General features: G+C 39.1%; 8 protein-coding genes across 11 annotated transcripts in view; 5 read left to right on the top strand and 3 right to left on the bottom strand.

Moving 5' to 3' along the window:
- LOC137956909 (uncharacterized) overlaps nt 1–1007 on the bottom strand; it is an 11043-nt gene extending 10036 nt beyond the window's left edge. For both annotated transcript variants that reach the window (XM_068804586.1, XM_068804579.1), the window contains exon 1: nt 673–1007. In XM_068804586.1, the coding sequence (XP_068660687.1) occupies nt 673–930 (258 nt within the window). In that variant the 5' untranslated portion in view covers nt 931–1007. The remainder of the gene's footprint in view (nt 1–672) is intronic.
- A 7125-nt stretch (nt 1008–8132) lies between these two features.
- Nucleotides 8133–11112, bottom strand: LOC137956897 (tRNA-uridine aminocarboxypropyltransferase A). Of its 2 annotated transcripts, none has more exons than XM_068804567.1 (2): nt 10144–11112; nt 8133–8982 (listed from the first exon to the last, which is right to left on the bottom strand). In XM_068804567.1, exon 1 carries the CDS (start codon nt 11067–11069, stop codon nt 10254–10256), a length of 816 nt encoding a protein of 271 aa, XP_068660668.1. In that variant the 5' UTR covers nt 11070–11112; the 3' UTR covers nt 8133–8982; nt 10144–10253. The 2 variants fall into 2 exon arrangements, with proteins under 2 accessions (XP_068660668.1, XP_068660663.1); XM_068804562.1 differs by having other exon boundaries at nt 8133–8699.
- Nucleotides 11113–13622: 2510 nt separating this feature from the next.
- Nucleotides 13623–16244, top strand: LOC137956888 (U-box domain-containing protein 9-like). Its single transcript, XM_068804553.1, has 2 exons — nt 13623–14082; nt 14854–16244. The coding sequence occupies exons 1-2, from the start codon at nt 13807–13809 to the stop codon at nt 15925–15927; spliced, it is 1350 nt and encodes a 449-aa protein (XP_068660654.1). The 5' UTR covers nt 13623–13806; the 3' UTR covers nt 15928–16244.
- A 3599-nt stretch (nt 16245–19843) lies between these two features.
- LOC137958571 (protein NRT1/ PTR FAMILY 4.2-like) lies at nt 19844–25178 on the bottom strand. Of its 2 annotated transcripts, none has more exons than XM_068805646.1 (6): nt 25120–25178; nt 23201–23303; nt 22861–23078; nt 21064–21468; nt 20891–20979; nt 19844–20794 (listed from the first exon to the last, which is right to left on the bottom strand). In XM_068805646.1, exons 2-6 carry the CDS (start codon nt 23292–23294, stop codon nt 20044–20046), a joined length of 1557 nt encoding a protein of 518 aa, XP_068661747.1. In that variant the 5' UTR covers nt 23295–23303; nt 25120–25178; the 3' UTR covers nt 19844–20043. The 2 variants fall into 2 exon arrangements, with proteins under 2 accessions (XP_068661747.1, XP_068661741.1); XM_068805640.1 differs by lacking the exon at nt 25120–25178 and adding an exon at nt 23798–23861.
- Nucleotides 25179–30567: 5389 nt separating this feature from the next.
- Nucleotides 30568–48758, top strand: LOC137943594 (signal peptide peptidase-like 2). The gene is made up of 14 exons (XM_068789064.1): nt 30568–30912; nt 32732–32890; nt 33992–34103; nt 34349–34465; nt 34637–34794; nt 36882–37058; nt 44345–44379; nt 44470–44626; nt 45702–45755; nt 45834–45926; nt 46831–46973; nt 47729–47799; nt 48077–48160; nt 48303–48758. Exons 1-14 carry the CDS (start codon nt 30796–30798, stop codon nt 48398–48400), a joined length of 1575 nt encoding a protein of 524 aa, XP_068645165.1. The 5' UTR covers nt 30568–30795; the 3' UTR covers nt 48401–48758.
- Nucleotides 48759–49389: 631 nt separating this feature from the next.
- Nucleotides 49390–49761, top strand: LOC137951105 (cysteine proteinase inhibitor A-like). Its single transcript, XM_068797726.1, has one exon. The coding sequence runs from the start codon at nt 49390–49392 to the stop codon at nt 49759–49761; it is 372 nt and encodes a 123-aa protein (XP_068653827.1).
- Nucleotides 49762–51038: 1277 nt separating this feature from the next.
- LOC137943583 (probable xyloglucan glycosyltransferase 6) lies at nt 51039–56948 on the top strand. The gene is made up of 5 exons (XM_068789060.1): nt 51039–51935; nt 53469–53777; nt 54493–54783; nt 54883–54996; nt 55858–56948. Exons 1-5 carry the CDS (start codon nt 51222–51224, stop codon nt 56494–56496), a joined length of 2067 nt encoding a protein of 688 aa, XP_068645161.1. The 5' UTR covers nt 51039–51221; the 3' UTR covers nt 56497–56948.
- Nucleotides 56949–57305: 357 nt separating this feature from the next.
- Nucleotides 57306–69127, top strand: LOC137943574 (kinesin-like protein KIN-12B). The gene is made up of 16 exons (XM_068789058.1): nt 57306–57782; nt 57912–58040; nt 58167–58250; nt 58360–58488; nt 58573–58632; nt 58721–58774; nt 58877–58969; nt 59111–59206; nt 59406–59551; nt 60328–60477; nt 60588–60714; nt 60815–61915; nt 62008–62106; nt 62188–62340; nt 62421–63218; nt 68715–69127. The coding sequence occupies exons 1-16, from the start codon at nt 57486–57488 to the stop codon at nt 69000–69002; spliced, it is 3804 nt and encodes a 1267-aa protein (XP_068645159.1). The 5' UTR covers nt 57306–57485; the 3' UTR covers nt 69003–69127.
- The last annotated feature ends 283 nt before the right edge of the window (nt 69128–69410 follow it).

Genomic DNA, 69410 nt, shown 5'->3' with positions numbered 1-69410 from the left:
CAGATTCAGATTGACCTGCTCTGCTGTAGAAATTACAGGGCTAGAAATGGGGAGAATATGTTATATAAAATCAGAATTCATTCCTTTTTCTATGGATGTAGGTCCTTTGAGGGTGAACAATGTGCCATCTTCTATCCTCTGTTTTGTCCATTTTTCAATTTTTTATTAGTATGTTGACTACTTCGGCCCATAGATGGGGGAGTTCTTTTCAAAACCATCTGACTGCTCCCTAAAGAGATCCACCACACATTTGTTGAAGCTATAGCAAATCATATGACAAGACTCATAACCATATAAGTATACTATATGTTCGCAATTTTATAAGCGCACTATAAAGAACATTTACTTATGGACAATCTCTAAGAAGTTTACACCGAACCAATGCAGATACAAGAAAGTAACTTGAAATCAGCGGCTAAGTAAAACGGCAAAGAACCAGTGGCAATTGATGATTGACATTGCCGCCTATTTGTGCAGTTTGCGCTGGGCGCCAAATGGAAATACACGAGTGTTAGAAAGTAGGGCAGCTTCTACACTCAATCAACAAACCTATTTCTACATTATGCTCGCAAGTTGTCCAAATGATAAATGAATATCCATAGAGGTGCCAACAGCGACCAAACAGAAAGTCGAAAATCTTAAGGAGAGAAATAAGTCACAGAAGAAATATACCCGAGTTTGACTAATCGCGGTGGTTGACACTGAATCACCACGGACGACTTCGTCGTGTTCAACCTCTTCGATATTGGTGCCACCAGAAACTGTGAACAGGTTCGCGCATTGAGGTACTTTAAGTAAGAGTCTCGAGGATAGTTTGGAAGAGCCGGGTGAAAACGAGGTAGCAGAAATAGAGGGAGAGGAGGTGGTCTCGCCACTGAGCGGCGCGGAAAGGAATGAGAAGCCGGTGACATATCCAACCGTAGTGATCATGGCTAAGACGGAGAAATGTGGAGCTTTCTATCCGCCACCAGAGGGCGAGAAATGGAGAGCAGAACCGGAGCCCGGCAGTAAAGCTTGTACTGTAATGCTCTGGATGATGGATGAAAGGCATTGAAGTTAAGACCTCGGATGCTCCAAGTGGCCGCGGCAACGGCCACACGAGTCACGCTTTCAGATGTGGGCCACCACCCCTACTGCCTAGTATTCGGATCCTTGGGCCTTTTGTAAACTCAGATTTCGGATTTCGGATTTCGGAGCGCCGTAACTTCGTCCCCATACAAGATGCCCTAGGCCCTGGTGCAATGTGTAATTCACTTTCACAGGGGAAAGTGGCCTCAAAAGTGTGTAAGTGGAGAGTGAAATTCAATTACAAATGAGTGCGTTTCTTGTAGTTGGCTTTTTGGAGTTGGGTATGTGTGTTCCTCAGAGTTGAGTGTGCACCTCCAGGAGGGTGTGTTGAAAGAGCCTTCGAGAGGCGGAAGATGGAAAGAACGGGGAGGATGGGAAACCAGTAGATATTTCGTCGATGGAAGCACAGGAGGCGGAGGAACTCGCTAGTGGAGAAGAGAAGGCAAACAGGCTACAATGAATTTGAAGTGGCAAAAGAATTGGCACTTCTTGGTCTTGTGGTGGAGGTGGAGAATAAATGCGATGGATAAGATAATGAGAAGAGTCATCAAAGATCTAACAACGAGATTGCAAACAGCATAGCTCCTCGGTGGCCCATCACCCATCTGGTATTCTGACCTAAGGAGGGTTTTCATTTCATATATGACTTCAATGGAGGATTTTCTTTCTTCTTATTCATCTTCCACTTTTTCTTTTTGGGTTTTGCTTTCTTGTCCAATGTGCTAACGCTATTGCAGAGGTGGTGAGCGGTGATAAAGATCAAGATGATCAGGTTAAGAGAAATTGAGATTGTCTCAACTTCTACCTCTACAGTCAAGTACACAAGTAACTCTACATTCATGTAAATCCTTTTATCATTTTGTAACTATAAATACATGTACTAATGAAAGTAATATCATCGGCAAATATTCTTTTTATCTTTCTTTTATATGGTATCAGAGCTTACGATTTGATATTTTCTTTTCTCTTCTCTCTCTGTCGCCCCTACCATCGCCACCACCAACGATTGGTACCTGAGCCTCGACATCCCGACACCGAGCTCAATCTTTAGTCCTCTCTGTTGATCCCCTCCACTCTGTCCCGGAAGGCCTCTACAGAGCCCACTTGAGCTGCTGCTGTTGCACGCTACCACTGCCGCTACTGTCGACGACTTCGTTGTCATCGTCGTCGCCGCCGCAGCGAGTCAGAGTTCCAACACTCTGTTTTTTATCATTCGTTGTTGACGGTCCTACGCCGTCGCCGTGTAGCCCGCCGAACCTTCTGTCATCGTTGAAAGTTTTCATCACTGGTTGCTTTTGTTGTCGTCGAACCTTTCGTCACCATTGAAGGCTTCGCTGCCAAGCCAAGACAGGTAGCCTCCCACCACCGCAACCCACTACTACTCGTCATAGCTTGACGCCGCTCACCATCGCACGTCGTCGTCGCTCGCCGCAGTGGCAAGCCAGGTACTTCTTCCTGATTTTTGTTTTCCCGTGACCTTCGATTGCATCCGAGGTCGGTTTAATTTTCTGGAGGAAGAAGATCTACGCACATGCGATCTTCACACGTGCGAGTCTTAAAAAAAAAAAGAGAAAGGTTTTTTTTTACTCATGGTTTTTGAAGATTCTCGTACAACTATTACCAATGCTAATGACCCAACCACACCGTTAACGGTACTCCACATCCACAGCTTTGTCAAACTCACCTCTACAAATTATTTTAGCTGGAAAGCTTAGATAGAGGCTATTCTTCTTTGTTATGATCTCCTCAAGTTTGTTCATGGTTTTTATTCTTTGCCGCTTTCCACAAAGATTATCAATAATCATGTCGTTCCGAATCTCGAACACAATACGTGGCTTCGTTAGGATAAGCTTATTTTTTGTGCTCTTATTGGTACTCTCATGCCATCTATTATTCCACTTATCACTCACTCAAGTATCTCTCATGAAGCCTGAACTATTTTGGCTAGTACATATGTTCGGCCCTCGCGAGGCCACATCAAACAGATCAAGGAACAACTCAAACATACTACTAAGGGATCTCAATCGATTTCTGAGTATATACAGTATATTAAAACGCGAGCTGATGAACTTGCGGCCCTAAGCAAACCCATGGATCAAGAGGATCTCACTAAGACAATTTTAGATGGGCTCGATGATGAGTACAAACCACTTATTGATAATATCAATGGTTGTGACATGCCAAATCTCTTTTAATGAGCTGCATGAAAAACTCATCAACAAAAAAATCTTGCTACGTGTTCAACAAGCTCACTCCTCTCCGTTTCCAACTTCTGCAAATCCTGCCAGTGATCGGTCCAATTCCCGTAGGACCGGTAATCGCAATCACCGACAACAAGGGGCGCCTTCATCACGCTCACAACCAAGTACTACCTCCGGTCTCCACAATATAGTCACTCCGGATGGTCGATCTCAACCTCGACCTTATCTCGGCCGTTGCCAGTTGTGCCGGGAAAAAGGACACAACGTTCCACAATGTCTTGTCTTCGCCAGATGTAACAGTCTCTGCCACCTCCCTAGACTCCTTGCACCACCTCTGAGTGGCAACATCGTTCTGTGATATCATGGCAACCACGTGCTCATCTTGCAACCACCACTGCTTCTATTGGTTCTCCTTGGCTTCTGGATAGTGGAGCATCTCACCATGTTACCACCGACTTGAGTAATCGCTCTTTTCATACTCCTTACGACGGTACTATTGACAATATGATTGGTGATGGCACGAGTCTTCCTATTACTCACACTGGTTACAAATCTCTCTCTACACCCTCTCGTACATTTTTATTAAATAATGTTCTTTGTGTTCCCACCATGCAAAAGAATCTTATTTTTATTTCTCAATTTTGCCAAACTAATCATACTTCCATTGAATTCTTACCCACTTCTTTTTGTGTGAAGGATCTTCGTACGGGGGTAACACTTTCGTAGGGTCGAACTAAGGATGGTGTGTACGAATGACCATCGTCACCAGTCCAGTCTCCACCAATAATTGTTTTCTCTAGTGTCAATACCACTTCATTTACTTGGCATCATCGTCTAGGTCATCCATCGTCTCTGATTTTACGTCACATCATGTCCACTTTTTCAGTTAGACTTGTCTCATTCTTTAAATTTTAATTTTACTTGCAAATTTTGTCAGTGCAATAAGAGTCACAATTTATTTTTTTCCCACTCCACACTTGTCTCTTCTTCCCCTCTTGATATTATATTTTCCAATGTCCGGATCTCTCCAATTTATTCTATTGATAATTTCAAGTATTATGTAATTTTTGTGGATCATTTTACAAAGTATATCTGGTTTGATCCTCTCAAACAAAAATCACACGTATGTGATACTTTTATCCGATTTAAATCTATAGTTGAAAATTTCTTTAGTAAACGGATTAAGACACTCTACTCTGATAGTGGGGGGGAATACAAAGCAATGTCATCTTTTTTAGCGTCCAATGGTATCTCTCATCTTACGTCTCCTCCTCATACACCTGAACACAATGGGTATTCTGAACGACGACATCGCCACATTGTAGAAACATGTTTGTCGCTTCTTTTGCATGCCTCTATATCTCTTTCTTACTGGTCATATGCTTTATCCACTATTGTATATCTCATCAACCGGCTTTCCACACCCACACTAAGTCTGCTTTCACCTTATGCCAAACTTTTTGGCAATCCTCCCTACTATTCTAAACTACGCAGTTTTGGTTGTCTTTGTTATCCATGGCTTCGGCCATACTCTTCTCACAAACTCACTCCTTGTTCTTCTCTGTGTGTTTTCTTAGGGTATTCTACTACTCAAAGTGCATATCTATGTCTTGATCCCACTACATCTCGTCTTTATGTGTCACGTCATGTTAAATTCGTTGAGTCTATTTTCCCCTTCACTTCACTTCATTCTCATCTTGACCGCCACTCATCTGACACACTCTCTCACTGGTGTTCCTCTGTGTCCCTCCCGGCTACTGGCACATCATCTGCAACTTCGATCCTTGCACCCCCCGACTAGCCATGTTCACGATCCCCCTCCTTAGCCCTCTCCATCACCACTCCCACCTCCTCAACCCTCTCCATCACCACTCCCCCCTCCAACCCACAGTCCCACTTTAGCTGACCCGCACCCATCATCCCTATCTACTTCATCACCACTCCCCCCTCCAACCCCCCCCCCCCCCCCCCCCCCCCCCCCCCCCTCCGGTGTTATTGTCACCAGATCCAAGAACAACATTTCCAAATTCATCCAAAAACTAAACTCCACAGCCCAAGTTCCAGTATCTACCAACCGTGAACCCACAATTGTAATTGAAGCTCTCACCAATCCCGAATGGCGTCAGGCTATGTCTGATGAGTATGATGCTCTTGTTCAGAATGGTACATGGAAACTTGTTCCCTCGGATCCCTCGCAGAATCTGGTTGGTTGCAAATGGATTTTTGGTACTAAATATCATTCTGATGGCTCCATTGATAGGTACAAGGCTCGTTTAGTTGCCAAAGGGTTTCACCAGTACCTTGGAGTTGATTATCATAAAATATTTAGTCCAGTTGTCAAGCCTACCACTATTCGCATTGTTTTTAGCCTTGCAGTAAGTCGTGGCTGGTCGCTTCGCCAACTTGATGTTAATAATGCGTTTTTCCAAGGCACTCTATCTGATGATGTATTTATGACACAACCATCGGGTTTCATTGACCGGGATAATTCGAATCATGTATGCAAACTTTACAAGGCTATCTACGGTCTTAAGCAAGTACCTCGTACTTGGTATCATGAGTTACGCCAGTTTCTCATTATCTCGAGCTTATCTAACTCTCATGCAAACTCATCTCTATTTATCTCTCACATAAGTTCATATGTATTGTATATTCTGGTCTGTGTTGATGACATTATTATTACAGGAAACAATAATCAAGCTATGACGACATTCATTCACCTACTTGCTCAAAGATTCTCACTCAAGGATCTTGGCCCCTTGGCTTATTTTCTCAGTATTGAAGTTGTTCCTCATTCTCAAGGCCTTATTCTCTCTCAACGCCAATATATCTGTGATCTCCTTACTCGCACACACATGACCAATGCAAAGTCTGTTGCTGCACCCCTTGTCACATCATCTACACTCACACTTCAATCCGATACGACACTATCTGATGCATTTGAATATCGAACGGTTGTTGGAAGTCTGCAATATTTTTTTATCACTCGCCTTGACATTGCTTATGTGGTAAATAAGTTATCTTAGTTTATGCATTGCCCCACTAATGATCATTGGGATGTTGTCAAGCATTTGTTACGATATCTCTGTGAGACTCTGGATCATGGTATTGTTTTACATAGACAATCTTCTTTGTCCCTTCATGTGTTCTCTGATGCTGATTGGGCAGGTAACAAAGATGATTTTATTTCAACCAGTACCTATATTGTTTACCTCGGTCACAATCCTATCTTTTAGAGTTCTAAGAAGCAACGGACTGTGGCTCGATCCTCTACCAAGGCGGAATATCGATCTGTTGCAACCGTTGCAGCTGAGATTCGTTGGATTTGCTCTCTTCTCACTGACCTTGGTGTTTTTCTTCCACAATAACCGGTCCTTTATTGTGACAACATAGGTGCTATCAATTTATGCTCCAATCCTATTTTTCACTCTCGAATGAAACATGTTGCTTTGGATTTTCACTTCATTCGAGAACATGTTTAGAGTAGTGCTCTTCGGGTGACTCATGTATCATTTGCTGATCAATTAGCAGATGCTCTTACTAAATCGCTTCCCCGAACACGCTTTCTCTTCTTGAAGACCAAAATTATAATCTCCTCTCGGAGCTTCATCTTGCAGGGGCATGATAAAGATCAAGATGATCAGGTTAAAAAAAATCTCAACTTCTACTTTTACAGTCATGTACACATGTAACTCTACATTCATGTAAATCTTTTTATCATTTTGTAACTATAAATACATGTATCAATGAAAGTAATATCACCAAAAAATATTCTTTTTATCTTTCTTATATAGGCAAATGGATGGCATTGAAGGAGAAGTTTTTTTTTAGTTCTTTCTATAGCTCTTTTCTCCTATCTTTCTGTCCTCCTTCCAAAACACCAGCACGGGCTGGGAATGGAAAAGATTTGTTGGGTTATTGGTTGTGCGTTTAGATTACTTCATTCATGGAATTTCCTCGCCATTTTTACCCAAAAACAATAAAACTTAAAAAAACTCACCAAGTGGGTTTCCTACATCAGACTGATTGAGAAACTGATCAAGGCAATTGGAATTCAGAAAATATTAATGGTTTCAAATTGTGTGTCACTTCAGATCCACACCTGTTACTCTAATGACTAACAGAGATTAAAGGAAATTTGTGGAAAAAAAAAAAAAAAAGGGATAACCCAATTTCGTCCACCCGTCTATCTTTTCTTGGCGTGAAGTTCACAAATCGGAAATGAGTTAAAAAAACAACGAAAAGTTAAAAAACCACCGCAGATCTCTCAATATTCGACTCCCACAAGATTTATCTCAAAAAGCCATGAAATCCTCTGGTTTTGAAGAATGAGAAATCCAACTTCAGACCCAGATTGGATCTTCGGCTGGAGAGAACCACAGACAGCTTCTGCAATGAAAGCTCATTAAGGCTCAACATTTCATTCCCTTGATCTTTACGCTAAAACTTGAAGCCAAAACTGAACTAAAGAATGTGATTAGCCCTAGTATTTTGATTTGCAAAAAGAAATTGCTCAACTTACTTGTGATTGTAAACACCACATTAGATCACAATTTAGAGGAATAGCCTAGGTATGCAAGCATAACACACAGTTAGATAAGAAAAGATGAAAAAAAAGTGCGAAAAAAACGAGAGAAAGAGCAATACTTTACACTAAAATTTCCATTACACATACTAACACATAAAAATAATTCATTTTCACTTTCACTTTCATACTTCACTTTCCCAGTATAGTATGCCTTCCAAGTTATAGGTTTAAAATATGCTTGATCATTGTCCCAATGAGCAGAAAAATAAAAATAAAAATAAAATCATAACAACTCTGCTTTTATATTAAAAAGAAGTAAGAACAAGACTATTTTGTATAATAGATTAAACTATAGTAATATTTGAATATACGTTACCTAAAAATAATACCAAAGAGAGCTAATGCTTGAATATAACTGAAGAGAAAATAGTTGTATCAGTGGAGAAAGCGGGTAGAAACAGTAGACCACCTCATTGTGGGCTGATCTTCCAGGCCACTTATAAGGAGCTGATTATCCTGCTTACACTACGCCTGCTCCCAAGTATGACAAGCTTATTTGGCGCACAGTCTTGTCTACTACTTCTTGGGTTGCATCTGGGTTGAAACAAACAACTGGATCTTACGGGCAAAGTCAGTAACTGTGGAGGCTGTTGCTGAAATAATGATCATTGTATCACCTTCCTTAGCTTCATAAGGTTTCTCACAATTGTGTCTCATAAATGGAATCTTCAAACTGAATTTCATTGGTATGCTGGCCCCCATCGGCCATGGGTTTTAGCAATTCTCTGCATGCAAGAACTCGAGCACTCCTCTCCTCCATGGATGGCATTCAGATTGCTACAAATAGTCTTTCTTTGCAGTAATTAGCTGGTGTAAGATCGGGAAGCAATCCTTGGCATCTTCTGCATTTGAAAAAATGATCGATAAAGCTTAGCACCTCGTCATCTACTGGCAGCATTCCTCATGTTAGGCTCACTCCATTGCGGATAGCCTTGCTAGAGAAGGCACCTCCTCCATAAGAGGTTATCCTAGTTAAATAGTGCATATGTATCTTTCTGGGCATTGCTTTAGTTTTGCCCACCAATTGTTATTTAGCTTTGTTGACGTAATTTTCTTTGTTCTGCTTCTATATTTGGGTGGGGTCTGTTGTAGTCCTCTTCCTCCGAATAAAATCCCACTCACTTTCTAAACAAAACAAAACAAAACAAAAAACACAGAAGAAAAAAACTGTGAGATCTAGAAGAGTAAAAGAAGATTTTTCCACTGTACTTTTTGTAAACATCTTGATTTCCTGTGGAATTTTCATGAATATTTGGGGTATCTATATAGCTTAACTGAAAATAATGAAAAGTTATATCTTGAGTTACTCATAAAAATATACCTTGAAAGCAGATGATTTCAAGTTTTCAACCCACCAAAAATTACAAAAGCTTGCCAATGCATTTAGAATGAAGAACAAATTCATGCTACAATTTTGAAGCTGCTCGAGGGTTTCTGAAAATTTGTGAAAGAGAGATGCAAAAAGAACTTAATAGTTTGTGATAGACTCTGCTCTGTCCTCTGTGCAAAAATAACTCATCTCCTACTCAAAAAGCATATTTAAGTTTCAAAACTAGAAAAGGATGAATCAAGAATCTCATGGACTGTTGCAACTTGAAAGGACATGCAGAAAGAGTAAACCTGTGAAACTTGGCACGGTGTCTCCAACAATGCAACAAAGGAGGGCATGAATAAACCGTAGCAATGAGCTCACAGCAACATGAATTAAAGGGTCTAAGAACCCAAGACAACACAAACAACAAACAAGCAACCTAAAACAAAAACAAAAAACAAGGTGATTACAACACCTCTCCAGTGGATAATATCAGGAAAATCCCCAATCTCCAAGAGAATTTTGTTTCCTGCTTTTCTTAGGAACTATATATTTTTTTTATACTTTGCCACCAGTCTGAAAGCAGAGTAAGCACAGACTTATTAACTTGAATGACATTTCTCACTCTGAAAGGCTCTTTTAAAATTTATCTGGGAAGCAAAATGTAATCTACTACGAAAATTCTTACCTGGAACTCATTGAAAACCTCTCAACAAACTAGAAAGACAAAGTATCAGACTCATGAAAACTTGGGTTAAAAATTAAATGTTTATAATTCTTTAGCTTCTTTTAGTACATGTTGATTGGCAAATACTGCCCTACAGGGAATTTCAAGATTCAAGCAGAAAAATATGTTTTTAATTCTTAAACCAACAAGAATAATAAGAGTCATAAGTCAGTGTCACTAATAGGTGTAGATTCGGCAGTTCTGTATTGACTAAGTTACACTAAGCAACAGTTCACCCACTCATTACCTGTTTCAGTGAGTGTTCTGACTTCTGAGTTTGTCATGAATGTCTAATGGCTAGCAGAATCCTGGCAGGGAATTCAGCTTCAAGAGACAAGAATAATTGAAAATAACTCACTAATCCAGGGGTTCAGTGTTGCTGTTAAGTTTCGATTTTTCCTTTCCCTTCTTGCACAAACGTGGTCTTGGTTTCATGGGCTTCAAGTAACCTGCCTGGAACCTCACCATGGCCCGAAGAACACCCAAGAGGCGCTCTTCAATCTCCGCTCCATTTGGCTCAATAAGCTTCAAAGCTCTGGCTACCGCCTCTATCGTGCTCATACATCCACCAAAAGGCTCTTTCCTCAGGATCAACTCGTTATCGAAAATACTACCTCCTTCTACGCCTGAATCGAAGCCAAGGGACACTTGTACTGCAAAATTGCCTAAAAAATCTCTACTAGCGGTCACCATTTCCTTGGCGTGCCTCCACGTACCATCAAATAGAATCAGAATCAAATCGTCGCCACTGGGTTCGTTCCGAAACGACGAGATAAAGTCCTCCAGAAGCATAGAAGGAAACTTCGGGTCAATAGTAGGGAAAAGAAAGATGGCGCGAGGCTGAGAGTCGAGCAAGGGGCAGGATCTTGGGCGGAGGCGGCGGCCAACTAGAGTTTGGCAACGGCGGAGGCAGAGAGGGAGAACGGGCCCAGTAGATAGCTTGTGGCGGAGCTCGTGGGGATGCTGGAGAATCACTATCTGGGTAGATGTTGAAATGGGTTCACACGGCAACTCACTACAGATGCAGACATTAATTGGCCTTCTACATCTGTTAGAGCAGAATGTTCGCCCTCGCCCATTATTCGAGTTGCATTTTTCCTCCACCACGAAGCCGATTGTTTCCGTTAATTCCTCGCACTCTTCTTTTTCTTCTCTCCCCTTGTCTTCTTCCATGGAGACGTTCTTCCTGCGGGACGAGAGGTATTCGATCACCTGAATGAACCCTGAAACAGAGTCCAGCGTCCGAATTCTGAATCCCAGGGTTGTTAAATATGTGAATTGTGATTATAATTCTAATAAAAATTATCCAGAGTTCTTGATGCCACGTTTCAGTTCAAGATAAATACAAATAGTTAATATTTAACACAAAATAAAATATGACCAATCTTTATATAATTATAAAATTACAATATTAACTTTTTATCATCTTTCATTTACAAAATATGTCCTCAACCCTAAAACCCTAACCCCGTCCCCACAAAAATCATCTGATGATTACCGCAGAGTCTCTCTCAGTATAAAAATGAGGCATTTGAGGAGGGCATGAAGACCTATGATGGCGGGAATGAAATGATCAAACTTGTCACAGGGAGACATGTACCCTTGGGTTAGTCAATAAGAACGCGGATCAATTGTTAATATTTAATTTTCAAATAAGAAAAGAGTTTTTCGGTATTTCATTCTCATTGAAACACATTTTGGGTGACCCACCGCTGTCTTACAGATGTGCTGCCACTCGTCTCTTCTAGAAACCTGAATAAATGTGCAAAGGTCGACTTCAACAAAATTAGCCATCCATGATCCATCCATCCATCCAATAAGTGGCTTACGTAAGCATGCACGACCACTTCATTTAGACCAGCCACATTACACATTAGTGCTTATATTAATACTGTTACGCGCACTTTGTTACCAAACTCTAGGGGCTCCACCAAATTCCTCCTCCTCTTGACCAAATCGTTTTTGTACTTTATTAATATGTAACGGTCTTTGGCACCGACTCCTTGGCGGAGATATGAGCGTCACCCTAGCCAATGCCCATCAAGGGAATGTCTACGGCCCCGCGACACGAAAGAGTTGGGATTTTCTTTCAATCATGACGGGCGAAATGTGCGACCATTCGCTCACTTTGTCCGCCACGAATTAACCCCCGGTTCACCACATAATTTCTGTTTTGCCACTCTTAATTCGGACAATGAATTCGGCCAAGCCGGGCCAATTAAGCAATAAAATTATCGAGTGTACGTAATCCGACGGCGAGGATTTAATCATCGGATAGAAAGGATCTTCGGTGCCGACAAAATGCGGCGGCTGAGTAGGACTTTGGTCAGAAGTGATGGATTGTTCAAGAGGCCAAAACACGATTTCAATGTCTTGTCTAAGCGGACGCGTTTTTGGGAAATAATCTCGTGATTTACTCGCGCCGCTTTTCCTCGTGATTTTCGGCCTTTTTCTTTTGTTCTTTCAAAATTCTTAAAAGCGACGGCTCGGATGAAACGATCACGTTCTGCCCGTGACTTTTTCTGCGAGGTTTAAAAACTTCATATTTGATTAATCGGGATGAGGAAAAAACCAAAACACGGAACTGCTGCCGTCAACCATTGGCGCTGATTTGGAGCTCCGAACGGAATCGCGTCTTTGCCCCCTGACGGAATTTCAATTCCACGAGCAGACTTGTAGTGTACGACGATCGTGAGAGCTGGAGACCTGAGCGAACACGCGTTTGATTCTATGGGATGATCCGCCACCAGAAATTACGCGGACGTGAACCGTGATTTTAATTTCCTGATTTATTCTATTTTAAATCGATTATACCGTAAAGAACAAGACATGATTCCACTTCTTCCTACTCCCTCCCGTTCGGCGAATTTTCTCCGTCCAATTCCCTTCTGGGAATAGTTACAGTGGGCGTGCAGGAAAAAGACCGAGTTAAAGAGACGGGCATTCCCTCTTCCACGCGGGTTTTTAGCTTTCAAGCAAAGAACTAATATTGATATGAGTACGACCGATGGAAGACGATTTTAGGAAATGAAACCGACTCGTTCTCTTTCGTTTTCCCCTTTCTTTTTCAGAATCTTTGATTCCACTGAACTTTATCAAAACTTAGAAAACATGCGGCACGCCACTGCCGATCCTGCCACCCCTGACTTCCATTTTCGCATCTAAAACAAGGAGAGGAGACCCCTCTATTATCCCTTCATTCGATGGCCCCCGCCTCGACCTTCGCGACGCCTCATACGACTTCTTGTCGAGTTTCAGATGTTAGGAGTAGGAATCGGACTCACTCAGTTGACGAGTCCACTGAACCGGGAAAGAAAAGGAAACGGATAACGGATAACCGATAACGAAGAAAATGCGAAATTGTCGGGTAATTCGCATGGCTTTTTTCGTTCTATGAGAAGCGTATTAGAATCGATCTCCAGTGGGATTAAATTGAAGAAAAAGTGGGCCCAACTGACCGCGTCTAGAGTCTGATCATTTGGGAGTGCAGTGAAATGCGGGTTAACAGTAAGAGCGCCAGCTGTAAGGGGGGAGGGTTGTATGATTAATGGAAGGGTGCCACGTGGCAGATACACGCGTTCCATACGAGTTCATTTTTTCTCTGTATTGCTCTTGGTTTAATTATTCATTTAGATTAATTAATCAAGAAACCCCACATAACGAAACAAAACAAAAATAAAAGGGGAAGATCGGAGACAGGGAGGGAGAGAGCGAGAGAGTGAGGGACTGAGAGTCGGGAAAGGCCACGAGAAGAGAAAGAACAGTCGCTCTTATTGTTACGAAACGCAAGAAAAGAACCACGAGAGAGTTATAGGAGAAGCGGAGAGGGGGGAGAAGGAAGGTGATATTATGGTCGATAAGGAGGAGGAAGGAGAATTCGAGTGCTGCGGTTGAATATAACGGTGGCAAAATGGCGAAATCGGGGTCCACCGAGACGGTCGGGCCGTCGGCGGTGGCTAGCGCGACGGAGCTGAAGAGAGAGCTATGGAGACTCGCGAAGGAAATCGTCGAGGAGGAGAGTTGTCCGGTGGAGACGTTCGATCAGGCGGCCAAAACCCTTTTGGACTTGAAAATTTTGAGGTTCAGGTCGCAGCAGAAGATCGAGACGGCCTACGTTCCTGTGAATTTTCTTTGTCCGATTTCTGCGGAATTGATGAGGGATCCCGTCATTGTTGCTACTGGACAGGTCCGATTCGGGGACGCTTGTCTGCTTCTTCATTTTTTCATTTAGGGCTTTATAAAACCTGTTTGGTCAATGGAAATTCCTCGGTATTTTTTCTGTTTAACTTGCGTTTTCTTTTGTTATCGGTTCAATTTTCAAGACTCGTTTTCTTTAACATTTTCTTGTACATTCGCTTTTTCTTTTCCTTTTTTCTTATTTTCCTCTCCCCATTGTTTCTGAATTATGCATCAACATGATTTCGAGTATTTGAGTTCGATGGCTTGTTAACTGATTGTTAGTTATTGCATATCAATCAGATCACCTTTTTTTTTTTTTGCCTCTCAAAATGTGCAAGAAATTTATTATTGCTTTGTCTTTCCTGAAATGCTTACCAGAAGATAAAGGAGTTCCAGTCTGGTTGGTGTTGAAAATTCTTCTGTTCGATTTACCAGTAAGACTTGTTGGGCAAGAAAAGCAAATATTGAAAATGAACTCCTACAGAAGATGTAGAGAACTCTGATGACGGTCTTAGACTTGTCGGGGAAGAAATTTTAAAGTAATTTATATTTCTTTTCTTTCTCCTCGGGCTTTACCAAGATTTTTTATGATTATTTTCTTCTTTTATCATGAGATTTTGAACTTCTTTCGGTCATTAGTGTTCTAAGGGTACAGTATCGCTTTATTCATTCTGAGATCATTGTCCTCGAGATTGGGTTTTCTTCTTGTCCATGGATTAGATTTTTCCTTTCCAAGTTTTTTTTGTGGATAATTTAGTCCTGCGCGGTGAATCTGCAGACTTATGAGCGTCGATTCATACAGAAGTGGTTTGATGACGGTAATCGAACCTGTCCTCAGACGAAACAGGTCCTCTCCCATATGATCCTCACTCCAAACGTTTTAGTCCGGAACATTATCTCACAATGGTGTGAGAAGCATGGTGTTGAAGCACCAATGTTTACCCAAGACTGCTACGAGGAAGGAATTACGCAGGGAGAGCGTGCGAAACTGGATTCGCTGCTTGAAAAGATCTCCGTCTCATCAATAAAGGAGCAGAAGCAGGCAGCGAAGGAACTTAGGTCGCTCACCAAAAGGGTTCGATCTTTCCGTGCCTTAATCGGAGAAACACCGGATGCGGTTCCCAAATTGGTAACCTTACTATCCCGGTGCGACCTGAATTGCGAGCATGAAATTCGGGAGGATATCGTGACCACGATTTTGAACCTCACGATCCATGACAGCAACAAAAAGATCGTGGCAGAGACGCCGAATGCCATTCATTTGCTGATAAACGCGTTGGAGAACGGACGGATGGAAACGCGAAGCAATGCGGCGGCTGCGCTCTTCTCGCTGTCAGCGCTTGATTCAAACAAGACCCTGATAGGAGAAGTGGGGGCATTGGGACCCCTGATTGAGCTGCTAGAGCAGGGGAATGCAATCGCTAAGAAAGACGCAGCATCAGCCATCTTCAACCTTTGTATTGTGAACGAGAACAAGGCAAGGGCGGTCAAGGAGGGAGCCGTGAGAGTAATCTTAAAGACCATAAAGGAAGAGTTGCTTGTGGACGAGTTGCTAGCAATCCTAGCAATGCTGGCGAGCAACGAGGAGGCGCTAGAGGAGATGGGTAGATGTGCCGCAGTGCCTCTCTTGCTGGAAATCATACGGGAGAGCACGAGCGGGCGAAACAGAGAAAACTCGGCGGCAATTCTGTATTCCATCTGTATGAACGACCGGACCAAGTTGAGGGAAGTAAAGGATGAAGAGAACGCGAACAGGACCCTATCTAAGCTTGCCCAGAGCGGTACATCACGGGCCCAGCGAAAGGCCACCTCCATCTTGGAGAGAGTGAGAAGGATTACCTACACGGCTTGATAATGAATGATCATCCCATCCTCAGTTTCAGAGTAAATACTTGACGAGTGAGCTCTGTAAATACCCAGTTTTTTTTTTTTTTTCTTTCATTTTTCTTCGGCTTTGGCACATTGTTAGTCCCATTGGATGCTTGTACATTACGTGTCAGAATGCTTGGTATCATTGAGCCATCACAGAACCCTCCTTACTGATCTGGTGGGGACTCGTAAGATGAAAAGAGGAATGATAATGGAGAATCCGTTCTGGTAAGGATTTTGTTTTTGTTCTAGTTTTTGTCTACTGGTTCAGGGAACTTTCTTCTGATTCCCGGCCGGAGGCATCTGTATTAAAATTTCCATCAAATAGTGATAAGAAGTGCATTTACTAATTGATAGAAAGAAGGTTGGTGGATTAGCCCAAATTCTCAAATTCCAACCTAACAGGGACCGCAGATAGTCCCACTGTTACGCTTTTTTTATAAAGTAGTAATGGAAAGCCGGCAAGAAAGGAATGAACAGAAGCGTTTCAGTCTCCCCTTCCCCTTTTGTTTTTACTTGGGAAGTGGCCGAGGAATCACATTCCCAAAGAGAAGAGGAGAAGGGAAGAAGTCCATCAGATGAGAGTCACGAGTGACCAGCCAAACCCAGGAATCACTTCCAAAGGGCGATCAGCATAGATCAATTGAAAGTATTGGACTGACGTTTTGGAATCTTCAGCTTTGACATGGACAAGTTGAAGACTTTGGAGACGCTGCAATCTGTCTGCCACGTGTACTAAGAGTACAATTAGGGTGGAAAGCTCAAAAGCATCGCGTTCCTCTTTGGTGCTGAAACGGACGTTAAATCTCACCACGTGTATGGTCAGTAAGCAGCAGGCATATTCGACGCCACGTCGTCTCTACTTTCTATCCGTTTGTCCGGGTGCGGTGGACAAGTTTAAATTTTAAAGGTTTGGATTGGGCCAAGGGGCTTTTTTGTTTTTGGTTTTTCCCTCCAGCAAACTGAGGTTGTGAATAGGGAATAATGCCGGGAGGGGAGGGGATGAGATGCCTTTCTTCTTTACAATAATTTGAGGTTTGTTCGCAGTCCAGCCTGTGTCTGATGAAGAGATGGGGAAAGGAACGCTAGCTCTCACATGTTGGGGTCCTACATCATGTGGTTTCCTCGTTGAGTCCACTCTTGATGGTGTGTCTTCTCCTTCCTTCCTTCCCTTGTCTCTCGTCGTCTTTTTTCTTTCTTTTTTCTTTTCTTTCCCTCTGTTACAGTAACACTCGTAATTGGGAGTTCTCTGTTTGGAATGAGAAGGACATTCCTCTCCCCCACTTTCCCATTCAAACTTAGGCAATGTAGGAGCTCCGTCGCCGTGTCCTTTATTCATTTCCCGTTGTGTGGTGGGTCTGGTCTGCCCTTGCAGGTGCGCCATTAATCCCTACTGATTCCTTGCCTTACGGGCCTCTTAATGTTATGTTTTTTAACTCTTAACGAGGCCTCGTCTTTGCCTGCCTCTTTATCTGTTTACACTTCACAGTTTCTTTTACACTGAAATCTTCATGGAAATTCCAGCTTTTTGCTCTTACTGCTGCTCACTTTCGCTATGGCCAAGGCGGTATTCATTATCAGCACCGGTGACAACCATTCGTGCTTTCCCTACTTCATCACTGCCAGAATTTTTGTAGGGTTATAGAGTTATGGTACATTAATTATATGGTGGTTCCTTTTTGAGAAACATCTCCATATTAATGGGTGGAGACAGGAAGTTTTCACTACGGCGTTCGCTCCCACTATGTTTCCCACCAGACATCAGAACTTCGCTGCTAACATTTATCCTTACTTATGGTGCTGTTTTTAGCCTACGTCTGCTTTTAAGGTGGGCAGTTGAGTTTCTGGTGTATAGTGCCTACTGGGTTCTTGATTCATCCTTTTCTAGTTTTGAAACTTATATATGCTTTTTGAGTAGGAGATGAGTTTTTTTTTTTTTTTTTTGTATAGTGGACAGAGCAGAGTCTAACACAATGAAGTCCGAGATAAAGATCAACCGCATGATGCCCTTCATCAGTTGAAGTCATTAGTGGAGCGCAGATGACATTTCATCTGGATGTTGGGGATGAAGCGGTCCTTCATCTCCACGTTTTAAAATCCTTCATCTTGTTGAAGACTATTTTTTATCTTCTTCGAGATGAAGGATGCGCGCCGCTTGGTGGTTTTTTTTTTTTTCTCTCTCTTCGCACCCCCTCTCTCGCACGTCCTCATTTCCCTTTTTTCTTCCCTCTCCCGCACCCCCTCTCTCACCTCCCTGTGCCCCCGATGTTGCTGCTCTCTCTCTTCTCTCGGACTCTCGTCTCCGGCCTCCGTCTCTGCTCCCTCTCGTCTTCGCCCTCCATCTCTCGGTCGTCTCTCTCGTACCCCCTCACTAGTCTTCGTGCCTCCCTCTCTTCTCTCGGACTTGCTCTCCGTTTTTCTCTCTCGCTTCTCTCTCTCTCTTATCCCTCTGGACCTCCCTTTATTCTCTCTCTTCTCCTTCTCTTCTCCCTTTCAGTCTCCCACTCCCTTCTTTTTTTGGCTATTCTCCTTTCCTCCAAAATACCTTCCGATTTCGTTCGATTTCCCCATTTCAATTTCGAAGATAAAGATGAAGATAAACTTGTCCACACTAACACCCTATTTCGAAGATTTTGAACATGAACTTATCCACACTAACACCCATTTCGAAGATGAAAATCATGTAGATGCATGAGATGAAGATCAAATTTCCAGTTTGTTGACTAACCCAACCCCCCCCCCCCCCCCAGTACTTTTTGCATCTCTCTTTCACGAATTTGCAAAAACCCTCGAGCAGATTCAAAATTGAACTTGTTCTTAATTCTAAATGCATTGGCAAGCTTTTGTAATATTTGGTGGGTTGAAAACTTGAAATCATCTGCTTTCTAGTTATATTTTTATGAGTAACTCAAGATATAACTTTTTCATTATTTTAAGTTAAGCTATATGAGAAACCCCAAATATTCTTGAAAAATCCACAGGAAATCAAGATGTTTACAAAAATTACAGTGGAAAAATCTTCTTTTACTCTTTTAGATCTCACAGTTTTTTTCTTCTTTTTTTTTTTTTTTTTTTAGAAAATGAATGGGATTTTATTGGGAGGAAGAGGACTACAACAGACCCTAGCCAAATATAGAAGCAGAACAAAGAAAATTACGTCAACATAGCTAAATAACAATTGGTGGGCAAAACTAAAGCAATGCCCAGAAAGATACATATGCTCTATTTAACTAGGATAACTTCTTATGGAGGAGGTACCTTCTCTAGCACGGCTATCCGCAATGGACATGAGGAATGCTGCCAGTAGATGACGATATGCTAAGCCTTATCCATCATTCCTTCAAATGCAGAAGAAGCCGAGGATTGCTTCCCGATCTTACACCAGCTAATTACTGCAAAGAAGAACTATTTGTGGCAATCTGGATGCCATGGAGGAGAGGAGTGCTTGAGTTCTTACAAGCAGAGAATTGCTAAAACCGATGGGCGATGGCGGCCAGCATACCAATAAAATTCAGTTTGAAGATTTTGGTGAACTCGGTATCAGTCCAGTAGTTGAAGTTGTGGGAAGAGAGAGTTAATTAATAACCTTTATAATCCGGTTTATTGGACTTCCAACGGGTGTTTTATGGATAATCAAAGGGAACTTCGAGAATTTGCAAATCATCTCCCAGTTACCCATCTTTTCATTAGATTGATCTTGTATTCTCTCTTTTCTCTTGATTAAGGATCCAAATTTTCTTGATTTAGGCTTTTTTTATGTTGATATTGGTTTGCTTAATCAACTCAATCAAGAGGTTTTTCTCTTGATTTTTGTCAAACAATGCCAATCAACATTCCCACATTAGGTTAGAATGGGATTATAGGAAATTCAACTGGAGTTCATCATATAGTTCCCCACTGTTGTCAAAGTCATTAAACTTCCTTCACATTCTAATGTGTAGAAGGTAACAATCTTGAGTAATACCAGAGACTTCTGACCTCATTTACATCAGCCAAATCTTATTAGGAAGATCAAGGATCAACAAAGACAACAAAGAAGCCACAGGGTTATTTCTATCTTGTATTCAAGCCTGAAGAGTCATCATAATCCAAAACTGCTCTAACCTCTATACCATTTTACCCAGTACATGTAATTGAAGAAGTTTAGTAAATTAAGCACAGCGAGAAGTGTGTAAAAGAGCTCCAGCCGGCTCTCGTTCAAATTCTCCTCCCCCAACCACCGGTGCTTCCCAAACCGCCCGCTGGCAGCGTTGGCAATTGTAACCAGTAAAGAGCTGAGGAAGTAGCCCATGGCGGTAGAACACCATGAGAGCGCTGTGCAAACGCTTCTCATACTGTGAGGCGCCTCCGTGTAGAAGAACTCCAGCATGCCTGCCAACGTGAACATGTCGGAGACCCCGAGTAGAAGGTACTGCCACCCTAGCCACAGCACACTGAGCTCCACCGACTCTTGGGCAGCCCCGCGTCGCTTGGCCTCCACAACTGCGGCAGCTGCCATTGATGCCGATGCAAGGATGAGGCCAATACCAACCCGGGTAAGCGGCTGGACTGCAGCCTCCTTGTGCAGGAACTTTCTGACCAAGACGAGGATAACTCTGTCGTAGAGTGGGACAGCGATGAGCATGACAACAAGTGGGATCGCTATGAGTGAGGCAGGGGGGATTTTCCACCCACCGGAAAGGGTTCGATCCATGGCAAGGCCTTGTTGCACGGAGAAGGTCATGAGTTGGGCGAGGCAACAGTTCATCATAATGGTGCTTGCGAATATGGGAAGGAGACATAGGAAAGTCCTTGTTTCCTCCACCTCGCTCTCGCTAATCCCATCCCTCACCAAAGCTTTGTCCAAAAACCTGCATCACAGCTACAACTTCGGTTCTGAGTTTGGGATTCGAGACATGAGTTGTTTCTGTAGTGCCAAAGGAAAGAAATTAGGATTAAAATCTTGCCTGAACCGAGACTTAGACTTCCCTCCCAAGAAATTTACATTTACTTCTGGCGGTGAAGCCTTCCTGTTCTTAACTGAGTACACCAACACCTACACAGACCATAAGGGGTATGTCAGGTGTAAACTAATCAGTACATTAGTTGAAGTTGTGGAAAGAGCGAGTTAATTAATAACCTTTACAATCCGGGTTATTGGACTCCCAACAGGTGTTTTATGCCTGTACAGAGGGAGGCCGGCACCGAAGATGGTAAGGCCGAGGGATAAGGCGATGGCCGAGATCCCAAAACCCCATTTCCAGCCCACGTTGTCCTGGACCCAGACCACTATAGTGACGGCTAGCATGCCTCCACAACAGAGGCAGAAGAAGAACCAATTAAAGAATGTCGACACGAGCCGTTGGTTCGAGTGGTCAAGCTGGTCTGCCCCGTGCGCCGGCAAAGAAGCCTTGACGCCACCCACTCCAATGGCCATGGCGTAGAGTCCAGCATAAAGCATCGTTGCCTGAGAAGATGACGGCCCTTTTCCTTGGACCGGCCGGAGCCTTTCGTAATGTGCTTGAATAGTTAACATGACAAGTCCCTGGTGAAAGAAAGTGAATAACGAACATACTTACAGTAGCTTGTTCCTCCAAGAATAAGGAGATTTTCATTTACTTGGAAATCGTCTTAAACGATAGACAATTCAGCGAAGTTAAAAATCCATTTTACAAAAACAGCAACAATTCAGAACACGCACCATCTTTACATCAGCTAATCAAGGAGAAACATCTTACCAAAATCTTAAGGATTTTCAAGATAGCATCACTTCCAATCAGCTTTCAATATGGAATCTAGAGCCAAAAGCAATCCTTCTTTCCTTGGGAAATTCTTGTTCCCACATTTCTTTCAATCCTACTTTTCCTGAAACTGCTCTATGACACGAGCATTCTTATTCTCTCTTTTTCATCCTCTTTAGTGTATTTAACCTCCATTACAGCACTCTTTTTAGTGAAACTTTCTTATACTACCTGTGTTATGGCATGACAAATGGAGCCAGTTCTCTCCTCTCATAATCTTAATCAACACGTTAATGGCTCAAACCAATCTCCCCTTCGTTTCCTCTCCTATAATATTTCTATTCAAATCCCTGAAGTTCAAACATGAGAGAGGTGCGAATGTGTGATAGTCTCCTTACCAATTGGGTCCAAGTAACCATGCTGGAAAAAAACCTCAAACATGTCTTTGCTGTTAAGTTTTTTTTTTAAACATTTGAATATATGAGCACAAGAGAGGAGCAAAAGGTTTATATGCTTCAACACTATCCCCTATCTTGGTTGTGTGTGAGACACACATGCACGCAGGTGTACAAGGTCTAGCACATGATCATGCTTGCTACAAACATACACATGTACACTTGTATATGCACATTGGCGTTGCATGTCACACATATGGGTCTAAGTAAATACATTTTTTTACAAATCGATCAAAATGATCCGACTATTGTGTGGATATGGATTATAACTGTCGAGTCGAACCATCATATGGAGGGTTATTGAACTAAATGATCAAATCGAGCGATTATTAATATGAACTATCAAATCATACAATTACTGATACTAACCATTAGATCAAGTAGCTACATATTTGAGTGGTTAGATCAAGAGACACATACTTTTGATTATGTATGAGAACTTCATCTTTAGAAACAACTTCAATAGTTGTCAAAAGGTGAGGATATGGCCATTTCAAATAACATTAACAAGTTCAAGTAACATATATCTTAACAAGCTCATGTAAGGAGTAGAACAAAGTTCTTAAGATTAGAATATACACCGGAGTTATGGTATCTACTTTCTACCCAAAAAAAAAAAAAAAAGAGGAAATGTATCAGATATATAAGGCATGTCTGCCGAAGCTACGTGCAGACTTTTCTGGTCATCGATATAAATGCTTCAAAAAGAATTGAAGAAGGTGGAGGAGAGAGGAAGCTTACAGTGAGTTCGATAAGACCAAATAGGATCACGGTGGAGAACCTGGTGAAGAAAGTGTCAGAAACGAAACCCCCAAACAAGGACAGGAGGAACGAAGTGCCCATGTAGTTGGTAAGCAGGTTGGCGGATCGGACCAGAGAGTAGTGCATGAATGAATGGAAGTATGTCACCAGGTTTGAGGCGTTTGAAATGAAAACCATATTCTCCAATACCTCCACCACTGCGGTTACAAAACCAGAGAGTCTCAGGCTTCAAGCTTTTTTTGTCCAGGGCTTTAACGGCGAATTACATGAGTAAAGTTGCGGTAAGAGCAAAGGATTAAGATAGTTGATGAAGGCTTACGGCAAACAATGGTGGCACCCACCACTCCTCGTTGCTTTGCTGCGGTCACTTTCTTTCCTTTCCAATCCACATACCCGTCCCTCTCGATGTCCATTTCTTGTGCCTGGACTCCAGTGAGAAGACAAATTGATATGAACAATGAATTCAGTAAAATAATAGAAAAGTCAGATACTGATCATCAACAAAACTGCCACAAGTTTTCCAATCACATTAAGAGTTAAAATAACCTCCCCCATCCTAAAACGAGCAAAAGATGGGTTAATTACAGCGTGAAAATCTAATTTTAAGCTGCACGATCATTAAATCCCAGAACATTTATAAATAACTTTGAAGACCACATGCTTCAATGCTTAATGCCTGAATCCTCTTAAGCAATTAAAAATCTATCAACCCCACGAAACGATGAGAGAGCATGCGAAAAACAGATCAAAATTCTATATGATCGGAATCGAAAGACTGGAGCATGTAATCATCCCCATTTTTTTTTAACGATCATTCATCCAATTATCTGGGGTGGGTGTCTCTCGTCTCTGAATAGGCACTATCATCTAAATGAATATCAGAAGAGAGTGGGAGATATTTCCCTTTTTAACTCACCATGCAATACAGATTGCAGAAGACTCTTGACGCACTGCTTGAAGCTGCTTCAGTTACAAAGGCAGAGGAATTGAAGAAGACGATTCTGAGACAGAGGGAAGGTTTGGCTATATATATACACACACACACCTCCTGACGCTGCCACAGGTGCGAACAAACGACACTTGTGAATGAGTAGATGAGAAGAGGTTTAATCTCATTGATGAGACCATACCATCTAGAAATAGTACCACTTTCGCCTTGTCAGGGGAGAGAAGAAACTGAAACGTTATACTTATCCTGAACAGGGAGAAACACCACTCTGAAAAGGCAAATGGATTCTCTGAGTGGGCAATCGATGTGCATGCAATTTGCGCGTGCCATTCAATAGTTTTTGTTGTCTAGCATTTGCTCTCCTCTGCTATCTGTAATTGATTAAATGCTTCTGTTTTTACTGATTCTGCTGTTAAACGTAAATGCAGATGTTGTCTTCACCGTTTCTACTTACGTTATATTCTTCCGTTTAAGGGTGTTTTAATGGCTCTCATGGACCCAGTTCGGAAAGTATATCTGGACGAGGATTCCTTCAATCTCCCTTGGCCGGACAACAGATTTTGTTACCGAAATCTCCGCAAGAGAAAGAACAAACACTTCAGACTTCAGCCTCAAGAGAAAAGATACTGTTGTTGGACTATTGGGTCTACGAGGGGACCGGTTCAGTCGATTTTCAGCCAAATAACTACTTCCTTTTATCTGTTTTTTTTCCTTGAAATAACTTTATTGTCACCTGGATTTTACGCCTTGAGCTGAGTTTCAATATGAAACGGAATCATGGTCACTCCGCTTTTGAGTTGCAACTTAGCCCGAGATTTAATATGGACCCTTCAATATTAATGTAAGAAACGGCTCTAATTCTGTCTCATGCTGATGAGAGGCCGTACAGAAAGCAGGGGATTTTATGTAGAAACTCTTACTCTGTGATCTTATATAAAAGCTTAAACACGCGAATTGACTCAGAATAGTAAAAGAGAGAAGAAAAGAGAAAGACAGACTTCCTGGAGCTTTCTTTTCCTTTCCTCTCCCTTGCTTTAAAATTTGTTCTTATCTCTACACTCAAACATGTTCTGTTTATGTTTTGCCAAGTCTCGTTGGTGTCCATGATTTTTAAGAATCCACCAAAATGTACAATTTGTGAGAAACTCATGTTCATTCTTCTTAAGCAATTCTAAAACTATACGATGTTCTGTCTTTAAAGAAACTCCTACCTCCTGCACTACATGCAGTTAAAAGCCTGCTACAAATAGGAATTACATACCAGAGAAGAGTTCCATCTTCGACCATACCTTGTCAGTCCTAATGCTGCTTCATCTCGAGAACAACTAGCTAGATCTCTGCGTTCTGCTATATTAATTCATGAAGAAGTAATGAATGGAGGAACGAAGAGCTAGGTATTCATACCAACCGCGGGGATAACTTCTGAACAGTAGAAAAGAAATGGATGGTAAAAGCAAGAGGCATCAAGTTCCACTGTCATCAACCATCGGCGGAGACGGAAAAGCAAAACCGTAAAGGCTAAAAACACCAGTCCGCAAAGCAAGATTGCTTTTCGTTTGGTAGACAAGAACACGAGAACCTTTATTACCAAATCAAAGTGGTGAGTCCGAAAGGCATCAATTCTAGTGTATGTTTGCGACCGTGTTTTAGTATTTCCGCTTTTTCTTTATCTGGGTCTCGTCGTATGCAAGTACATGTCTTCTTAGTGGATCAGCAAAACATGCTTTTTTTTCTCTGAAGAATCGAGCCGTCGCTGCTCGTCCCTCTATTCCCGTTTCTGCTTTGGTAGAAATGCACCAAGCAAAATTCTTCTTTTGCAGAGCCATGATGTTCAGAAAGGTTTGGCTGATTGAAGGCTTTACTGAAAGTTTTTCATGGGGCCATCAACTTGCAGGCAACATGAAGCTTGTAAGCTTCTTTTTATTATGTGCTCGTGATCAAGAGACGAAACTTTTTCTTTGGGTTCGTGGGTAGAAAATGATTAACGATTTTCTCACCAAATGTCTGATACTACCTGCGTAAGGACAGGTTTGAGCCGCCATTTTATTAGGCGCCTCTTTTCACACCTGGGAGATTTATGCAGCACAAGGGTTTCCCTGTGAACACTATATAAAACCCCGTTCGCCATTACTTAAAATTCTTAACTGTCTCGGAGAGTTTCTCTCGGTGTCTTTGAAACAAGTATGAAGAAGATCAATGAAAATCATTTATATTCAATAAGTAATAGATGAATGACCTAATATTGGAAACTAAGACACCCATCAAATTATTGGTGGTGTTGGAAGTCATGATCTATGCCCATGTGAAGTTTTATTTACAATAGAAAATTTATGTCATATTACATTTCCTAGTTCAGTTAAAATTGTCTTGTAATTGGTTGCTTAAAGCCCAAAGGAGTAGTGGGTTATTTAACAACCAAAAGAAAAACATCTAGGTTCAGTCTATGTAGGCTCTAGTTGTTGTCCCACATGGAATGGAGCAAAATTTGCCCCAAAGTGCAGTATGTAAGCATGCAAGAGAGCACAATTGTGCTTTGTAGATAAAGTCTCTCTCTTCTCCTTTCTTTTTTGTCTTTCCTTTCTTTGTTCTTTCTTTCTGTTGTTGCTTTAATCAACTACACTGTAAGATTTAGGATCCCATGATAGCACCGTAGATATTCAGCACTAGTGAGAGAAGAAGAATGAGAGGAAGAAGAGTGGAGTACGAGAGGAGAGTGTCTGAAGATGAGAAGAGGTTTGAGAGAGGGAGGAGGATTTAGGTTAAAGTCTTATCCTCAATTATATTTATAATAAGAAGAATAGTTATAATTACATCATTACCATTTACCCTAAGAAAATATGAAAATGGGCAAAAAATTAAAGGAAAATTACATCTTGCCACTATACTACAATCTTATCTTCTAACACTCCCCCTCAAAAAGAAGGAGAGAAAACATCATAGATATCTAGCTTACAGCATATAGTGGTATGAATCATATATGTGACTGGTTTCGTAAGACTGCTTGTCACTTGTCCTTGAGATGAAATATCAACTTAAAATTTCTCCCATATACAATGGTAATCTACATCAATATATTCCATGTACTCTGCTTCTGCACTAGATCTCACAACAATATTTTATTTTTTGCTTCTCTATGTTACCAAGTTACCTCTAACTAAAATACAATATCTAGAAGTGGATTTCCTGTCGTCAAGTGATCTAGCACAATTTGCATTCTTCCTCTTTGAATGCTAGACTTGACCTCATACGTTTCTATTATGTACACATGGCTAGTGCTGCATAAGGGAAGGCAAGCCACCATCCCAAAAGAAAGAATCTTTTCGCACAATAGAAGGTATAGTGTAAAACCAAAACCTCCTATTGGGTCGGGTTCATGGGGAACCCAATCTGACGCAACCCAAAAATTACGGGGTTGGGGTTCTATTTCCACCCCACAGGGTGGGGATGGGGTTGGAAATAAAACCTCGCCAGGTTTTGAGTCAGAAACAATTTCCCCAAATGCAACCCATGGGGTCTTATAAGTGTAATAACTCTCTTTAGGGGGTTAGTGCCCTTTGTAAGTGTCGGGGAAAGTTAGAGGGATATTGTAAGTATTTTCCCTAGTGAAGTGTAAGTGAAAGTGAATCGCTTGTTTGTGTTAGTGTGTGCAATGGAAAGTGCAGTATAAAGTTTTTGTTTTTGTTAGTGTGCACTTTATAGTACTTGTTTGTGTCAGTGTGGGCAATGGAAAGTGCGGTGTAAAGTGTAGAGAAATTATTTCTTAAATAAAATATTTTGATATATCTGATTTTCAGAAAATTAAATTAATATTAGTTAATAAATAAAATATATAAAATATAATAATTAAACAAATGCTTACTTTTATACTATTAAAATTGTAATCAAATTTTAATTTTGTAATATCTAAATATGAAATAATTAATAAAAATTATATTATAAAATATTTATTAACTTAATATATATTAGTAAAATTAAAATAATATTAATTTATTAACATAAATTATAAAAAATATTTACACAAATACTTAGTTTTATAATATCCAAAAACTTAATAAAATTATTATATTAAAAGTGTTTAAATTCTCACTCTTAAAGTGTTTACACAAATATTTATGCTCTTATATTTTGTTAAATTCATTACCCAGTGTATTACGCAAACATCGTAATAATAAAAATAAAAATAATACAAATATAACTCAATCACCTATTTAATATAAAAAAAACTACAACTGTACATACAAAATACAACACAAAAAATATTTAATGGCATTAAAACATAATAGTCAATAATTTTGCCACATCTGAATTGTTAATACATCTCGAAAATATAATGCTCTGGTAGATTGCACTACAAACTCCCTTTGAGTACTTATTTGAGTGTCCACTTCATCCTCAAAATCATCTCCACTATCACTGTCTTCATTTTCTTTTGCTTTGTTATCTTCACAATGTTCTCCACCAAAATCATCTTCTTCATCTTCAAATAAATCCCTGTAATCTTCCATGCGTATATAATTATGCAATATACAATAAACAATCACAACTTTTACCTGGACATCAAAATCTAAGGGAGAAACATCTTTTAATATCTTGAAACGAGCTTTGAAAGCCCCAAATATATGCTCAAAGCAGGATATTGAAGTTATAACCCCATTTAAGGTTGCTACTGTCATGAGTAAAAATGGTATTGTTGTCTAAAATGGTAAGCAACAAAATAAAACCCTATAAACACACAAAGAAAGAACTCAAACACTTCTGGAGTCGAATTAGGAACTCTCATTTCTTTGTTAGGATTGCAAAAGTTGATGATGAACATGAGTCCAAAAGAAATTTGGCTGAATCTTCTCCATCTCTTTCTGAGATAGGAAAAGAGAAGTCTAATACTAGCAATGTCGGAAATAGAAGTTTTTCACACAGGGATTCCCGTTTCAATACAGTTATTGATAGAGGAAGTTTTGATGCAAGTGTTGCTTCTGCTGGGTATGGGTGTTGTTCATGACTTTCTTGTGGTTGTGGAATTGGAATTACTTAGTATAGTGTGTCCAGACCTAGACTCATAGTTCATAGCTATGATATAAGTTCAAAAATAATGTAGATGGGCACTCTAGAAAAAAATTATAGGAATGTAATTCTGACCTCCTTAGAATAACTACATTTTCATCTTATATTTTCTTCCTTCTTCAGTGATTTGCTTCCTGAGCTTTGAGTTGAATTGGGATCATAACACCAAAGACCAAATTAGTACAAAGAGTCTAGATGATCACTACTAGGTGATCATAGCTTTGTAAGTTTTCTTCCTACTAGGTGATCACAGGAAACCCCATTATGTACTAGATGATCAACAAGATCATTAACTTATTTGGTTTAATACACAAACACACTAGAAATAAGCATGTTGGATAATCTCCAACATCACTGTCGGAAACAGTGGTCAGATACAGGTCTGTAAGTTCTGTAAGTTCCAATACATTACCCGACATTCACCTTTGAAATTTGAGGACTCATGGCATCCATCCCTTCATCTCACAATCCAGAGAAAGAAATTTTGTGAAATTGGACTAAATGTGACATAAAATGAAGGTATAGGCTAGGAACGATTCCGAACTTACAGAACTACCAAAATTTATGTCGAATAGAACAAGAGGGGATGTAGAAGCAGAGGAACGATTCTGAAAATGGAGCCGAAACAACAAAAAGGATAAACCTTCGATTTCTAGGAAGAAACCCTAGTTTTTTTTAATCGAGTCGGAGAGGTTATAGAGGGGGGAGAGAAGTCACCGAAGGTCGTCAGTGTTGGGGATGATGAGAAAAAGAAATATTCAATGAGCGTCGGGGAGAGGTTGTAGAGGGGGCGATTGAAATCACCGAAGGTCGCGAGCGAGAGAGGAGCCAATAAAAATTTTCTCCAAACTTTCGTTTGATAACCCTCCCAACGGCCCGATGTAATTGACATAGGAAAAGTGAATTCAAAGCTCGACCCGAGTGAATTCACTTTCCCTCGGGTTATACTTAAAAATGGGGGAAAAGTGAATTATATTTGTAATTTACTTTCTCTCCCAATTTACCAAGGGCACTAACAAGTTTTAGTACATTGTACCGAGCATAAGTGAAATACAGAGGGCACTAATAAGGGATATAAATTACATTGAATTTAATAAACTTTAAAGTACCTTTTAACTTTAATAGGGGTATTTAAGGAAAATACATTTATGCGGACAAATTTAACACTTTTTTGGTCGTTTATACCCTGTATTGTAAAGGTAATGATTCAGATTGAATTTCTTTTTACAAGGAATTAACAATTTTATGTTTGGGTACCTTCTGCCTTTCCCAATTTTCTTTCCTATCGTCTCGTGTCTCAGCAGTCGCTTAAACCGGATCCAGCCAGCTGTCGACCCGTCGTCGTCCACTAGTCTGTCGGCGCCAGCACAAAAAAATCGAATCGTCCATGTCCACCCTTAATCGAGATGATAGGGGACACCGTGTCTCCATTTTCCATCTTCCTGGACTCGGGTACTTCGAGTCTGAGTCAGAAGACCATAGTTCGTCCGGGTCGCGAGTCAACGGCCGAGTCAGCGAATCATGGTTTTGAGTTTGTACTCCATGTGGCTAAGGAAATTAGAGAAGCCAGCAGTCAAGGATTTATGTGGGTCCCATGCTATGTTGGTCAGTGTCCGAATGTTGGCAACGGAACGGGGGACGTCCCATGGACGTGAGCAGCACTTCATTCCCGGGAATTCCAAACTTCTCCTCTTCCCCTGTGGCACCCAATTTGTGCATCCCCTGTTTGCCTTTCTCTCGCGAACCTCCCGTCGATGCGGCGTAAACGCTGAGAAAGCTAGAGCAAGGCCGCTGGCTTCGCGGGATTTCACGTTCTTAGCTTTTATCTCTCTCATCTGTTCATTTTCTGACTGAGAACGATTCTCATTTTGTTAGATTTTTTTGCGCATTTATCAGCAGCCACGATGAGATCTTGTCTCCTTCTCCTCTTGTTGTTCCTCTTCCGTCTGTCCTACGCAGATGATGTCTCGCGGGATGATGATTCACCCAAAACTCCGGGCTGTAGTAACAATTTCGAGTTGGTAAGCCAAAGAGATCCGTCGTTTGCTTCTTTTTTTCTTCGTAAACCAGGTTTAGTCTTATGCATAATTTTAAGAAGATAGTGCTTCCCGTATTTTGGTCTTTTTCAGCTTTAAAATTTTGGATGTAGGTTACTCCAAGCCAGTTTGTTATGTACTGATTTCTCTCATGGCTTCTTCTTATGATTTGAGGCACTATATGGTAAAGAATTGAGTTCTATCTAGAATGCCATTCGAACACATATACTTGATGAGATACTTCAAAACCATCTAGAAACTTGAGCATGTACATAATCTTTCAACATGTAATTTTCACTCTGCAGTTTTTGAAAGGGAATGTGATGTATACAAGTGTTTTTTTTATTTTTTAACCTGCTAACTAATTATTGTGTCAAATTGGAGTAGCGGAGTAGTCCTATCCAGCTAGCTAATGACATCAACTGGTGATCTAGGACAATAGGATTTTATGTTTATTATATGACGTAACCTGGCATATATTTCTTTTATAATCTCATGGTCAGTTTTCCCACTGGAGTCCAGAATGGTTGTTCCAGAATTTTTAATCGGACAAGAATTTTAATGGTTTTGTTAATTTGGTACTTACTGCTACTTATGTGTACCTCATGAGATTATTCAAAAAGAAAAAAGTATCTCTGAGGGTCTTCTGCCCAGATGTAGAGTGAAGATTCTTTGCTACTTAAAAGTCTTCTCCTTCATCTAAATTATCTGCTATTACACTTACCTTTCTTTTTTTTTCTTTTTTTTTAAATGGCTGTTTTTTTTACATGGCCATACTTAATTCCAACTTAGATAAAAGTAAAAGTTCCTTCAACATATCCATGGGCTCCAACTGAAAGGAGCTTTTCTCTTGCTGAGGCAAATATATTTATGGAATGCCCTTCTATTATACTTCTGGCAACAGTCCATCAACATTAAGCTTTTTCACTATTCTTGGGGAGGCTAGGGATAGCCAATGTTCTTCTCTCCCTGGGATTGCATAAATAAGATCGGTCAGTAAGATACCTCAAACATCTTTTTTCTGCAACAGTGATCCTCTAACCTGTTTAGGACATATTTGGCAGTTAACCTTTAAAATAAGATTTTCTTTACAATTGATACTAGATCATTTAACAACATTATCAGCATTTAACTGAAAGATTGCTCAAAATGCATATCACTCCTCTGATGATGGGTTTTAGAGGCAATGCTGGGTTTCTTTTTTCTCTTTTTTTTTTTTTTTTGGGTTCATACATTAAGAAAATGTGATTTCATGGCTCTTGATGAAGACAAGCATCACAAGCATATGTTACAGTTGGTTATACTTTCGCAGTATCAGTTTACTTGGAGGAGTTAAAAGGTGATGATGAAATTTCTTGTGTATCTAATGACCAGGTGTGTCTCATAACTATTGATAAAAACAAAATCTTTGAACATAATTTTACTAGGTTTTGAACTTCAAATTTCCCTTTACTTGAATAAGTTATTGTAATGCTGCCAATCCTCTATTGATGCACCATAGAAATTCTCTCTTTCAATTCACAACGTGTTCTTTTCATCTAATATGTGTAGCATCTGAGGCAGAGAAGTTCTTGGGGAATATGCGGGTTTTTAGCTCTCTTTCTATCCATGCATGAACTTTCTGATGTGCATTGGTTCCATGTGTTCCATTTACATTTATTTATTTAAAAGAAGATACTTTATTATTTGATTGGAGTGTCCCTTTTGTTCTGTATTATTTCTAATTATTTACTATTCATAGTTCTAAAATGGTAGAGTTGCTTTCTTCTTCACTGGTGTCAATAAAGAATTGAATTGCTTTCAGGTTAAAGTGAAGAACTGGGTTGATGGTGTTGAAAAGAAGAGCGTGGTCGGGTTAAGTGCTAGATTTGGTGCTGTTTTGCCTAGTAATGCCATTGAAGCCCTTAGATTACCTGCTGTTATGGCGAATCCTCCTGACTGCTGTGCTCAATCAACTTCAAAGGTTGTTCTTTCCCTGTTATTAAATGAGTTAGCTGCACCATTTGTAGCTAAACTTCTTGTGCATTTTCCCCTTAAAAAAGTTTACAAAAAAAAAAAACGAAGAAAAGCAACTTTGAGAAGCTTTTTTTCATTGTTAGTTTTGTTTATAATAGTTCCCTCTCCTGTTACAATTTGAATGACTATCTGATCACTTTCATGCGTAACAATTTAGGGGATTTTGACCGTCTTCTACTTAATTTTGTTTGACTGTTTTCTACCATTGCTCTATTATTCATCCTATCCTACAAAGAGCGTTTGTGGTAATCATGTTGTTCAATTTTTCAGTAATTTGGGGGGTGGGGGAGATAAAAAGAGAATTCCACATTGATACTTGCTGCAATTTTTTTGAGTGAGGTTGTATTCACTTCTTTATTTGGTAGGATCTGCAACAAATTGATAATGATTTCATAAGTACAATCTTATTGTGGTTGAGGTTTCGTATTTTCTCTAGTCGTTTGAAGACAACTATAGTTTCTCCATTTCTGGATGTGGTTTTTTAATATCCTTTAGCAGATAACAAGAATCATAATACATCAGCTCAAATTACTTTCTAAAATTACTTATTGTATGTGGTATCTTGGATGCGGATTCCTAGGCATCAGTAGTTTGGTTGATATGCCACTTATTTCTATGGTTGGAGATTCTCAAATTGTCTTTTGGCTTTATTCTTTGTATTTCATGAGGGAGCTAACTGTTAAAAATGTAGGAAGGGGTAATCTCTACTTCTATATTGTCTGCATATAATAACAGTTTCTTTGCAAAAGAAATAAAAAATCTGCTACTTCAAAGTTGCACATCAACAAGAAACAAAATCATGTTCTCGTCATTTTTAAGAAAAAAGGTACAAAATCTTGTGTAGTATCACATATATTCATAATTAGCATCATGTTCATGGATAGACCTTTGGTGAATCTATGTTAAAGATGTTAAGTTCAGATCATCTTTTTATATCAACTTTGACATTTTTTCTAAGGATTATGTGCCATGTTCTCTGTGGTGCTAACTGATCTTCTACAAGCTTAATTAGTTCTGTCTTTTTCTGAACAAGCTGCTTTTAATTCAGGTATCCAATTCTATTGCCTTGGCTGAACGTGGAGAATGTGCATTCACTGCGAAGGCTGAAGTTGCAGAATTGGGTGGTGCTTCCGGCTTACTGGTTATAAATGATAAAGAAGGTAATAATCTTATTGTTTAAACATGCTCTTTCTCTGCCAGGATATATTCTATTTGTCTTTCATGTCTTACTGGCAATAAATGATGCAGAAGTAACAACATTTCTATCTGAATTCAAATGACCGTTTCTGAGTCTTTAATTGGCCCATACTGATGTTCAATGTACACAGTAGGACTCTCTTTGTCTCTCTCTCTCTCTCTCTGTGATAAGATTTTTTAATGTGTTCTTTCCCATCATCCTTTTCAGATCTTTACAAGATGGTCTGCACAGAAAATGATACTTCCCTTAACATTAAAATTCCTGTTGTGATGATTCCAAAGTCAGCTGGGGATGCCATAAAAAGTTTCCTTGCCAAAGGGAAAGGTGAGTCCTGAGACAGTTTCTAGTTTCTAGGTTTCTCTGCTGGGAGAGGCCTTTTCCATCCTTCTATGATATTGGTTAATTTGATTGGTTGCTAAATAAGAAGATTCCATATAAAAAGAAAGGACTTAATTACAGATGAGTGACGGGCTGACCAAATACTTCCCACTGCAGTTGAGCTTCTACTTTACTCTCCAAAACGGCCAGTAGTGGACTTTTCTGAGATTTTCTTATGGATGATGGCTGTTGGTACCATTCTTTGTGCAACACTCTGGGAGGACTATATTGCATGTGAGCCAAGTGATGAGCGGTATAATGAACTGACAAGAAAGGTTCCTTCTCTCAAAAAGCACCTCATCATCATAGACAAATTCATATTTTTGTTATACTATTTCCCTAAAGTAGTATAATTGGGCTGAGTGTGCTTTCAACATATTCGTTCATCACTAGTTATTTTGTTATTCATACGAATGCTGCCGATTTACACTGAAAAACAAAGAAGAAATGGTTTATTCTGTCATCTATTTTGATATATTTGAGTTTGTCAGTCTGAACATTCGACCTAGTTTTCACTAATTGTGTAAGTTAGGTTCTCTGTCTTTTTCTTGACTTGATTTAGTTTGGCCAAACTGGTGCATTCATGGTATCAATATAGCATCAGTACATTATTCTTTCTAATGAACGTTAGTGCTAGATCGACTCTTTTACGTTATTGTTTTCTTAGTTATTGTACTGCTATGTGGATGTGTGGACCTTGGCAACCTCTGGTTAATTCTCACTTCTTCACTTCATAGTCATTTTCTTGGGGCTTTTAGCAATGCAGGAATGGATAAGTATTCCTCACCTGCAAGTTAATTGACCATCCAAAGGTTTTACACTTCCTATGGACAGCAGCTGATGGAAAACTCCTTCTCTTGAACTTCAGAAAAGTGGGTGCTCAGTGATTAATTCACTATGCAAATTTTGCTGTTTGGTTGAAGAATCACTAGATCATTTTCTGTTGCGTTTCCCAGTATCATTTGCAGTTTGGGAAGTTGTCATTAATGAATTTGGGATCCATTTATGTGCTCCAATTTCATTTTCAGAGTTCATAGCTTAATGTTATTCTTGAAATCTTCACACACAGGGCTGGACCCTGTGGAAGGTGGCAATGGCAGTGGTGCCATGATTGCTATGGAAAGCAAGTACAGAAAGGACTTTGAAAGCTTTGTTAGGCTATATAGGGCTATGTGATTTGAGTGAAGCTGCTGTGAAACCTTTATGGTGAGGTATCAAGTTGTATAGTCACAAATTCTCAGTCCAGTAACTATAGAAGGAGACTCTACAATTGTAATCTGCTGGATGAATATAGTTCTCCCCCACCATGGTGATTCATTTATATGTGTGAAGAGATTAAAGTTTTATTTACTCTACTCAATGTGACATGGCGGTGTACTTTATGCACTGTTAATGATATGAGTTATGTCTTGGCTGAGGGAATTGCTCACCATGCAGTGGTTGTTGGAAACTCCTTCCCTCCTGTTGTGCAAGGGGTGCATAGCTTTTCTCCCATCTCTGTAAAGATGCTTCTCTAAGCAATGAAAGCCAATCAAACTTACCAAAAAAAAAAAGGAAAGCCCAAAATGTTGACATTTCCTTCACCTAATGTGGGAAAATTAGATTGCATGTCCATGAAACACAATGATTCATTTCCTTTTACCAGACTTTCTTTCTCCACATGTAAGACAATAAGCCATAGTTCACTCTTACTTGTCCCTGTTTGGTCATGAAGAGATTGTTGAGAAATCTTATTGATATTCTCTATATAGTTGTTAACCTGTGCAGTTTGTTTTCTTTCTTCTTGCTTTACTACAAAGAGAGACCAATGAAACCGTTTCTGTTGAGTGACATTGAAACCTTATTTCATGATCTTCAAATCATGATAATTGTGTATATGCAGGTTAGTCTAACTTATCTATGTTAATCAAGAATACAATCACAAATAAAGTATGAGGTGCTCATGAGAACAGGAAGGCTGCTGTAATGGTGCATTCATCCAACGATCTCTTTATTGTTTGTTGGAATATGTGACTGACCTTTCTTGGGTACTTGCTTAGTTATTCTCACTTTTATCAATGTTTTTTCTTGATGGCTTCATCATGTTGGAGGGTTAAACTTTTTCAAGATTAATATTAGGACAATCAACTGCAATAAAAGCTTGCTATCTACTAATTGAACTCGCATTGTGGCGGCAATTTTGATATCTACTCTAAACTTCTGTTGATATATGTATGTTTTTTTTTTTTTTGTGTGTTTGTTACCAAAAAACTTTTTTGGTATAAAAGATTAAAATTTAGTAATCTTGTACTGTTGTGCTTTAAAATGGAATGTGAAAATGGACATACGTGTTTTACTTTTTGTGCACTTGTTTGTTGTTCAGGATCTTCCCAGTGCTGCAGCAGCTAACAAGGATGACTCAGAGACTCTGGACATTAGCGCAAAGGGAGCTGTAGTTTTTGTAATATCAGCATCCGTGTTCTTAGTACTATTATACTTCTTTATGTCTTCTTGGTTCATTTGGGTGCTGATTGTATTATTCTGCATTGGTGGCACAGAGGTAAACCTTTTATCCAGACATTTGTCATATTCCATTGTTGAAATTGTGCTGACATTTCTTGTGATAGATCAGGAACATCACTTCTAATTTATGTCAGGGATTTTCTTTTGTAGCTGTGCAGTGTTTGTCTTGCCCCTGAATTTCTAAGATTTGTATGGATCTTGGTTTAAATTTGTGTCTCTACCGAAGTTAACATGCAATTAATTTTATCCAAGTCCAATTAGGCCACTGTTTTCTATTCATTTCTTTAATGCTTTTTTATATGCTTCTTAACTCTTCCAAATTGAACCCACTAGCTGCCATACTCCACTAATTAAGTTTTGGCAACATCAATGTTGTTGCAAGTCACATCTAGTCACATAAAAAATCTGCCTGAGAAATCTTAAATGTTTGGGATGCCTCAGACTGAGAAGAAAAGGAAGATAGAATATAGAACTCAAAAGTCTGCAGTACATATTATAGCCCCAACTATCATAGTTGTTTCAGCACATCAGCCTTTTGACTTTCATCAGATGTCATGGAATCTCACTTGTCCTGATTTGCTTAACAAAAAAGAAAAAGAAGAAACTCCAAGTGCTTGGGCCAGGACTCCTTTTACTGCTGCGGCCCAACTAATGACGACTACTAAGACGCCCTGCACTGCTCTTCCTTTGCTTCTGGAAAATCAGAACGATCAACAGGGGCAAAAGTATACCTATCAGATATTTTTGGTTGACTCATAGACCGTAGAATTACTAAAAAAGATGAACTTAATGCAGCCCACCCTTCAGGGGTCTATTCAGTGAGGGAATCGACTCTACTGTTAGAAAAGGAGGTGAATGATTGCCGATTGTCTCAAAGAATAGCATCTGACAAGTTGCTAAGCTCATGAATTTGCTAGCCTAAAGTAGAATTGTGGATTACATTTTCTATTAACCCAACAATCTAGTTGAACAAATTATCAGAGGTTTTGAAGTTCCTTTCCTTCAATATGTTCCAGCAAATCGTTGCAAAACTATATAAACATTATTTCCTGACCAACTTGCCAATCCACCCAAATATTGATTGTTCAAGGTCTGTGAAGGAGAGGAAGAATCACAATTGAATGCCATACCTGCTCCTCCTATACCCTTTCTCTTGGGAGATCTGGATGTCGATTATCAATCGAATTGGACTCGAACCCTGCTTCCCTGCGGATTTCCCTGCAATCTGTCGAATGCTTGCTGGGACCTCCGTCCCCGATCTTGGAAAAATGATGATCTCGGCTTGCTCCGCTTTCATTCCTTGGGGTCTCTGGTTAGAGCACAATCAAAGGAGATCCAATGCCAAGTTCAACTCTCAAGAAAGAGTCATTGAAACTATCTCAGGAAATATTGCTACATGGCTCCACCCTCGAAAGGCCTTCTCCTCCTCCTCAGGATCTTCCATCAGAGACAATTGAAGATGTCTTGCCCAGCTTCACACCTCTTCAAAGCCTGCAGTTAATTTTGGGTGGACCCCGCCGTCTACTGGTGTACTTAAATTAAACTTTGACAAATCCTCTTTCAGCAACCTTGGCTTAGCTGGTTTTGAGGGAATGATTCGTAACTCGCTTGGGAACCAGATCGTCTCCTTTTCTGGCCCTCTCGGTATTGCAGATTCCTCGAAGGCCGAGCTCCACAACATGCTTAATGGGCTCCGCTTTTTTCACGATCATTGTTCGGGACCCATCCTCATAGAGGGAGACTCTAAGGTGGTGATCGGCTGGTGTGAGAATTCCTCTGCACCTCCGTGGTGCCATTGGGACACATTTTTTGAAATTATGGAAATTGTCAACTTATTTGACTGTTTTTGGTCTCTCATCCCGAGATCAGCAAATTTTGTGGCTGATGTTTTAGCCAAGTAGGGAGTTTCTTGCAATCTCTTGTTGTTAGGAGCTAGCTCCTCCTTTTTGGCTCTCTTAATAAAATCACCTTTCATAAAAAAAAGAAAAAGCCATCCACACCCTCATTCTCCTGTCAAGATATGAGATACTGAAAGCCATGAATCTTGTATAGATCCATACTTTGCAAAAGCAATTTAAAAGGTGGTTTTCATTGGCAAAGTACCTCCGACATTTTTATGTTTGCAAGTTGTAGCTATTGTACACCGAGATCAGCTCTTATTTTGTCCCAGTGTTAAGTTACGTTTGATGCCTTCAGCCACCTTTTCGATTTTATGTTATGACAATGACAAGAGAGGATTTAGATAAAAGAGCGGTCCTAGTGGAGGAGAGAAGTACCAAGCGTGAAATTTTATGTTAGAAAATCTATTGAGGGGTAGTTTTGTCTTTTCACATCATATTTTGCTTTTGAAGTTTATATTATCTTATTTTACATGTTTAATTATATCCCTAGACTTATTTCCATGTAATTTGATTATGTATATTGGGAGATACAAGGTTTTAAGTGATTTCAAGTGTATAGGGGCAATTATGTAATATTGTTCTTTTTTACTTAATAAAAGTGATGAGGGGGTCAAGCATGACCCCCAACGAGAGTTAATTAAAACTCTCTCTTTTCAACTTCTTCTCTCTTACCTCCTTCAATTCCTCTCTCTCTCTACTCTCTTATTTTCATTTTGACATGGTATCAGAGTAGTGAATCCTAGCTTGGGAGTCTCTATTCTTTGTTTTTTCACTCCATTGAAGATTGTGACATCTCAAAAGAAGGTTCCTCTAGGTTCTTGCCCTACTGGTTCAACAAAACTCATCTTTTTCTTTCATTTTCTGACAAAACCTTAGGGTTGTTGGCCACTACTGCATTCAATGTAGTTATGATGAGATAGTCCTAGAAGGATTTCTTGTTTGGGGAAAATCTCCCTTTGCTTGGTGCGCAGCCCAATACTGAACTCCTTGACTGCATCATCCTTCTGGAAGCTGATGTCAGCCCTATTTATTGCTAATCTGATGTTTTTGAATTTACAATCACTCTCTATTTGTGGAAATTGGATCAATTTGGGTTCAAGCATAGATTGCATAAAACCCTAATTTTTTGTGATGTGGGGCCCACTTACCATATGCCTATGTGTCCTGAAGTTGTAATTGCTAATTGTCTTTTTTTGTGATACTTATGGCTAATTCCGTTGAGGTATATATTCCATCAAGGAAAGTAGGGAATTGTGATGGAAAGATACCATTGTGATAACTTCAGAGAAATTGAATGTGCAAAACTATTTTAGCTGGTCTAAATCAATATGAATGCATTTAAAGGCCAAGCAAAAGTCAAAATATGTCAAAGATGACCCCCCTATGCCTATGAACGATGACTGGGAGGCAGAAGATTGTCAGGTTATAACGTGATGTTAAACAGTGTTGATTCCAAATTGAGGAATCAAATTATAAATGGTGAGACCGCAATAGAGATGTGGATGTCCCTGGAATCCTTGGATGTGCGAGAGAGCAATCTATCTCGAGTGTATGAGTTATAAACCAATTTTTTCAGTCTCCAAGAGAGGTAACAGACCTGTTACAAGTATTATAGTGAATTTCTAGGGGTATGGTAGGAGATAAATGTATATCATCCATTTATTACTGATGAACGGAATTATGAAAGCAACGGAGCCAGTTACTAGTTGCTAAATTTCTTGATGGTCTGGGTTCAAAATTTGATGGAGCAAAGGCACAATTACTTGCTTAAGATAATGTACCTACTTTGTCTACTACATTCTATAGAATCATGCGTGTTGAAACTACTGTTGTACCCAGAGGTGGTAAAGGAGTTAAGATGGTTGATGCTTTTGCACTTAATACTTTTTGTTTCATAGAATCTTCTAGAAGTTGTAGCAGTATCAGTAGATGCAAACGTAGAGATGGACTTGGACAAGGTTGAGGCTGAGGTGATGGTAAATTTGAGAAAAAATATAAAATCATTGTGCAAATCAAACCACTTCTCAGACAAGTGTTGGATCAAGTTTGGTAAGCTAGCATAGGCGAACTCGATCATTCATGAGAATAGTGAAACTCCTACTAAAGTGGTTAGCAATACTATACTAGGATCATATGATGAATTGCACCAATTACTACAACTACTAGTGCAATGTACGACTCAGTTATCAGTTGCCTCTTCCTCGACATTTATGGCTCAGACTTTTGTTCCTACAACCTCTCTAGCTAGTTCAATTACATATGCTCTTCATGTGTGTCCCTTATCCACCTGGCTTTTTGACTCAGGAGTTACTACCCACATGTCAGGTATGTCATCTTTATTTTCAGATTTATTAGAGATGATCCACCAATTCTTAGTATAGATGAGTGGGAAGTAGAGGATAGTTAGGTTCTGACCTGGTTACTTAACACTACGAACTCTAAGTTGAGAAGTTAGATTATGAACTACAAAACAGTTAAGGAAATATGGATGTCTCTTGAAGTTTTATATGCATAGGAGAGTAATCTTTCTAGATTTTGTGAATTGCATGCTAAATTGTTTGGTCTGAAAAGAAGTGAAAGGACAGTGACTGATTATTACAGTGAGTTGTAGAGCATTTTGCATGAAATTAGCATTTGCATCCCTTCACCATAGATGAAAAGAGCTTAGAAAACTACGGGGACAGATTCATCTAGCAAAGTTCCTCGAAGTAATGGGGCCAGAGCATTCAATGATAATGCAGGTTGAAGCAACAGTGACATCAAAGGTAGCAAAGAAGCTAAAGGGGTTGATGCAACTGCTCTTTATGCTCAAGGGCAATCAAACTTTGTGAGAGGTCATGGTGGTAATGGTAGGAGCAAAGGCTGTGAAGGTTCTGGTAGAGGTCGAGGTTGTGGTGATGGCAAAGTTGAAAGAAGGTGTGTCCAACTGTTTTTCAGATACATGTTGGGATAAGTTTGGTAAACCAGTATGGGACAATTCTATTATTCAATATGGCAATGAGACTTCTTCCAGTCAAACAGTTGGTATTGTCCTTGGTTCCTTTGATGAACTCCAGCAACTAGCCCAGAGAATTGCTCTGTTGACAACAATATCTTCCCTCTTTGCATCTATAGCTCAGCCTACACTTTCTACAACCACTCTTGCCAATTCAAGTATGTTTGTCTTATATGTTAAGCCTATTCCTTCCTGGTTATTGACTCAAGAGCATCATCACACATGTGAAGTAAGTCTTCTCTCTTTACAAATATTAGTCCATCATCTTAAACAAATCATTCTTGCTAATGAGCCTATATTTCTTGTCCATGGAATAAGTGAAATTCAGCCTACATCCTCTTTGTCATTACAATCAATATTATTTTTTCCGAAGTTTTCTATTGATCTCCTATTAGTTAGTCAACTCACAAAATCTATGAAATGCTCAGTAACATTTTATTTGAGATGGTACTTGTTTCAACTGGATATCAAGAATACCTTCTTGTATGGTGATTTAGAAGAGGAAGTGTAAATGAGCTTGGTGCAACTTTCTGGGTATGTTGCTTAGGTGGTAATTGGGAATGTGTGCCGGTTAAATAAGGCAATCTATCGACTAAAGCAGAGTCCTCGAGCATTGTTTGATAAGTTCAGCGAGGTAATAATGTCTTTTGATTTTTCTAGAAGTCATTGTGATAACACATTCTTCGTTGTGAAAAGATCTAGTGTTGTAGTATTACTTGTGTATGTAGATGACATTATTTTGTTAGGAAATGAAAAAAAAAGGAATTGAAGAAATACAAGGAACATCTGGCAAAACATTTTCAAACCAAAGATTTGGGTTCGCTTGAATATTTCCTTGGGATAGAAGTTGCTTGAAGGCAGGAATTGTTCTAACCCAAAGAATGTATATTACTGATATGCTACAGGAGTATGATTTTCTAGGAGTTAAACCTATTGAGATATTGATGGATGTTGGTAATGATCTTCATGATGAGTGCAGTGATGTACTTAAAAATAAAACAATGTATCAGAGGTTGGTTGATAAGCTGATTTATGCTATAGTTACTTGTCTGGATATACCGTTTGTTGTAAATGTGGTGCGTGTGTTCATGCACTATCCATGTAAAGTACATTTGGAAGCTGCTAGAGGATGTTGAAGTATTTTAAAGGGTTGCCTTGGAAGGGGTTGTTCTTTGAACCTGCAGTCCTTTAGAGAGTTTTTTTTTTATGCAAATTATGCAGGGTTTAAGCTGGATAGAAAGTCTGCCATTTGGGTATTGTGTATTTGTAAGTGAAAATTTAATAATTTGGAAGAGCAAAAAGCAAAATTTAGTGGCTCACTCAAGTGCAGAAGCAACTTACAAGCAATAACCCACACAGTAAATGAGCTAACATGGGTCAAAATCTGTTTTCTAGGAGTTGAACCTACATTTGTAGAACCTATGACCATGTATTGTGATAACTAGGTAGCTATTTTTCATTGCAAACAGTCTAGTATTCCACGAGTAAACTAAACATATAGAGGTAGACTGCGACTTCATTCAAGATGCAGTGATGAAGAAGGAAATTATTACTCTATATGTTAGGTTAGGAGACCAACTTATTGATTTATTTACCTAAACTTTGAGTAAGCATGAATTTGGGATGGCTTTTAACAAGTTGGGCTTCTAGACATATATGCTCTAGCTTGAAGGAAAGTGTTAAATATCAAGTAAAGGTATTTTGGTCATTTTACATGTTTTATACTAATCTTTAGAAGTGTCAGCAAGATTGGTTTTTTGTTAGAAATCTATGGTCCAGAATACATGTTATTTTGATGTCTAGTTAGAGAGTTATGAGTAATGAGTGATGAGGGGTAGTTGTATAAATAGACATCAAGTCACTTTAGTAATTAATAAAACGGAAAATAGGATAGATTTTTCACCCCCGTCGTGTGCTTCTCTCAAAGCACTCCTTTCTCTATCTCTCTTTCTCCTTTCTTCCTCCCTTCTCTTATTTTTGCATCTTTTTACAGCTCTAAATCTCCATAGAGTCCTGAGCTCAAGCAGTTGTGCATATTTTTCTCCTTAGTATTCCTTCAAGAGTAAATCTCTTTCATGCAAATCTTGTCAGTTACTCTTGCAGTTTTTTCTTTTTGGTATTTTTCTTGTAAGCTGGATTCAAATGATAGATGTTGACTAGATCTTAGAGAATCACTGTCTTCCCGATTGAACCATCTTGATGCCTCAGGTGAGCTTGGAGTATACTTCAATTGGCTTTATTATATCTTGCCAATTAAACATGTATTTTTCAAAAACCCTATACTTATTGAAGGATTTTAATCTCTAAATAGCTTTGTAAATTTTTGGTTATTCTAAATGTTCTTTGTTGGAATTGTTTGAATTTGATTCTGCCCTTGTTAGTCATTACTTTCCTTAAATTCTAATCAACGTTGATTTAATTTTCCAGGGGATGCATATTTGCATAGTAACGCTGATTTTAAGGTACTAAAGTTTCTCCATAAATCAATTTCGTTTCATCATTTTCCGATATACTTCTGTTAGATATTCTCTTCGTCTTCTGCATTTCTCCAGACTACGCAGAAATTGTGGACAGAAGACAATTAATCTTCCTCTAATTGGTGAAGTCACTATTCTATCCACTGTGGTTTTACTCTTCTGCATTGTGTTCGCAATAATTTGGGCCGCAAATCAGAGTGCATCATTTGCCTGGATTGGTCAAGATGTTCTTGTAAGGATTATTTGGCTTGCTTGATTTTTTATTCTCATGTCTTTCCTTCAAATGAGAAATATCTGTTTATCTTTTAAAAAATATTATGTTTATGCTGCTATGGATCAAATGGGTAATGTATAAAGTTTTTAATTTTTTAGAGCTTCTAGAATATGTTAATCTGCCTTAATAATGAGTTTACTTTCCTAATGAAATGTAATTGCTTGCTCGCTGCGACTTATATTCCAGTAGTGAAAAATCTAGCACAATTGCCAAGTTGGGAATGCTTTCTGTTCTGAGCTGAGAATCCACCTTCAGTGCTTGAGACCCTTTCAGGTCTTGGTCTCTTCTCCTCTCCTATTGGAGGGAGACCACCATTGCCATTTACTAGGTCAAATTGCCTGTTCTCTCACTCTTGTCAAACTTCTGCCTTCTAACCATATCTTGGACTTTTATCCTTAAGAAGCACAAATGATCTTGCAGATGTTGGCTGAAAAAGGAATTTCTTGTGAATACTTTTTTTTTTTTTTTGGGGGGGGGATTCCTACCCCAGCCATGCTTTGTATATGTTTTCAGTTAAATACTTTCCTGCTGCCCTTCATCTTTCAGGGTCTCTCTTCTCTCTCTCTCAATTTCACCACTTTCAAGTAAATCGTACCATTTCATATTCAAAAGTTATCCCATAAACACATAGAAAGATACTGTTAGTTTCAAATGTCGGTAGGGAGTGGCTCCATTTTTTTTTTTTTTTTTGAATGAATATGTAATTGACCATAAAATTTGGCAGGACTTTTGGAGGGAATCATATCAGGATTGATTTTCTCAGGTCAATGCTAGACTGCAGGGTAACCATGTTTAGGTGTAGAGTTGGACATGAGACTACCTTTGTCTTTGAGCCACTATACTTGGCAAACCTTCCATTTATTTTGTCATGTTCTAAAAATGTTACCTGCCAGTTTTGCATTTTATTACTGAAATCTGAATTGGAAGTTATATTAATGAAACTGGAAATATTTTCAATCGGAATTTGTATTTAGTGAGACGAGAAATATTTTCCAGATTGAACATGGATTTATCTTTGGATACATCTTCGCAGGGTATCTGTTTGATGATAACAGTTTTGCAAATGGCTCGCTTGCCCAATATCAAGGTGCAGTAATGCTTAAGTTTATTTATTAATGGTTTTCTGTCATGTTTTCTCTTTTCTTAATCTCTACCATCATATCAGGTTGCTGCAGTACTCCTTTGTTGTGCATTTGTCTATGATATATTTTGGGTCTTCATATCACCACTCATATTCCACGAAAGTGTGATGATAGCGGTAAGCTTAATATCAATTCCTTTGTCATGCTTCATGCAAATTGTTTATTTGGTTCATGTTTTTCACTATTTGGAGAACTTTTTAAATTTTTTGCATTGAATGAACAGGAATCTGTTCGTTTATGTTAAAATTTGTTAACATTTCATTGCAGATGAATATGAACGAAAAATTTTCATTGCAGATTAGGTTTAAACAGGCTGTAAATGTCAATTATACAGTTTTCTTTGATTGAACTAGACCCAGTTTTTAGACCCTTATCCACTCTGATCAGATTTCACTAGGAATAGAATCTCTGTATATATTGACTTGATAGATGAAACAAGGGAAACTCATGGCCTGAAGTCGACATTATTTTTCAATGTATGATACCTCCTACTACCTGTACTGCTTGACCTATGTCTTAAGCTTCAAATTTGTCTACAAGTATCTATGTATATCATATCTGTATCCTGATAACCAAAGACAGACTTGTATGAGGTAATGATAGGTCTCATTAAAGGCTCTTTTGCCAAGTCATCTGCTGACATTTCATGATTTAGCATAAAAACAGAGGGGATAAGAAATAAGTTACACCAACTTCTAGAGAATCCTTTTTCAAGCAAGATTTTCTTTTCCAACGCTTATCTGTACACTGCATGGAGATGTACTTGTAAATGAGCTAATTAGTGTATTGATCATCTTATTTTCACACCAAACGCCTAAATTGTATTTTAAGTTGACATTAGTACTGGAACACTCTCAAACTAGCATTTTTACTGCTGTGTTTTTCTTTTCATATGGACAACCACTTGATAACATCATATATTTCTTTCATACTCTTTTCTAAAGGTTTTCTATCATTTGTATTGAATTAGTCATGGAAAAGCTGGAAGCATTAAATATTTGAATCGGTCTTACTTTATAGGTCGCTCGTGGTGACAACAGTGGTGGGGCTGCCATACCTATGCTTTTGAGGATCCCTCGATTTTTTGATCCTTGGGGTGGATATGATATGATAGGCTTTGGAGACATACTATTCCCTGGTTTGCTGGTCTCATTTTCTTACAGGTTCATTTGTACCTTTGTTACATGAACATTTAGACAATCTTATGTTTTATTTTTCCCATAAATATGAAGTTCTAAACATGATAAAACATTAACGTATTCTGAGGTTTATTCCATTTCATTCTGCAACAAGGACTATTAGTTCCTTGAAATTTTTGCATTTTAAAAACATGTCTCTACTTGCTTAATTAGCTTCTGTCATTATTTACATAATCTGATATCAGGATAATTTTTATATGCACACAGTCCTCCTCTGAAACTTAAGAACAATCAAGCTTAACATCCTGGAAGTGGTAGTTGACATGCATTTAGGTGGGGCATCTCAGTAGATATCTTTGGAACTAGTTAGGATTCTGTCTCTATCAAGATCGAGCTATGACTCCCAATGTTAATTTCAGTATTGAACTTTTAATCTTAACCAAAGGCTCTTCGTCTTATTTCACACATAATTGCATTAAAGTTGAGAATTGGGTCTCAATTTCAAAACAAGCATAAGAAATATAGATAGGCCGGCAAACTCAACAAGCAAACTGGAATTATTTAATCAAGTTAGTAGTATGCTTTTGAACAGGATAAAGACTCAAGTTTTTCATCATCATGACCTTGTAATATATTTTTTTAGCAACCTTTTAACATTTCAGTTATACCTCATTGTATTACTTCATTCACTCGGGAAAATTTAGGCCCATTCAAGCATTTAAACTGTCAGGTATCACGTTGAACCTTCTTACCACTTCTTATTCATGGTGATTTCGCAGATATGATAGATCAAGTAAGAAAGGCATCTTAAATGGATATTTTCTTTGGTTGTTACTGGGCTATGGATTTGGTAAGCCTTGATTCGTTCTTTCTGTTTGTGCCAGCATTATAGTATTCGTTTATTTGTTAAATGAAATTTCTCAGGCATGTTTAATTTAGTATGTTCTTTCAATATTAAATTTTCTTTTTTCTAAATGACGAGATTTTCATGGATGCCTCAAGGACTCATATTCCCTCCAATGTTTGTCTTTTTGAATTAGCTGTAGATCCCAGAAAAAAAAATATTGTTTGGGATGGATGAGATTTTTTTTTTTTGACATTAAGTGAGTCTTATCCACCTTTTACAGGGCTCTTCCTTACATATCTTGGTTTATATCTGATGGATGGCCACGGTCAACCTGCACTTTTATACCTTGTTCCATGTACACTAGGTAAACTCCTGTTATTACTATTTTCATATGTTATACGCTAGGTAAACTCTTGTTATTACTATTTTCATATGTTATACACTAGGTAAACTCTTCTTATTGCTATTTTCATATGTTATATTGGTGTACCGATCTTATTCTGCAGGGGTTATTGTCATATTGGGATGGAGGAGAGGTGAGCTGAGAGACTTGTGGGACTATGACAGAAAGAACCCATCTACTGATGTTTCTGCAATTGCTTGAACGATGTCTAACTGTTTTTGTCCGTTAACAAGTATAGAGGGGCTCATCCTTTAAATCCAGTTATCAAACTTTGGACAACTTGGATTAAAATTGCCCTCATTGTAGATGCTTTCAAAACGGTCAAAACAGCCTTTCTGACGAGAGAAATCGAGTGTGGAGACTAAAGAAAGACTCCACATGGTGCTAGTTATACGTTGGTTTAGGCTGTTTTATATCAATCTTCAACCCAAGAAGTCCTGTATATGCACTTAGTGGGCGACTAATGTATTATCTAGGTTTGTATCAAGTTCCAGATCTATAACTGATGTTGTAATTCTTTTCCCAATTTGTTCATATCTCCGGAAGTAACTGAAGCATATATATTAGACGTCCATTAAATGGTAAAAAGTAGCCTGATCTATTTTTGTGGGCCTTGCCCAGTTTGTGAGATGTTGAGGGTATAAACCCAATCTCTCTCCCTCCCCCAAGAAAATGCGATTTAATGCGATTATTTGTAATAAATTACCCCAATCTCTCTCCCTCCCCCAAGAAATGGTAACGATTCTTGTTTGATGGTGTCACGGGTAATTCTTATTTCCAATGCGATTTTCCTTTTCGTATCCTGCATTATCGGATCTGTTGGCACTGTCACCGACGGCCGGCTAGTTGGATCTTGTCGTCCGATTGAGAGGGAAGACGGTTCATCAATTTAATCACAGTCGATTCCGTAGAATAAGCAATATTTTTCGTAGACGAATTACGAAACTCCAATTCTAGCCTCTGCCATGTCGTCTCGTTCTCAATGATCTCAGTCTGTCATCCACAGGAAACGAAAGACAGAGACGCGGCACGTCGTTCATGCCCTGTCGCAGCCTTAATTTGCGTGTTGCTCTGTCCAACGCTGCAACGCATCGTAACCGTCCCTGCGCCTCCTTCCAATCCCTACAAATGCCCGCTAGCCCACAATCCATTCCTCACAAAACCGGAAATCTCGAGCACAACCCTCTCTAATGGCGGTGTCGGCATCCTTCGTTCCTGCCCTGTGTCTTCTGGCCTTGCTCCTAGCCTGCGGCGCGAGCGCTAATCTGGGAGGGGGAAGGCTTGGGGGGATTGAGGAGATCAATGCTGTGAAGTACAACAAGGAAGTTCAGGCTCTGGGGAGGTTCTGCGTCGAGGAGTACGGGAAAACCCATAACGTCGGAGGCCTGCTGTCTTTCTCGGAGGTGGTGAAGGCGCAGCAGCAAGTGGTGTCTGGGATGAAATACTATCTGAAGATCTCTGCCTTGCAGGGTGGTGTCCCGAAGCTGTTCGATGGAGTCGTGATTGTTCGGCCCTGGCTTCGTTCTAAGGCCAAGCAGCTCGTCTCCTTTACCCCCTGCTAAGTAAAGCAGTCCATGTGGTTACTGTAATAGGTTATTTCGCTGCTATATTCTCCTCTGTTCTGGAACCCATGTGAAGTCTATTTCCGTCTGTTCATGTTCTGCAAGGTTCGAATCAGAAGTGATGGAAGTTGTAATAGAATGTGCTTTAAACAATGAAATGGAAATGTGTTTAGGTTGTGATGGACTGTTTGATGTTTATTTGGAAAGAACTGCTGCTGCTCCAGTATAACAGTCGTGGAGTATTCGTGTCTTCGATCTTCGAATCTGTGACGGAAAATTGGTCAGACTCGGAGTCGGGCTAATCTTCACGCTGATCTCACGCAGAATTTAAAAAATTAAAACATATGATTCATTCCCATTCAATGAACACATCACAGTTTGTCAATTGCTGGTTCGAGCTTAAAAAAAATGAAAAATAAAAAATTGGAACTCTGAATCCTATTACTGCATTGTGCAAGTGGTTTACTCTTTTTAGTGAAAAAAGTTGGATTTTAATGGAAATATTCATATTATTTTATTAATAAAAAATATTAATTTAATAATAATAATTAAGATATTGTTAAAGTAAGAATCTTATCAAGTATCTAGAGTAAACATGTTGGTAATTAACTAAATTAATATTTTTATTTTACATTATAATTATTGTACTAATTTAGATTAAACAAATAATTATCTTATTTTAATAATAAAATACCCTTTTTATTTATTTGTTATATTCATGACTTTTAATAGTGTATTAAATTACTAATTTAAGAGTGATAATTTAGATATTAAGAATTTGATTAAGTATCTAGACCTTATAAAAGTAACATGTTTGTTTACGTATATTATTTTTTAATATTTGTAATTATTTCTTTTTAAAAAAATTATGTGAATATTATTTTAAAAATTAATATATATACTATATTATATAAAAAATAAAAAAATATTATCATTAACCTATTTTATTCTATATTTGTAAATAAAATTGGCCGTTTCAAATTTCAGATGTTATATTTTTTATTTTATAATAAAATATAATTTTAATAATTTATATATAAAAAAAAAAAACTAGAGAAAAACAACCCATCTTAGGAGGAGACGCAAAGGGGTCCCCCGTCCCTCTAGCCACATGCATGTTCCTCTACACTACATCATCAGGAGGGGGTCCACACACACGGTAAGAGGTGTTCTGTAAGAAGTGGGTCCCACTGACACTGTCCTATTCCTTGACCTCAAACGACCTCTCATCCCCTCCTAAATTTTGGCGGTTTTACGCACCCAGGTTAAATCAAACACCGCTCATATAGGCTCCCCCTTCCTCCGATTCAGCCACAAAAATGGCCGACTGAGCTCTGCGCAAAAAACAAAAAAAGAAAAGAAAAAGCGATTGGGAAGAAAAGCGCATTACAGATACTGATACAGAAAGTGATCTTTTAAACCCTAGATTCCGGTTCCTCTCCACCGGCCTCCTATTTCCAATGCCTCCGCCACCCAATTACGAGTTCCAGGAATGGTGGAACAAGGAGAGAGAAAAGCACCACTCCGCCTTACTCGACGTCAAACACGACAACCCCAGCTGGTCCACCGTGGAGATCCAATCGCCTGTTGACCGCCCTTCCGACGATCTCAATGTCGACAAGTCGCGCCACCGGAACGCGCGTCAACTCTCCCACATCTTACTCCTCAAGCTCCAGCATGCTTTCAACTCCCTCTCTTGGCTCGCTTCCTCCTCCTTCTCTCTCATCCTTGTAGCCAACCGCCGGATCTCCTCTCCTGACTCTCGGCGGCATCTGGATAAACCTCCCACCCGTCTGTACAAGCTCATCAAGGCTTTCTTGATTATCGTCCTCCTTTTGCTGCTCTTTGAATTGATTGCCTACTTTAAAGGATGGCATTTCAGTCCGCCCTCGCTTTCTGCCTCTGCCGAGTTGCTGGGGATTTTGTATGCCAATTGGCTATACGTCAGGGCCAATTACCTGGCTCCGCTCTTGCAGGCCATGGCCGACATCTGCACTGTGTTGTTTTTGATTCAGTCGGTAGATCGGGTTGTGTTGGTGTTGGGATGCTTTTGGATTAAGTTTCGAAAAGTGAAGCCGGTTGCCCAATTGGAGTTTGGGGGCGATGTTGAGAATGCGGATCCTGACGAGTACCCTATGGTACTTCTGCAGATACCCATGTGTAACGAAAGGGAGGTAAGAAGATGTAGGTCTCTATTCCCTATCCTTTTACGAGTTTTCTTAATACATCTACGGAACTCTTCATCATTAGATCCAGGTGTACGTTTTTTTTTTTTTTTTTATTCCATAAAGAATTGATTTTTTCTTCATTTTTAACTTTTGATTCTATGCAAAATGCACGATGATGTGCAAAGATCTTAATCTCACTCCGAGAGTTTGGGACTTAAGATTGTCCTGTCCGAATAGTTTGAACTCCCGGTAAGACAGAATGATGCTTTGGAACTTATACATAATAATTTCTCTTTTTCTCGGTTCTGTATTTTTAAAGAAAAGTTGCCCGTCGTCTTTTAGTCTATAATTCTGTTTTCATCGTCAATGAACTAATTGGACGGAATGGAGCATTCACCAATTTACGATAGTCAGAGACGTAGCGTTTGAGTTCTTTTCGTGCAACACCATTAGCTTTAGTAGAACACGCAGCCAGATAGGATATCATTCACAATTTAAGTACGTAGTTGTAAATCTGCCAATTTTCATTGCTGTTGCAAAACCATTGTTGGGTAGCTTAAATGCCATTAAACGTTTAGGGCTCATGGTATTGCAATACCCCAGATCAGCTCTCAATAATAGTGGGAATAGATTTTAAAAATTACAGTCCTTACTGCTGTCTCTTGATTGGAGACTTGGGGCAAAAGGAAAGTTTTCCATTGTTGGAGAATGGTTGAATTGTACATTAAACTGGGATTTCATAGAGATTCTCATTTGTCTTCAGAACTCATGTTTGGCAGGTAAGTGGCCACTGGTTTCTAAGTTCAAAATAATCTTGCAGTTTAGAAAGAAGCTAATGGCATTTTACTTGAATATGTTTCTCTATTCTTTTGAATGAGTAGAATAACATAACATGAACCAAACTATGTTCTGTATCCAGTTTGGTTTGCTCTAACTTTCTCTGTCAGTGTTATCAAATGCTTGCTAATAGTTAGGAGGTCTAGTTGGTTAGAGGTGACATGGGGCCTGGCCCAGTTTGTGTTGCTCAGCCATCTTAATCTTGAGAGCAAGAATCATCTAAACAAAGTGATCTGCAGTGAATCGGGGATAGGTACTTATATGGCCAACATGGTGCGTGCCTCCAACTGAATTCCTCATATCAGATAGAAATAATGCATGATATGGTTGTGCGTCATGTTCAACTGCAGTGTCATTTTTTCATTCTTTGGTGGAAGAGGATCACTTTGCCTTGTGTCTGATGGCCTATGTTTCATAAGACTTAAATTTGTGGACCGTTACCCATCTGGAGTAAGATACTTGGTTCTGTCACCTTAGGAATCATTTGCTTCTTGACTGACTGTATCAAAACCTCTTGATTGTGCATCAAGAGTACAAAAAAGATGTATGCTTGGAGTTCTTGTTGTTTCAGAAGAACCTCCTTATTGTAATGAGATTTATTTTTATGCATGAGTCAGATATTAGTCATTTTACTCTCTCTCTCTCTCTCTCTCCCTCTCTTGCTTTAACACACATGTTAATCTCTGTTTGAATGTCAAGCAGGTTTACCAGCAATCAATTGCAGCAGTTTGCATACAAGATTGGCCAAAAGAGAGAATGCTGGTACAAGTTCTAGATGATTCTGATAACACAGAGGTGCAGTTTCTTATCAAGGCTGAAGTGCAGAAGTGGCAACAGAAGGGGGTCCGCATATTATATAGACATCGACTCATCCGTACTGGCTATAAAGCAGGAAACCTCAAATCCGCCATGAGCTGTGACTATGTCAAGGAATATGAATTTGTGGCAATCTTTGATGCAGATTTTCAGCCTGGACCTGATTTCTTGAAGAAAACTATACCACATTTCAAGGTAACCTGACATTTTTGCAGATATTACTAAAGACAAGTCTGATGCACAATTGTTTTTCGTTATTCATTTTGGGTTGTTTATTTATTAGTTCTTGGGAAGTATGGTGCACCTGATTGGTTCCATTTCTTGTCTGGCTTCCATTCTTGGAAGCAATGGGACCCATTTATGTCCTTTACTAGGCACTTATAACAAAAAAAGCACCTGCTTTCCTTTATTTTCACCATTTTGTGGCTGTATAGTGGCTATTAGAAGAAGTGTTTTTCATTCTTCAGCAACTTTTGATGGACATTGTGTTTGTCTTGGGGTTTGTCACAGTTATGCTATAAAAGAAATTTATGTACATTGCTTAAGCACTAAGAATGTTTTTTGCTCTAGAATGTGTAAAATTAATCCTGTTCTGGAGACTATTTTATGGTTTGCGAACTGGTTCTTTGTTGTTGGAACTTAGACCAGATGCTCATTATCCCTGCTTGTTATGGTACAAAATGCTATCCATTTATGTTGTGAACTTTATTCAATAAAGAATATAACAGTAAATGTTTGAAATTTAAGAGACAAATTTTGATCTGCTCAATAGAAGATGAAGCCAGTGCATTGGGAAGATTTTGTTACGACCCATTTATTGAGTTTAGGTGATTAATGGTCTAAATGTCTTAATTGTTTGCTCAAACAAATTCACTGTAAATAATTTAATTTTTTTTTTCAATGTCTGAAGGGCAATGATGATCTAGCATTGGTTCAGGCAAGGTGGGCATTTGTAAATAAGGATGAGAATTTGCTGACAAGGTTGCAGAATATCAATTTATCCTTTCACTTTGAAGTTGAACAACAAGTGAATGGTACATTTATCAATTTCTTTGGTTTTAATGGGACCGCTGGTGTTTGGAGAATTAAAGCTCTTGAAGATTGTGGTGGCTGGTTAGAGAGAACTACTGTGGAGGACATGGATGTTGCTGTTCGCGCTCATCTTGAAGGGTGGAAGTTTATTTTTCTTAATGATGTAAAGGTTTGTTGAATATTCACTAACTCCTATGAATTCCATTTGTAGGAAAAGTTGTTGTTAAGAAAAGAAGGTCAAATTGTTTCCTTCTTTCTTGTTTTGCAGTGCCTATGTGAACTGCCGGAATCCTACGAGGCTTACAAGAAACAACAACACAGATGGCATTCAGGTCCCATGCAGTTGTTTCGTTTGTCATTTTTTGATATTCTTCGTTCAAAGGTGAGATTATAGAACTTTGACACCTAGATGTTTTAGTGTTTTTGCACTTGCCTGGCAGGTACACTGTCTGCCTAGTCCAAAATTATGTGGAACAACAAAGATGTCTCTTTGCTTCTTCCTTATTTCTGAACATTTTTACCAAACAAAGCATGGGAAATGTGCTCATAGTGATTTTGTTAGTAAAATAGTGTAAGATTAAAAGTCTCAATCATTCAATAATAGGGGCTAATTTGGGATGTCAGCTGAGCCAGGGTAAATGAGGAACCTGCTCCAGCCCATTTAGTGTAGTGATATTCGAGCATTCACCAAGCACTGCAGAGAAGGCATAAGAGAACAATACTTGCATGGAGAAAGGGAGGGGTTGGGTTTTGCGTAATCTGCCTTGCAAGAAAATGTGCCACATGAAACTTTTGTATACATTAATTCTAAAAATATATTAACTTTGACTTGTAAAATTTATATAGAATTCTGTGGTGACATATCTATTAACTTTTGTATACATTAATTTTAAATGAAAGTCATTTTTATTTAAAATTTTAATTTGAAACTTCAAATTAAAAATTATGTATGGTGCAGGGAGGGTTTTAATGTCACTGGAAAAACCCTACTTGCTACCATCTGCGAGGCTATTAGGGGCAACTGTTGACAGAGTATGAGTGCATGAAAACTTGAGATTTATCAAGCTGGCGGAGATCATTTGACACAGATATGTTTCTTCTGTGGTTCTGTGTGCCAGGAACTCAAAATAGCTTAAACTATGAATTGCTTTGCGAAATTGAACCTTGTGACTAATGTGATAATCTTGTATGTTCTATATACATGATCTTTTCACAGGCTAATAGATTTTTGCTTTACTTTCAGGTGAGCGTCTCCAAGAAGGCTAATTTGATATTGCTTTTCTTTCTTTTACGGAAACTCATTCTCCCATTTTACTCCTTCACCCTCTTTTGTATCATCCTGCCACTCTCCATGTTCTTGCCAGAGGCCCATCTATCCACATGGGTTGTATGTTATGTGCCTGGTCTTATGTCCATCCTGAACATTCTTCCATCTCCCGGGTCTTTCCCATTCATTGTCCCTTATCTCTTATTCGAGAACACGATGTCTGTGACCAAATTTAATGCTATGATATCTGGATTGTTCAAATTTGGAAGTTCCTATGAGTGGATAGTCACAAAGAAGCAGGGAAGGTCTTCAGAGTCAGACTTGGCTTCCATTGTTGAGAGTGAGAACGAGAACCAAGTATTGGGTGGTGCTCTTTTGAGGGCCAACTCTGAATCTGGTCTTGAAGATTTGACAAAACTGGAGCTCACAAATCCAAATGGCAAGAAACGGATAAATCGCTTATACAGGAAAGAGCTTGCTTTGGCATTTATTCTGTTGACTGCATCAGCTAGAAGCTTATTGTCTGAACAAGGGATCCATTTCTACTTTCTACTGTTCCAAGGAGTCACATTTCTGGTCGTGGGTCTTGACCTTATAGGGGAGCAGGTCAGTTAATTGGAGAATTAGCTTTTATATATCCAAAATGGGGTTCTCAATTGGGAGGATTCAGGAAGTTGGATGATTCGATGAAAAGGTCTCTTTTGGACCTTTATCTTGTGGGAATGTAAGGTCTCATTGGTTCCTTTGAAGCTTCCAACTCCATGATCCAGCATTTCCAAAACTGTGCATGTACAGAATGTGTATATGCTATTTATTCTGTGCAGTGAAAATAATCGGAGGCAGTTTCTTTTTTAAGAGCATGTCTGGGGCATATCAAGGATATGCAGGAGCAAAAAGTAGGCTATGATTCATTCTGATTTGTTGTAGTTTATGTACATTTGGATGCATAGTTTTATTAGACAGGTTGTGAATTAATTACTAAAGTACTGTTACTATTTTTCCCTTTCGCTCATCTCGCTTGTATCCAGATTCAAGATCAATTCTTTTAGGCAATTAAAGTTACCAAATATATTCTCCTCAGTTATACTGATACTTTTGTTCCCTTCCATGGTTTTATTTTCCTTTCACAGATGATTTATTGTACCGATGTACCAGGTGTGAGAAGCTTTCCGCTCTTTCCCGAAATTAATTGAACATAATGCCACCTTGGTATACCGGTCACAACGGGACGGGATTCTATCGGCATTTGAAAATATTAATAAAGAATTGAATGAAAAGACAAGGGGAATAAAACAGTGGTTGCTTGACGACGGCCTTTCGCTCTCCTACTGTCGTACTACAGAGTCTTATACCCTTTCAAAATTAAAGAAAACCTCCTCCCTCTAGCTCTGTTCCTCTGTAACTCGCGAGAAACATAACGGCTACATTTTCTCTATCTGACCGTTTTTTCTTTCATTTCTAGGGTTTCCTGGGAAGCGTTGTTTACATTATTTCTCTGCGAATTCCCCTCTCTAGATTCTAGGACTTGGGGTTTGTTTGGATCTCTGTCGTGTTTTCAACGCATTGCCCGTCTTCCTACAATTCTTGCTTCTCTCATTAGCGCCATGAAGAGTTCAGTACCGAGGATCAGAGTCCTGCGGGGAATCTCACCAGCGGATAATTCTTTGTCTCCAAATCCTTCTCCACAGAGGCAGATCTCCTCTCGGAGAGTAAGATCGGAAAATGTTCCACCTCCGGATCCGAATGCATTGCACGAAGCTTCGAAGCCGCCTCTTGCTAAGGCGCGGAGTCCTCTTCCGCCTCGCCCTCCGTCTTCTAAATCTAATCCTCTCAAGAGGAAGCTTAGTATGGAGACTGTGCCTGAAAATGGAAGCGTGCTTAGTTCGGATTCGGGCGTCCAGGTGCATTTTCTTGCAAAACATGGAATTTGAAAGCAACCTTTCATTTGAAAAGCGTTTTTTTCCCCATTTTGTTAAGTTCTTTTTATTTAATTTAATAATATTATTATTTTTTGTCTGATCTTTTGTCAGGTTATAGTCCGAGTGAGACCAAAGGTGGAGGAAGGAGATCAAATAGTGCAGAAGATATCTGCAAATTCTGTATCTATCCTTGATCATGTTTTCACTTTTGATTCTGTTGCTGATTTCGACTCCACTCAGGTGAAGTTTCTTTAGCTCATTAAGCATTCGTATCTGAGATCAATTTTGGAATTGGATATTCGGCATTGTTCCTTCCTTGTAGATTTAACACACTCGCAATCTTCTTTTGGTTTTTGAGTTGTGCAGCAAGACATGTTTGAGCTAGTGGGAGTGCCTCTTGTGGAGAACTGCTTGGATGGATTTAACAGCTCCATATTTGCCTATGGACAGGTATGTTTCTTGTGCAGGGTAAATGACTACAAGAAAGTATAACAGTAATTTATCTGAAGTCTTGCCCAATGCATCTAAACTTTTATATGTTAATTACTGTTGACTCCAGACGGGTAGCGGGAAGACATATACAATGTGGGGACCATCCAATTTATTGACAGAAGATGATCCCTCCAGCGCAAATCAAAAGGGATTGACACCCCGTGTTTTTGAATGCTTATTTGCCCGTATAAATGAAGTAAATCCTCACACTTGGTTTCTGTACTGGTAATTCATGTACAGTTTGGAGTATCATTTCTTATTTCTGAATCTTCTTTTTCAGGAGAAAATTAAGCACACAGACAAAGAGCTAAATTATCAATGTCGTTGTTCTTTTCTTGAGGTGCTGTTATGCTACTACTTTTGATGTAAATCTGAGTTGTCTGTCACTTTTATGAAATAATAAGATGTCTTTTTCCTGTCCTGAACAGATTTATAATGAACAAATAACTGATTTGTTGGACCCTAACAGAAAGAATCTCCAGGTAAATTTTATTGATTGCAGATGTAGTTCTCATATTGCTGTTTTTCATTTTCATAGTTTATGATTTTTCATTTCTCTTTTTGTTTCCTTCTCCTTTAATCAGGTCAGGGAAGATGTTAAATCAGGCGTTTACGTCGAAGCCCTGACAGAGGAGTACGCATGTGATATGAAGGACTTGATGAAGGTTTTGATCAAGGTATGCCTACCAAGCTTGGGGGGGAGGGGCAAAAAAATTGCCAACCCAACATCTACTTTTTGGAAAATAAAATAATTCTTTCAGCAAATCCATAACTTTTGCTTCATGTAACAATTTTACACAAAGTGCACATCAATGCAGGGTTTGGCAAACAGAAGGACTGGTGCAACGAGTATAAATGCAGAGAGTTCTCGATCACACAGTGTTTTTACTTGTGTTGTCGAATCTCGATGCAAGGTAATAGGCTTATGTTTGGGAGAGTGTATGCAGTGACTGTAGTCAGTTTTAGCTTTGTTAGTTTAAACTGTAGCTTGTGAAGTAGAGTGGAGGTCCTCCAGCGAAGATGACCTATTTATAGTGTAGATTACATTGTAGCATGTCTTGTGTTGGTTGAGAATGCAAAGCATCTTTTCTGACTTGGGGTTTTATTTTGTAGAACATGACAGATGGTCTAAGCAGTTTAAGAACTAGTAGAATCAACCTTGTTGATCTTGCTGGTTCAGAAAGACAAAAACTGACAGGTGCAGCTGGAGAAAGGTTGAAGGAAGCGGGAAATATTAACCGCTCATTATCACAGCTTGGGTATCGTTCTTAGGTTTTTTATATAATGGTGTTTTACTTTGTACTGCATGTGCAATTTTGTTTGGGGTGGCAACAAATGTCATTATATCAAATTCTTATTTGATGTTTGATTAAACATTAAATTTCAAGATTCAGCTTGACCAGGAGCACACTAGTTCTGCAATCAATTTCTTTTTTTATCATAGTGGCATTGAAGTAATTTTCAGTCGAGTGATATGAACTAAACTTTTGCAAAACAACAAATTTGACAATTTTAATCATATGTAACAGCAGATTGGAGGTGTCCACCACCTTCTAAAGGAGCTTCATACTTGATACTAACAGTTTATTTTTTTTAGGGCTTATCAGTTTGAATCTCAATATGCCATTGACATCAGGAAGCACTTAGTGCTTCTACCATCTTAATCTTCTTACGATGTTAGACGTAGGCCAGTGATATATTATTATTTATTGGGCACGTCTTTTGGGTTTGAAATGATAGTTATGCCAGCACTCATAGTTTGTGACCTAGAGTTGGGATTTTGAATTTTAATGATTTGCATGTTTTCAGTTTCTTGGCTTTCAGCCTTGGTCGGAATTTCTTCCTCAAGGGTTGACAAAATGAATTTTTATGACAAGGGAAGAAGAGCAAAAGTCTGTTTTCAGGAGTCCTGAAAGAAGTCATCATTAGGAATTGTAAAGACTTGCTATTTATGAAAGTGCTCTTACAAGTCTTTGTCATGTTATTACTTAATTCCATACGCACCATCCTGATCGTTTTCCTCTGGGTACTTCAGGAACTTGATAAACATTCTTGCCGAAGTGTCCCAATCAGGAAAGCAGCGGCATATCCCATATAGAGATTCCAGATTGACATTCCTACTTCAAGAGTCTTTAGGTGGCAATGCAAAACTGGCCATGATCTGTGCTATTTCTCCAGCACAGAGGTGTTTTTTAAGCCCTTTCAAGTTTATTTTCTTCTTTACTAACAAAAAGAATGAAATTTCTTTCTTTCATTATTGGTGTTGCTTCATTTGAGATGTTGATGATAATGCAGCTGTAAGAGTGAGACATTCAGTACCCTGAGGTTTGCACAACGAGCTAAAGCCATTAAGAACAAGGCAGTGGTGAACGAAGAGAAACAGGACACGAACTCCTTGAGAGAAGTTATACGGCAACTTAGGGTACTATGTTATGTCAATTTTTTATTATACCTTAATATCATTGGAAGTTTTTCATGTATTTTTTAAGTACATTAACCTCAGTTCTACAATTGACCAATAGGATGAGCTTCTTTGGCTGAAGTCTAATGGATACTCGGCAAATAATAAAGGTGGCTATACAGCGGGATGGAATGCCCGTAGAAGCTTGAACCTCTTGAAAAGGAGTCTTAATCATCCTCCAATGACATTGTGTCACATGGATGAGGATGGCGATGAGGTAATGGAGATAGATGAGGAAGCTGTTGAAAGGCTATGTGTTCAAGTGGGTCTGGAACCCACTGTCTCACAGGATTCACGACCTGTTAATCAAGTTCCTGAGGAGGCTGATGCCAATATGGAAGACTGTCACGAGGAAGTCATGCGATCAGATCAACTTGATAAGCATGTAATAGAAACTAACCATGGAAAGCTAATCATCACTGGTAGAGCTTCCTGTCCAGAAAATGATACTCTCAACAATGAAGGATCCAGTAATGGCTGTGAAACAATGGGCGCAAATGCATCCACATGCTCTAAACCTGGAAATGGAGGCCATTTGATTAATAACAACGTAGAAATGTTGATTTCTGCTAACCAGCCAAAGGCAGATGAAGAGAGTCCCTCTCCAAGCATTTCCGGCCCTCCTCCGAACATTTCTAGCCTCAGCATTGTACCATATGACTTGTCTCTTCAGTCTCCAACTTTGAGTACATCTCCAAGAATCAACTCTATCAGCAGGAAAAGTCTCAGGACTTCATCAACCTTGTCAGGATCAGAGAAAGATGTTGTGAAAGGGGGTATTCTCAACTTATCCTTTGCTCAAACAAGTAAGAATAATTCAACAACTGAATACTTGGAAGAAAGTCTACATCGTGGTCTTCAAATTATTGACAGTTGCCGGCAGAGCGGGGTCCTTAGACGGTCTTCGTTCAGATTTTCAATTAAACCTGTGGAGATCAAATCACTTTATTCTGTTGAGAAGGTTGATGTGGGTGTACAGACACTGTCAGAGGATCTTGAAGTTGTTGAAGAGGATCCACCTGCTGCATATATATGTAGCTATTGCAAGAAAAAGACATATCAGCTCGAGGAGTGCCAAGATGCTATTGATGTTAAGGATCTGCCCCTTGTGCTTGTTGATGAGTGTCAGGTTCCTGAGAAATCTAAGAAACATGTCCCAAAAGTAGGTTAAATTCATGTGCAGTATTGCATTTTATTCACTTACAGCATTCAATGCTAAATTGATTTTGGTTCTCTGGTTTATCTTAATGGCAGGCAGTGGAGAAGGTTTTGGCAGGAGCAATCAGGAGAGAAATGGCAATTGAAGAACTGTGTGACAAACAAACAGCTGAAATTAGCCAATTAAACCGCTTGGTGGGTATTCTCTTCAATTTTTTTTTTTCATTGAATAATTTTCTTTACTACAGTTTTTCACGCATGGCTTTAGATTTTCAGATTCAGCAATACAAGCATGAACGTGAATGCAATGCTATAATAGAACAGACAAGGGAAGATAAGATCCGCCGACTTGAAGGTCTCATGGATGGTGTTTTACCCACAGAAGAGTTCATTGAGGAAGAATTTTTGTCACTTACTAATGAGCACAAGGTATGCCGAGTTTCCAATCATGAATGATTTCCTCTCTTTCCCCAAATGTTTTTTATGATATCTTGTTGGTTTACATGCAGCTTCTGAAAGAAAAGTATGAGTACCATCCAGAGGTTTTGAGAATGAAAATAGAATTGAAAAGAGTCCAAGACGAGTTGGATACTTACAAGAATTATTTCGAAATGGGTGAGAGAGATGTATTAATGGAAGAGATTCAGGATTTAAGAAGCCAACTACAATATTATATTGACTCCTCGCCTTTACGAACACAAAGAAGTATGCTGCTTCAACTGACCTACCCAAGTGGGTCCATTTCATCTCCTGCTCTAAGTACAATTCAGGAAACACTTGAAGAAAACAAGGAGGAAAAATTTGAACAGGAGAGACGCCATTGGACTGAGATAGAGAGCAATTGGGTATCGCTTTCTGAGGAACTGAGGTGTGATCTAGAAGCCAGTCGATCCCTTGTGGAGAAGCAAAAACATGAGCTTGATGATGAGAGAAAATGTTCAGAAGAACTCAAGGAGGCCTTACAGTTAGCTATGCAGGGTCATGCCAACATACTAGATCAGTATGCTGAGTTTCAGGAGAAGCATATTGCTTTGCTTGCTAGGCATCGGAAGATTAGAGATGGGATAGCAGATGTGAAGAAGGCAGCAGCAAAAGCTGGAGTTAGAGGTGCGGAATCAAAGTTCATTGATTCCCTGGCTGCTGAAATATCAGCACTGAAAGTGGAAAGAGAAAAAGAATGGAGGTATTTGAGAGATGAAAATAAAGGGCTTCAAGCTCAACTAAGGGATACTGCTGAAGCTGTACAAGCGGCAGGAGAGCTTCTTGTGAGGCTTAAAGAAGCAGAAGAAGCTGTTGTATCTGCTCAAGTGAGTATTTTGAAATTTGCTGTTATTTTTTTAATACAGAATAAAAAATTCTCATTGTTTGATGATAAGAATCTAATCACCTTGAACGGTCATGGTCTAACAATTGCCTTTTCCGTAAATTGAAAGGCCATTTCCTAGTTGGACACTTGAACTAAGGTTCAGGTGATTGGTGAGATTTTTGGACCATTTGGTGTCCAATAATAAGTTTATCTTATTACATATCTTGTTACATGTGTGTCGAATAAACTAGCAGATTCATATACTAGCACAAGTCAGCCACTTGTGAAATGGTCAGCAGACCTTTGATTAGATTCTTTCCTTTGGTTAGCACAAGTGATCTGTAGGCAAATGGAAACTCAACTAGTACTGTTACAGTAAAAGAGATACTAACGTAGTGTCAACCTTTGATTAGCCCAGGTGACCTCTAGGCAAATGGAAACTCCATTTGTACTGTTACAGTAAAAGATATGCTTGCATAGTGTCAACCTTTGATTAGATTATTTCCTTTGATTAGCACAGGTGACCTCTAGGCAAATGGAAACTCCACTTGTACTGTTACAGTAAAAGATGTACATTGTGTCAACCTATGATTAGCACAGGTGACCTCTAGGCAAATGGAACATTTTTACTGTTACAGTAAAAGATATACTCTCATTGTGTCAACCTTTGATTAGCACAGGTTACCTCTAGGCAAATGGAAACTCCACTTGTACTGTTACAGTAAAAGATATACTGGCACAGTGTCAACCTTTAATTAGATTATTTATTTTTTTCTTTCTTTTCTCCCTTATAGTTCTAATATCTGTTTTCTAATTCCCAATCAGGTGTTGAAAAAACTGGCAATTCAAATATTTTACTTGTTTGTACAAATGGAGTTTGATATTCTGTGATAAGAACCTTTTCAAGGTTTTATCTTCTCAGCTTCCGATGAAAGAATTAAAGATCTTCTAGGCAAGGGATATATATATATATAGATAGATAGATAGATAGATAGATAGATAGAGAGAGAGAGAGAGAGAGAGAGAGAGAGTCCTATTTATACTTTTTTTATTACATGTTTAGGGAAACTCCTCAATCAATTAGGCTCCCTAATTACATCAATCAAGGGAAGATTAAAAAATCGAAGGAGAGAATATAGGAAACTTCTAAATCAATTATGATCTTACTCTCTAGAGATTCTTTGACAAAGGAAAGTAGAAATTCCAGGAACCTATTAGGAAAATGAAGGTAGGACTCCCATTTCTATCATTGACTTCTAACCTTATTTCTATTTGTGCCCTTGAGCTCCTACACCACCATGCATGTGCATGGGTCACATATGTGCCACATTTTCTCTTGCTTTTTCTTCCTTCTTCCTTGATTTTTTTTAATGATTTTAGGGTTCCTATCATTCCACCCCTCCTAAAGATCAACCTTGCCCTCAAGGTTGGAAATTCAGAAAGCGAAGAAAGAAGTCATCCCCATGTTCATATGTGGCTTCTTCCAGTGGAATTTGGTCCCATTGAACAAGGACCTCTATATGTAAGTGAGAGCCATGTCGTACTCGATGTTTCTATAATGAAGCCACTGGGAGAGTGGTTGTCAATGGATGGCAAAGTGGTGGAAATGGTTTGTGCTTCTCCAAGTCTCTTCTTTAGTTGAGAGATGTGGAATATCGGGTGGATGGTGGATTCGTCTAAGTAGCTGCAACCAGTATGCCAATGTGCCAATTCGTTGGAGCACTTTGTCTAAAAGATTTTGGAGCAAGTTTCTAATTCCGTCTAGTGGCCAGTGATTGTTGTTGATATATGGTCGACTTTCTGTTTGTGATTGTGATGACTCTTCATGTGTTGTTGTGTTAAGCACCTAGCCAATACATCCCAAAAGACCGGCCTGTTAGGAGCGGAAGGCATATGTACTTAACCCCAAGACCATAACATGTTGTGCTAAGCCAAGATGCTTGACTAGTTTCAAGATTTGATCTTGAGCTAGTAGGGCTTCTTCTAGAGCGGCGATATGTGTGGTGCCAAAGGACCTTTCACATATGATGAAATGATTGGGGGAAGTCTGCCATATGATACTTCAAAAAGAGACATCTTCAGGGAAGAATGATATGAAGTGTTGAAAGAGTAGAGGCTCTAGGAAGATGGTTTGTCACCTACGAACTCGTGCAAGTAGGACTCTGAGCATCAGTTGACCACTTCGGTTTGACCATCTGTTTGAGGATAATAAGCCATATTCGTTTGAAAAGTTATGCACTACAACAAAAAAAATTTCTCCTTGAAAGTCTTTGTCCGAAGTGATAGTTCGTGGCATGCCATGTAGTTTGGGTAACATAGGCTACAATGGTCTTTGCAATATATTGGTGCTTGAGGGCACGAAAAAAATCATAGTCTTGCCTTTTGAAAGAGAAAGTCATTCGATGAAATCCACCGATACATTTTCCCAAACTTTGTCTAGGATAGGTAAGGGTTGCACGAGGTCTGCTGGTGTTGTAGTGTTGTATTTGGTTCGTTGGTACACATGGCAAATGGCCACATATGCCTTCACTTCTTTTTTAAAGCCTTTGCTAAAAGAAAGATCTTCGCACTTTATAGAAAGCCTTCGTGAGTATTGCATTTTTGGTAAGGGTTGCACGAGGTCTGCTGGTGTTGTAGTGTTGTATTTGGTTCGTTGGTACACATGGCAAATGGCCACATATGCCTTCACTTCTTTTTTAAAGCCTTTGCCGAAAGAAAGATCTTCGCACTTTATAGAAAGCCTTCGTGAGTATTGCATTTTTGTGAGTATTACTTGGACCAAGGCTCTGTCAAGTGCTGGAGCCACTACTTGATTATGAAAGAATAGTGAAATGGCCTCCTCGTGGTGGGGCATTGTGGAGGGATCTTAACGGATTTTTTGGAGCATCCCTTATTTGGTTGGATCCGTCATATTCTTTAATATCCCGCAATAGTAAAAGAACATGTCAAGTATTAAAGTAGTGGAGAGTAATATCATACTGACGGGAGAGATTATCAACCATTACGTTCTTGATTCTTTAATTACAAGTGATTTCAAAGTTGTAGCCTATCAGTTTCACCAGCCGTTGTTGGTGCATTGGAATAGTGATATGTTGTTGTAGTAGATATTTGAGCGAACAATGGTTGGTTCGAACCGTGAACTTTTTCCCAATTAGATAAGGTCACGAATGTTGTACAGCTTGGACCAAGGCGTAGGACTCCTTTTCATAAGTCGATCAAAAGAGCATCCTACCTTTGAGAGGCCTGCCGCAATACCGGTTCCCAAAGCATCACATTCAATAAGGAATGGTTTCAAAAAAATTGGAACAACCAGCACTGTAGCAATATACATTTTTTGCTTGAGGCTCTCGAAAGCTTTGGTGGACTTTCGATTAAGATACTCCATATGAAAACATCTTTTATGAGTAGTCAAAGGTCGAGCGATTGTGGTACAATCCTGGCTCTCGATAATATCTGGCTAGACCTGAGAACAATCAGAGTTGTTTTAAGGTTTTTGGTAAGGGCCAGTCCAGCATAGCTTGGACCTTATCTTGTTCGGCCGACACACCTTATCGAGAGACCACATATCCAAGATAATGGACTTTCGATTAAGCGAAGTGCACTTAGATATTTTGACATATAGATGGTGTAAATGTTCCTTAAAAGTCTTGCTATAAAACTAATATATCATAAAAAAATACTAACACGAATTTTTGCAAGAAGGGACAGAACACATCATTCATCAAGCTTTGAAAGGAAGCTAGGGCATTGGTAAGGCCAAAGGGCATTGCCAAAAACTCATAGTATATCCATCATGGGTTTGAATGGCGGTTATCTCGATGTCACTATCAACTTCTCGGATTTGATGATAGCCCGAGCACAAATCTAGTTTAGTAAGAATTTTTGCACCACTTAATTCATAAAGTAACTCATCAATGACATGAATTAGGTACTTATCTTTTACGGTGATGTTGTTAAGAGCACGGTAGTCCACACTAAACCTCCATGATCCATCTTTCTGTTTTTACCAACAACACAGGGGAGGAGTAAGGACTATTACTTGGTCTAATGATGCCTTTTTGAAGCATGTCCTTAACCAATCTTTCGATTAATTTTTTTGAACATTTGGGTAGCGGTAGGGTTGTGTGCTTGTAGGAGGGGCAATTAGTTGAATCAGAATCCAATGATCATAGAGCCGCCTATTAGTTGAATCAGAATCCAATGATCATAGAGCCGCCTTGGTGGTAGACCTTTTGGTACAGTGAAAACATCTTGAAAGGTAGTGAACGTAAATTGTAATGGAGACCTTTTGGTACAGAGAAAACATCTTGAAAGGTAGTGAACGTAAATTGTAATGGAGGAGGAAGTTTAGGTTCACCTTGCGATATTGTTGGCTCAACCATTTGGAATAGGATGGCCTGATCTTGGAAAGATGCCACTTTATGTAGGGATTCTAGTTGGGAAAGTCATGCTCAGCTTCTGTTATGCCCTTACACTTAATTCGAGCATTTTCGATTGAATAAAAGACTTGACTCAAACTGAATGTTGGGCACACTCCTTCTATACTTTTTAGGTAATCTGAAGTAATGAAAACATAAAAAGATAAATTGAGGATCTAGAGGATCTAGAGGAGGACAACTTTAATCGGAAGGATGCGACTATGTAACACTCGTACTTCCAAACGAATTGAGAATATGACATTTTTTTTGTTGAAAAACTAGGGGAGACTATAACGGTAGAACTTAATAAACTTGACCAAGTATAATTTTTTTGGGGGGTGATCACAATTTTCGGAGTTGACGATGTGTAAGATACTCAACCAAATAACAAAACGCAAAACTTGAAAACAATGTCAAAGTAGGAAATTTTTGCATACCTTGGGGGGTGACCTTTAATGCTTTTGATATCATTATCTCTTATAATATAGATCAAAATCACAAACCTTTTGTTCTTAAGAAATTAGACTCAAAGAACTTTAATTTGATACCAAATTTGACATAAAAAGCTCCGTTCTAGAATATGTTATGACCTCTTTATGTTCTTCATTTTGTAGTTTGACGGTTACATATAGATCAGATTTATATGAAATTATTTCATTTTGAAAATATACTTCTTTCAAGAGAAGGAATCTAATAGATTTTGGATTCTGTAATATGGCCTTTGAGTACTATTTTTCCTCTTTTGCCCTTGAGCCCTTGAGCTCCTTCGCTCCTATGCATGTGCATGGGTCCACATTTGTATCACCTTTTCTCTTGTTTCTTCTTCCTTCTTCCTTGATTTTTTTTTTTTTTTATGATTTTAGGGTTTTTATCATTCTAATTGCAATAAGGAATTTGAATATTTGTTTCACTGGAAAGACCTATATTTGGTTTATTGTTTCAAATATTGTACTCGAAAGACAAAATATATTCTTTTGTTAATTTTAAAAATATCTTGTATCTGGAAAAAAATTATTGCTTGGTCACCCATAGCTTTGTTAATGCTTCTCCGTGAACAGTTTGTTTTCAACATTTTTCAGAAACAAGCTGTAACAGCTGAGGAAGAAGCAGCAATGGCATACAGAGAAATTGATAGACTGAAGAAGAAGCACGAAACAGAAATTGCTACTATTAACCAGTCCCTTGCAGGGTCAGAGTCTCGCGGGCCCAAGGAAGCACTGAGACCGCCACCTGTATATGACACAGAAGATGTAGCTGCCAAATTTGATGATGGTCCTAGTGCTCAGCGGTGGAGAGAAGAATTTGAGCCTTTTTGCCAATCTGGGGGATCCTCATGGTTTGCTGGGTATGACCAATGCAACATGTAATATACAGTGCGTTTGTGTACCTCGAAGGTATTTGTTGTATCTCAACAGCTCTGGAATTGCTCCCATCGCATGGGTGGTGTTACATATAACTTTTTAAGCAAAATCAAATGAAAATCATTCTTTAAGCTTGTATCTTATTTCCTTTGGAGAGTCTCAAACTGAGCAAAGTTTTTCGAAAATTGATAAATTCCCGTCTTTGTTATCGAATTGCCAAGCCAAACAGGGAGATAGAAAAATATCTGCTTTCCCAGAGCAGGAAAGGAACCACGACTATCTCATTTTATTCTATCGCAAAAAAAAAATTGCTTCCTGTATCTACCACAAGTATTATTTTCATGTTATCTTGAACTGATATCAGAAGGGTGGAGAGGCATTTTGTTTCTCCAGACTGTGACCAAAGTAAATGGG

Source organism: Aristolochia californica, unplaced genomic scaffold, assembly GCF_029961685.1.
Source record: "Aristolochia californica isolate CCGP_79_NKW_82.1479 unplaced genomic scaffold, dmAriCali1.0.hap1 SCAF_1, whole genome shotgun sequence".
Classification (NCBI taxonomy): domain Eukaryota; kingdom Viridiplantae; phylum Streptophyta; class Magnoliopsida; order Piperales; family Aristolochiaceae; genus Aristolochia; species Aristolochia californica.
The sequence above is the reverse complement of the archived record's forward strand: the minus strand, read 5'-3'. Positions and strand labels throughout refer to the sequence as shown.

Excerpts from the sequence above, each read along its gene's own strand:
- LOC137956897 (XM_068804567.1), bottom strand. The coding sequence starts at position 11,069 with ATGGAAGAAGACAAGGGGAGAGAAGAAAAAGAAGAGTGCGAGGAATTA.
- LOC137956888 (XM_068804553.1), top strand. The coding sequence starts at position 13,807 with ATGGCGAAATCGGGGTCCACCGAGACGGTCGGGCCGTCGGCGGTGGCT. Across the intron at positions 14,083-14,853 it reads TCATTGTTGCTACTGGACAG|ACTTATGAGCGTCGATTCAT; the intron begins GTCCGATTCGGG and ends GTGAATCTGCAG.
- LOC137958571 (XM_068805640.1), bottom strand. Across the intron at positions 23,079-23,200 it reads GGGTGCCACCATTGTTTGCC|TGGTGGAGGTATTGGAGAAT; the intron begins GTAAGCCTTCAT and ends TTGTAACCGCAG. Across the intron at positions 20,795-20,890 it reads AAGTCTAAGTCTCGGTTCAG|GTTTTTGGACAAAGCTTTGG; the intron begins GCAAGATTTTAA and ends GCTGTGATGCAG.
- LOC137943594 (XM_068789064.1), top strand. The coding sequence starts at position 30,796 with ATGAGATCTTGTCTCCTTCTCCTCTTGTTGTTCCTCTTCCGTCTGTCC. Across the intron at positions 45,756-45,833 it reads CTCGCTTGCCCAATATCAAG|GTTGCTGCAGTACTCCTTTG; the intron begins GTGCAGTAATGC and ends CCATCATATCAG. Across the intron at positions 45,927-46,830 it reads ACGAAAGTGTGATGATAGCG|GTCGCTCGTGGTGACAACAG; the intron begins GTAAGCTTAATA and ends CTTACTTTATAG.
- LOC137951105 (XM_068797726.1), top strand. The coding sequence starts at position 49,390 with ATGGCGGTGTCGGCATCCTTCGTTCCTGCCCTGTGTCTTCTGGCCTTG.
- LOC137943583 (XM_068789060.1), top strand. The coding sequence starts at position 51,222 with ATGCCTCCGCCACCCAATTACGAGTTCCAGGAATGGTGGAACAAGGAG. Across the intron at positions 51,936-53,468 it reads CCATGTGTAACGAAAGGGAG|GTTTACCAGCAATCAATTGC; the intron begins GTAAGAAGATGT and ends AATGTCAAGCAG. Across the intron at positions 53,778-54,492 it reads AAACTATACCACATTTCAAG|GGCAATGATGATCTAGCATT; the intron begins GTAACCTGACAT and ends CAATGTCTGAAG.
- LOC137943574 (XM_068789058.1), top strand. The coding sequence starts at position 57,486 with ATGAAGAGTTCAGTACCGAGGATCAGAGTCCTGCGGGGAATCTCACCA. Across the intron at positions 58,775-58,876 it reads CTAACAGAAAGAATCTCCAG|GTCAGGGAAGATGTTAAATC; the intron begins GTAAATTTTATT and ends TCCTTTAATCAG. Across the intron at positions 59,552-60,327 it reads CGCTCATTATCACAGCTTGG|GAACTTGATAAACATTCTTG; the intron begins GTATCGTTCTTA and ends TGGGTACTTCAG.